A 58,519-nucleotide genomic window follows, 5' to 3' on the forward strand; every position below is an offset into this window, starting at 1 on the left:
TGCATCTGTAATCCCAGCTACTTGGGAGGCTGAAACATGAGAATCACTTGAACTTGCGAGGCGGAGGTTGCAGTGAGCTGAGATCGCGCTGCTGGACTCCAGCCTGGGTGATAGAGTGAGACTCTGTCTCAAAAAGTGAAATAAAATAATAAAATACATTAAATAAAGCTGGGCATGGTGGCTCATACGTGTGGGAGGTTGAGGAGAGCAGATCACCTGAGGTCAGGAGTTGGAGACCAGCCTGGCCAACATCGTGAAACCCCATCTCTGCTAAAAATACAAAAATTAGCTGGGTGTGGTGGCGGTGCCTGTAGTCCCAACTGCTCAGCAGGCTGAGGTGGAAGAAGGTCTTGAACCTGGGAGGCGGAGGTTGCAGTGAGCCAAGACTACGCCACTGCACTCCAGCTTGGGTGACAGAGTAAAACTGTCTCAAAAAAAAAAAAAAAAAAAAACTGAAAGAAAAAAAGAAATGTCAGCGTCCTTGAGGAAATAATTTACCATTTGCCTCAACCCCCCACAGGTGCTGTTGACCAAGAAGGCTTAGTGGGTCCAGGTGTTTATGGAAACCTTCTGACCAAATAATGGCTGGGCACTGAGCAATGCTGATTCAGAGACGGACCCGTGGGAAGCCAGACTTGAAAACAAAAGCAAGAATTACAAAACAAAACAGAGACTTCCTTTAGCGGCTTCAAGTTATTAAATAACCAACCAGACAACCAGCAAACAACAATGTCCAAATTGACAACAGCTACCACCAGGACATCAGAATTTAGATTTTATGTGATAAATGTCCAGTTTTTGCTGGGTGTCATGGCTCACACCTGTAATCCCAGCACTTTGTGGGGCCAAGTCAGGAGGACTGCTTGAGCCCAGGAATTCCAGACCATCCTAGGTAACATGGTGAGACTGTCTCTACAAAAAAAAAAAAATGAAAAAAAAAATTAGCCAAGTGTGGTAGCTGGAGCCTGAAGTCACAGCTGCTCAGGAGGCTGAGACAGGAGGATCACTTGAGCCCAGGAAGTTAAGGTTCCAGTGAGCCAAGATGGCACCACTGCACTCCAGCCTGGGTGACAGAGCAAGACCTTGTCTCAAAAGTAAGTAAAATAGGGGCTGGGCGTGGTGGCTCACACCTGTAATCCCAGCACTTTGGGAGGCTGAGGCAGGCAGATCACCTGAGGTTTGGAGTTCGAGACCAGCCTGACCAATATGGTGAAACCCCGTCTCTTAAAAAAAAAAAAGTAAATAAAATAAGATAAAATAAGGCCGGATGCAGTGGTTCACGCCTGTAATCCCAGCACTTTAGGAGGCCAAAGTGGGTGGATCACTTGAGGTTAGGAATTCGAGACCAGCCTGACCAACATAGTGAAACCCCGTCTCTACTAAAAATGCAAAAATTAGCTGGGTGTGGTGGTGCATGCCTGTAATCCCAGCTACGTGGGAGGCTGAGGCAGGAGAATCGCTTGAAGCCTGGAGGTAGAGGTTGCAGTGAGCCAAGATTGTACCATTACACTACAGTCTGTACAATAAGAGCGAAACTCTGTCTCAAAGAAAAAAAAAGATAAAATAAAATGTCCAGTTTTCTTTTTTTTTTTTTTTTTTAATTTCTAAGATGGGGTTTCACCCTGATGGCCAGGCTGGTCTTGAACTCCTGACCTCAGGTGATCCACCCACCTCGGCCTCCCAAAGTGCTAGGATTATAGGCTTGAGCCACTGTGCCTGGCCCAGTTTTCAACAAAAATATGAGACATATCTCATTTAATCCTGCCAACAGAGGAGTTTCTACCTCTCATTTGGGGAAAATAAACCAAAGAAAATGACTGGCTGGACTGGGCGTGGTGGCTCATGCCTGTGATCCCAGCACTTTGGGAGGTCAAGGTGGGTGGATCACAAGGTCAGGAGGTTGAGACCAGCCTGGCCAATATGGTGAAACCCCACCTCTACTAAAAACACACAAAAATTAGCCAGGCATGGTGGTGTGAGCCTATAGTCCCAGCTACTTGGGAGGCTGAGGCAGGAGAATCACTGGAACCCGGTAGGTGGAGGTTGCAGTGAGCTGAGATCGTGCCATTGCATGCCAGCCTGGGTGACAGAGCAAGACTCCATCCCCACTCCAAAAAAAAAGAAAAAAAAATGACTGGCTTGGCATGGTGGCACATGCTTGCAATCCCCCAGCATTCTGGGAGACTGAGGCAGGGGGATCACTTTTGCCTGGAAGACGGGAAGCTGCAGTGAGCTGTGATTGTGAAGCAGGATATTTCCCTGACCTCTTAGTGGGCAGGAACTGGAGTGCATGGGCATTGGAACCTGCCAGCTGCTTTGGTACCAGTAGGGTGAACCACACTCACCCACTGCTTCACCCCTCGAAGGAGGGGAGCACAGGTGAGCGAGTACAGGAGATGAGGAGGCGTTAAGAGTACTCTTGTAGCTCCATTGTCTGTGACTGGCTTAAGTGTTAACAGCTCAGTGGAGGATTGGTGTGACAGCCTTTTGCATTCACACTCATGGCACCCAAGTTCTCTTCCGGTGTCCAAGAGGAATGAGGTCACACGAATGAATCGAAGATGGTAAATGCAGGAGACTTTATTCCTGATGAAAGTGGCTCTAAGCGGGAAGAGGAGCTGAAAAGGGGACGGAGCAGGAAGGTGATCTTCCTCTGAAGGCCAGCTGTCCCTGGCCATACTCCTCCAGAGCTACACCAGCAGACTGTCCCCCGGAGGTCAAGCCACTTCTCTCTGACTTTCCACTGTAGTCTTTGATGTCCAACTACTTCTCCTCTCTCAGCTGGCTGAGCCTGGGGTTTTTATGGGCACAGGATTGGGGGTGGGGCAGGACATGGGTGGTTTTGGAAAAGGCAACATTCAAGCAGGAAAACAGGGATGTTAGTTCTCACTTTGGGCTGTGGTTTCAGGCTTTTCTGCTTGAGGGTGGGACACTCTGTGGGGACACACCCTCTTCTGCCCAGAATTTCCCTGCCTCCTGTCCCTATCATTTGCACCACAGGCCTGGATGACAGAGTGAGACCCTGTCTCAAAGAAGAGAAAAGCAAAGAAAAGCAAAGAAAAGGGAAGTGAAGTGAAGCAAAGAGAAGAGAAGAGAAAAGAAAAAAGAAAATAAACAAAATAATAGAGGCAAGTCTCAGTGAATTTGGAGGTTTATTTTGCCAAGGTAGAGGACATGCCCAGGAAAAAGAGACCCAAGCCACAGAAAAATCTGTGACCCATGCCTTTTCCAGAGACAGTTATAAAGACTTCAGTATTTAAAGGGGAAAGAGGAGGCAGGAGGGGAAGGAGGAAAGAAGTAAAAAAGGAGGGAAGGCAGTGAGATAAGTGATCACTTTCTTCTTCTTCTTTTTTTTTTTTTTTTGAGATAGAGTCTTGCTCTGTTGCCCAGGCTGGAGTGCAGTGGCACAACCTTGGCTCACTGCAAACTCTACCTCCCAGGTTCAAGTGATTCTCCTGACTCAGACCCCCCGAGTAGCTAGGATTACAGGCGTGTGCCACCCTGCCTGGCTACTTTTTGTATTTTTAGTAGAGACAGTGTTTCACCATGTTGGCCAGGCTGGTCTCGAACTTCTGACCTTAGCTGATCTGCCCACCTCGGCCTCACAAAGTGCTGGGATTACAGGCGTGAGCTGTCGCACCCAGTCACATGGTCACTTTTTTGTGAGGTTTTGATTCATGACCACTGAATCCACATGTTACATATGATAATCAAGTTTAGCCTAAAGCTGCCTCTTTACATATTTAAGTTTGGCTTAAAGGTTTTTCTGTACTACGTGAACTATAGCAAGGGGAGGTGGAACCCGACCATAGCCCACACCTGCGCCAGTCACTGAGCTTTGGCCAATCAGATGTAGCCAACTGTTTGAGCCGTATTCAAATAAAGCAGGTGCTGACCTGTAGCCAATCCAGTTGTTTCTGTACCTCACTTCTGATTTCTGTACGGAAATGCCCTTTGTCTATAAATCTCCTTCCACCACGTGGCTGCGCTGGAGTCTTTCTGAATCAGCTGTGATTCTGGGGACTGCCAGATTTGCAAATTTTTTATTGCTCAATTAAACTTCTTTAAATTTAATTTGGCTGAAGTTCTTTTTTAAATACATGTGAAAGGAGGGAAAAAAGAACAGTCAATTATGAATTCATCTTGTGCTGAATATATCTGCATTTTGCACAGGATGAAGTAAACACAGAGTAGAGGAAGTTGTCAATTATGCTTTTGTCTTAGGGTGGGTGGAAATATAAATTTTTTTTTTTTTCTGGGTCGGAGTCTCACTGTGTCCCCCAGGCAGGAGTGTAGTGGTGTGATCTTGGCTCAATGCAACCTCCGCCTCCTGGGTTCAAGCAATTCTCCTGCCTCAGCTTCCCGAGTAGCTAGGATCACAGGCGTCCACCACCACGCCTGGCTAATTTTTGTATTTTTTAGTAGAGACAGGGTTTCACCATGTTGTCCAGGTGGACTGGTCTCTAACTCCTGACTTCATGATCTGCCCACCTCAGCCTCCCAAAGTGCTGGGATTGCAGATGTGAGCCCTCATGCCTGGCCAGATTTCTGTTCTTTTTTTTTTTTTGTGAGACGGAGTCTTGCTCTGTCGCCAGGCTGGAGTGCAGTGGTGCAATCTCGGCTCACTGCAACCTCTGCCTCCCGGGTTCAAGTGATTCTTCCACCTCAGCCTCCCGAGTAGCTGGGACTACAGGCGTGCACCACCATGCCCAGCTAATTTTTTTGTATTTTTTAGTAGACACGGGGTTTCACCATGTTGGTTAGGATGGTCTCGATCTGTTGACCTTGTGATTGGCCCGCCTCGGCCTCCAAAAGTGCTGGGATTACAGGCGTGAGCCATCGTGCCTGGCCAGATTTCTGTTCTTTCTTTGTCCTGTATCTGTGAAGGGAAGCTGTGAATTTACATGGTCAGGGTGAGGGGGGCCACCTGGGGAGATACGTGGCCTTCAATCTTGCAGCCATCTCCTGAGGTACAAAAGAAAATGCAGTTTCCTGCACAACTCGGTTCCTAAGCTTAGCTTTTCCCTTTGACATAGTGAGTTTGGGGTGTGGTAATTTTATTTTTAATTTAATTTTATTTTAAAAATAAATTCTTATTTTTTAAGTTAACAGTGTTACCGGAAAGAGGATCCAGTCCAGACCCCAAGAGAGGGTTCTTGAATCTCACACAAGAAAAAATTCCAGGCAAGTCCATGGAGTAAAGTGGAAGCAGGTGTATTAAGAAAGTAAAGGACCAGGGCTGGGCGCAGTGGCTCACACCTGTAACACTTTGAGAGGCCAAGGTGGGCAGATCATTTGAGATCGGGAGTTCGGTCCAGCCTAGCCAACACGGGGAAACCCTGTCTTTACTAATAAATACAAAAAGCAACTGGGCATGGTGACACATGCCTGTAATCCCAGCTACTTGGGAGGCTGAGGCAGGAGAATTGCTTGAGCCGGGGAGGTGGAGGTTGCAGTGAGCCAAGATAACACCACTGCACTCCAGCCTGGGCAACAGAGTGAGACTCCATCACAAAAAAGAAAAAGAAAGAAAGTAAAGGCATACAGAATGGCTACTCCATAGGCAGAGCAGCTCCTAGGGTTGCTGGCTGGCTATTTTTATAGTTAACTCTTGATTATATGCCAAACAAAAGTGGCATATAATTCATGAGTTTTCTGGGAAAGGCAATGGGCAATTCCTGGAACTGAGTGTTCCTCCCCTTTTAGATCATATATGGTAACTTCCTGATGTCGGCATGGTATTTCTAAACTGTCATGGCGCTAGTGGGAGTGTCTTTAGCATGCTAATATATTACAATTAGCATATAATGAGCAGTGAGGATGACCAGAGGTCACTTTCATTGCCACCTTGGTTTTGGTGGGTTTTGCAGCTTCTTTGCTGCAACCTGGTTTATCAGCAAGATCTTTTGTGACCTGTCTTGTGCCAACCTCCTATCTCATCCTCTGACTGAATGCTCACCTCCTGGGAATGTAGCTCAGTAGTGATGCAGGGTTTTTCTAGGCCCCTTCTCTGGACTTACGGAAGGGATGCCCCATCTACTCGGCCTGCTGAGCTCAATGCCTTGCAGGAAGGAGCACATGAGTGAGTGGGTGTGGGATCCAGCCAGCTGGTTTCTCCAGGCACCGACACAGGAGTAGGCTCCATGCGGGGCCCACAGCCACACCAGGCATGTCACCTCGAGGGGAATGTGGCAGCGCCCAGGTGAGGGTGCCTGTGTCCCTGAAGCCCCAGAAGGGGTGTTATTACAGTGCTCCTTCAGTTCTGCCATCCACAGATGGTGGCATGTCAGCAGCTCAGCTGGCCCCTTGCCTTGTCACATGGGAATAGCTGCCCTCCACTGACAAGGGCAAAAGCCTGGTGTGATAGCCTTTCTGGGTATCTTCACTTGGTGGGTCCTGAGCTCTTGTCTGGCATTCAGGAAGAATGAAGTCACATGGACGACTGAAGGATGGTGAAGGTGGAGAATTTTTTTTTTTTTTTTTTGAGACGGAGTTTCGCTCTTGTTACCCAGGCTGGAGTGCAATGGTGCGATCTCAGCTCACCGTAACCTCCGCCTCCTGGGTTCAGGCAATTCTCCTGCCTCAGCCTCCTGAGTAGCTGGGATTACAGGCATGTGCCACCATGCCCAGCTAATTTTTTGTATTTTTAGTAGAGACGGGGTTTCACCATGTTGACCAGGATGGTCTTGATCTCTTGACCTCGTGATCTACCTGCCTCGGCCTCCCAAAGTGCTGGGATTACAGGTGTGAGCCACCACACCCGGCCCGAAGGTGGAGAATTTTATTGAGCAATGAAAACAACTCTCAGTGGAGAGGGGAGCTAGAGAGGGGGTGGAAAGTGCAGGTCCCTTTCCCCAAAGTCAGGCAGTCTTCTCCTCCACCGACTGAGTCTGGGGCCTTTATAGGCACGGGATGGGGAGTATGTGCTGACTGGTTTGTGAGTATGCAAAAAGTAGCAGTCCCAGCTATTCAGGAGGCTGAGGCTTGCTTGAGGGTCCCGTGGGTGGAGGAGTTGGAGGAATGTCTGTTATTTATAATGAATCCTTTTGATCACACTGAGGTTTATGCTAATGAGGTGAGTTAAAGCAAAGACACCACTCAAAGGTGGGCATGACAGAGTAGAAAACCAATTAGGAGGGGTGTGGCCGGAAAGGCGGCCGCCCCCTCGCCCGTCACGCGACGCACGTTCGTGGGGAGCCTGGCGTCAAACCATTCGTAGACAACCTGCTTCTTTTTTTTTCTAAAAGAAAAAATTAAAAAAAAAAAAGAAAAAAAAAGAAAACGAATTAGGAAAGGGTGGGTATATAAAATAGGTGAAGGGTAAGGATCAATCAGAAGAAAGCAGGCCAAACAGGAAGATAAGTTCTCCATCCAGTCTGAGGTTTTAACTTGTAGCTTCCGTTTCACGCTTTAAACTGTCTTCGGGTTGGAGGTGGGGTTTCACAGGGGACCAGTCCCTATTGGCCTAGGCACTGGCTGCCTCCCATCACCATCAGCAGGTTTCCGCCTCATTTTACCCAGCCCCTACTCAAGATGGAGTTGCTCTGGCTCATACACCTCTGACAACAGCAGCTTGCTCCAGGTCACACAGCTAATACAAACTGACTCGCTCACAAACTCTGGTCCACCCACCATTCAAAGAAACAGGAAGGTATAGCCCAAACACAGGAAAACCAGCAGTAACTATAAACCGTGTCTGAAAGACCACCTTTTCTCTCAAAGCACAGCATGAAGGTGCAGTTCCTTTCTCTGCCTAAGATCCAGAGCCCCCCACCCAAGGAAAACAATTTTTTTTTCTTCCCCTTTCTATAAAATCAAGACTGGAACCACACCTGAACAGACTCTTCCATAAGATAATGTCTCTCTCAGGCTCATTGAAATTCCAAAGAGAATCACGTACAAGTTAATCTCTGTTCCTGAATCCATTCATTCTCCCCAGTAATCCTTTATTTATTTATTTTTTATATAATTCAGTCTACGTAGAGACTGTCAAAAATTGCCAATGCCGACTATATTTCAAGCCGTCATATTGGAAAAAGTCTTCAATTAGCAATAATTGTGACTTGGATAAACCTCATTGGCTATGATACTGCCCCGGCGCAAAGCTTATTTTTAATTTGTTTTGAGACGGAATCTTGCTCTGTCACCAGGCTGGAGTGCAGAGGTGCAATCTCGGCTCACTGCAACCTTCACCTCCCAGGTTCAAACGATTCTCCTGCCTCAGCCTCCCGAGTAGCTGGGACTACAGGCATGTGCCACTACACCCAGCTAATTCTTGTATTTTTAGTAGAGATGGGGTTTCCCCATGTTGGCCAGGATGGTCTCGATCTCTTGACCTCGTGATCCACCCACCTCAGCCTCCCAAAGTGCTGGGATTACAGGCGTAAGCCACCTTGCCCAGCCTATTTTTATTTTTATCTTTTTTAGACAGAGTCTCAGGCTGTCACCGAGGCTGGAGTATAGTGGCTTGATCTGCAACCTCTGCCTCCCGGGTTCAAGTGATTCTCCTGCCTCAGCCTCCCGAATAGCTGGGATTTCAGCTACGTGCCACCATGGCAGGCTAATTTTTGTATTTTTAGTAGAGATGGGGTTTTGCCGCGTTGGCTAGGCTGGTCTCGAACTCCTGACCTCAAGTGATCTGCCCACCTTGGCCTCCCAAAGTGCTGGGATTACAGCCAGGAGCTACTGCGCCCGGCCCGCAGTAATCCTTTATGTCCCCTCAATAGAATTCCTCTTTCTTCCCCCTCCCATAACCTGTTTTACCAGGATCCAAACCCCCATTCTTTCTGTAACTGCAAGATGGTATATATATATAGTGCCAGGTACTGTGGCTCATGGCTATTATCCCAGCGCTTTGGGAGGCCAAGGCAGGAGGATCACCTGAGCCCAGGAGTTTGAGACCAGCCTGCCAAGATGGCAAGAACCCAGTCTCTACTTAAAAAAAAAAACAAAAAGTGATATATAAGCTTCTAAATGCCTTTGGGGTGGTGAGTAATCACGTTGTGATTCTCCCCATATACGTGTTAATGCAATCTGTTTGCCCTTTTTTTCCAATTAATCTGTCTTTTGTGAGCTGATATATCAGCAAATCTTCAGATATGCAGCAGTTTTTCCCATGGTTCCTACAATCTCACATCTATGCATGTAAGAAATTTTCACACGTACCCTATAAATATGGACAGCTACGATGTATTAATAATATTAGGCTGGGCATGTTTGCTCACACCTGTAATCCCAGCACTTTGGGAGGTGAAGGCAGGACGATGGATCACTTGAGCCTAGGAGTTCAAGACCAGCCGGGGCAACATGAGACCCCCATCTCTACAAAAAATAAAAAAATAGCTAGGCATGGTGGTGCACACCTGTAGTCCTAGCTCCTCAGGAGGCTGAGGTAGGAGGATTGCTTGAGGCCAGGAGTTTGAGACCAGCTGGGGCAATATTATGAGACTCCTCTCTATAGAAAACAAAATTAAAGCCTGTGCGTGGTGGCTCACACCTGTAATCCCAGCACTTTGGGAGGCTGAGGCGGGTGGATCGCCTGAGGTCAGGAGTTCAAGAACAGCCTGGCCAACATGGTGAAACCCCATCTCTACTAAAAATACAAAAATTAGCTGGGTGTGGTGGTACATACTTGTAATTCCAGCTACTTGGGAGGCTGAGGCAGGAGAAGCGCTTGAACCTGGGAGGTGGAGGTTGCAGTGAGCTGAGATTGAACCACTGTACTCCAGCCTGGGCAACAGAGTGAGAACCTGTCTCAAAAAAAAAAAAAAAAGAAAAAAAGAAACTAAAGGAATAAAGAATGGCTATTCCACAGGCAGAGTAGTACCATGGACTGCTTGACTGAGTATACTTACAGTTATTTCTTGATTCTATGCTAAACAAAGTATGGGTTATTCATGAGTTTTCCAGGAAAGGGTCAGGGATTTCCCAGAACTGAGAGTTCTTCCCCTTTAGACCATATAGGGTAACTTCCGTGTGGCACCTGTAAACTATCGTGGCACTGGTGGGAGCGTCTTTTAGCATGTAATATATTATAATTAGTATATAATGAGCAGTGAGGATGACCAGAGGTTACTTTCATCACCATTGGTGGGTTTTGGCTGGCTTCTTTTTTTTTTTTTTTTTTTGAGATGGAATTTCACTCTTGTTACCCAGGCTGGAGTGCAATGGCCCGATCTTGGCTCACCACAACCTCCTCCTCCTGGGTTCAAGCAATTCTCCTGCCTCAGCCTCCCGAGTAGCTGGGACTACAGGCGCGCACCACCATGCCCAGCTATTTTTTGTATTTTTAGTAGAGACGGGGTTTCACCTTGTTAACCAGGATGGTCTCCATCTCTTGACCTCGTGATCCACCTGCCTCAGCCTCCCAAAGTGCTGGGATTATAGGCATGAGTCACCACGCCCGGCCTTTGGCTGGCTTCTTTACTCCAACCTGCTTTTTTTGTTTGTTTGTTTTTTGAGTCAGAGTCTCGCTCTGTCGCCCAGGCTGGAGTGCAGTGGCATGATCTCAGCTCACTGCAACCTCTGCCTCCCGAGTTCAAGCAATTCTCCTGCCTCAGCCTCCAGAGCAGCTGGGACTACAGTCACCCACCACCATTCCCGGCTAATTTTTGTATTTTTAGTAGAGACAGGGTTTCATCATGTTGGCTAGGCTAGTCTTGAACTCCTGGCCTCAAGTGATCTGCCCACCTCGGCTTCCCAGAATGCTGGTATTAGAGGTATGAGCCACTGTGCCCAGCCAGCATTCTGTTTTATCAGCAGGGTCTTTGTGACCTGTATCTTGTGATACCAGTCCTGCTGTCCTTCTGTCTCCTGTGAGTAAGAATGTCTGACCTCCTGGGAATGCATCCCAGCAGGTCTCAGCCTCATTTTACCCAGCCCCTATTCAAGATGGAGTGGCTGTGGTTCAAATGCCTCTGACAACAACAGAGGATAACAGCCTGGGTGCAGTGGCTCACGCCTGTAATCCCAGCACTTTGGGAGGCTGAGGTGGGCAGATCACTTGAGGTCAAGAGTTCGAAACCAGCCTGGCCAACACAGTGAAACCCTGTTTCTACAAAAAATACAAAAATTAGCCAGGTGTGGTGGCTGGAGCCTGTAGTCCCAGCTACTGGGGAGGCTGAGGCAGGAGAATAGCTTGAAGCCAGGAGGCAGAGGTTGCAGTGAGCTGAGATTATACCACTGCACTCCAGACTGGGTGGCAAAGTGAGACTCTGTCTCAAAAAAAAAGAAAAAAAAAAAAGTAGTATAATTTAAATCCCTAAATGGGATAATTGACTTTTTTTTTCCCACCACCACAGCTGGCTGATTTTTGTATTTTTAGTAGAGACGGGGTTTCACTATGTTGGCCAGGCTCGTCTTGAACTCCTGACCTCAGGTGATCCATCTGCCCCGGCCTCCCAAAGTGCTGGGATTACAGGAGTCAGCCACCAAGCCCAGTCAAGTTTGGAGCTTTAAATCAAAGAGATTCACCAGCATAAGCCCCAGCTTAATGACCTATTGATTATTAAGGGCTGCCCTGTTTATGGAAACCTTACCAATACTTGAAAAATGACTTTAATTTGGTATTGACATGTTGGAGCGTCTTAGAGTTTTAAAGCTTTTCATGAGCGATTTTCGACCAATCCCAGAAGGAAACATAGCACCTTTTATATGCACATGATTTCTTTGCTGTGTTAACTCTGCAGCTTATAAAAACATTAAAAAAAATTTTTTTTAAATTTTTTTGAGAAGGAGTCTCTCTCTGTTGCCCAAGCTGGAGTGCAGTGGTGTGATCTCGGCTCACTGCAACCTCAAGCAATTTTCCCACCTCAGCCTCCTGAGTAGCTGGGAGTACAGGTGCATGCCACCATGCCCGGCTAATTGTTGTATTTTTAGTGGAGACAGCATTTCACTATGTTGGCCAGGCTGGGCTCAAACTCCTGACCTCGTGATCCGCCCGCCTTGCCTTCCCGAAGTGCTGGGATTACAGGCATAAGCCAGCATGCCTGGCCTAAAAAACATTTTTATTTTTAGAGACAGGGTCTTGCCGTGTTGTCCAGGCTGGTCTCAAACTCCTGAGCTCAGGCAATTCGCCTGGTCTCAGCCCCACAGAGAGCTGGGATTACAGGCATGAGCCACTATGCCTGCAAGAAATTATATAATTTTTTAAAAGCCATATTAATTTGTGTAAAACAACTGACTCTCTTATAAAATCTCATGAAAAGCCTTCATAATATGATTTAGTACTTAGGTGGTGCTTTTGCAGTGGAAATTACTATTAATGTCATCTCTGACTCCAACAAACACATAGTTTTATTGTATTACAAAATACTGTATTGATGCCAAAATTTTATAATTCAGAAAAGATATTACCTTCTTTAGATCTGTATTTCCAAAGCAGTCTATGAATTATAATGCTATATTCTAGGCTGATTATATCAACTGAAAAATGTTACCTAAATTTTGCTGCACTCTAAATTTTGCTGCACTCTAAATTTAAACAGAGGAACCATTGTTCACCTCTTTTATAGCATTTTTTATTTGCTAACCTCATAAAATTTCTATGTGTCAAAATCACACTTCTATAATTGCTAAAGCATGAGCTGTTAGGTTATTTCAATGTAATTGCATTTTGAAGTAATTGTGACCACAAATCATTCTTATAAAAGGAGATTTGTACATTATGTAACTTATAAATCAACTACAGCATAAATTCCAGGTGCTTAATGCTTTTAATATATGACGTCACAGCTAGGAGAAAAACTCTACTTATGCTAATCACTAAAAGCATTGCAGTGGTTTTTATTTATGGGAAATCATTCTTTCTGATTACCAAAGGCCAGGTGCTGTCTTAAAAACAATGTAGTAAATGAATTTTGTTTCACATTTCAGGGCAAGTAATTGTCAGTCATTAAATGGTATTTTCAGGCTAGGTTCAGTGGCTCACATGCCTGTAATTGCAGCACTTGGGAGGCTGAGGCAGGAGAATCTCTTGAACCTGGGAGGTGGAGGTTGCAGTGAGCCAAGATCTCGGTACTGCACTCCAGCCTAGGTGACAGAGCAGGACTCCATCTCAAAAAAAAAAAGAAATTTACAAGAACTTATTAGAGCTAATACAGCAGTTCAGCAAAGTGGCAGTATATAGTCAATATTTAAAGGTTGGGGCCGGGGCCAGGCGCGGCAACTCATGCCTGTCACCCCAGCCCTTTTGGAGGCTGAAGTGAGAGGATCGCCCAAATCCAGGTGTTTGAGACCAATCTGGGCAACATAGTGAGACAAATAATAAAAGATTAGCCAGGTGTGGCGGTGCTCATCTGTGGTCCCAGCTACTTGGGAGGCTGAGGTGGAAGGATGGCTTGAGCTCAGGAGGTCAAGGCTGCAGTGAGCCATGGTCATGCCACTGCACTCCAGCCTGGGTGACAGAGTGAGACCCTGTCTCAAAAATAAAAAAGAGCAAAAAGCTGGGCACGGTGGCTCACGCCTGTAATCCCAGCACTTTGGGAGGCTGAGGTGGGCGGATCACGAGGTCAAGAGATCGAGACCATCCTGGCCAACATGGTGAAACCCCATCTCTACTAAAAAAACAAAAATTAGCCCCATGGGGTGGCACGTGCCTGTAATCCCAGGTACTCGGGAGGCTGAGGCAGGAGAATCGCTTGAACCCAGTGGGTGGAGGCTGCAGTGAGCCGAGATCATGCCACTGCACTCCAGCATGGCGACAGAGCAAGACTCCATCTCAAATAATAATAAAAAAAGGCAAATAAAGAACAACAACAACAAAAGTTGGCATGGTGGCTCACACCTGTAATCCCAGCACTTTGGAAGGCAGAGGTGGGTTTGAGACCATCCTGAACAATATCATGAGACCCCATCTCTACAAAATATTAGCCAGGTGTGATGGTGCCTGCCTGTAGTCTCAGCTACAGAGGCAGAGGTGGCAGGATCTCTTGAGCCCAGGAGTTTGAGGCTGCAGTGAGGTATGATGGCACCACTGAACTCCAGCCTGGGCGACAGAGTGAGACTCAAGAAAAAAAAAATTCTCAAAAAAAGAGTCAATTGTATTTCTATTTACAATTGAGATACAATGGTTGAGGCAGGAGGATCACTTGAGACCAGGAGTTCAAGACCAGCCTGGCCAACACGGTAAGAGCCTGTTTCTACTAAAAATACAAAAAAATTAGCCAGGCATAGTGGCAGGTGCCTGTAATCGCAGCTACTTGGGAGGCTGAGGCAGGAGAATTGCTTGAACCCGGGAGACAGAGGTTGCAGTGAGCTGAGGTTGTGCCACTGCACTCCAGCCTGGGTGAGAGAGCAAGAAAAAAAAGAAAGAAAGAAAAAGAAAGAAAGAGAAAGAAAGGAAGGAAAGAAAGAGAAAGAAAGAACAAAAGAAAGAAAGAAAGAAAGAAAGAAAGATAGATCAGCCTGGGAAACATAGTGAGACCATGCCTCTACAAAAATTTAAAAATTAGCAGGGCGTGGTGGCATGTGTCTGTATTCCCTGCTACTCAGGAGGCTGAGGTGAGAGGATCACTTAGGCCTAGGAGTTCCAGGCTGCAGTGAGCTAGGGTTGTGACACTGCACTCCAGTCTGGGTGATAGAGTGACATCTTGTGTCTAAAAAAAACAAAAACAAAAACAAACAAACAAAATTCCCCAACTGGCTCGTTTTCAGAAATTGACAAGCTCATTCTACAAATTCATGTGGAGGCCGGGCGCGGCGGCTCACGTCTGTATCCCAGCACCTTGGGAGGCTGAGGTGGGTGGATCACTTGGGGCGAACCTGGGAGGCAGAGGTTGCAGTGAGCTGAGGTCTCGCCACTGCACTCCAGCCTGGATGACAGAGAGGGACCCTGTTTGAAAAAAAAATCATGTGAAAATTCAAGGGACTTCAAATAGCCAAAACAATCTAGAAAAAGAAAAACAAAGCTGGAAGACTCGCAATTCTCAAATTCAAAAGTTACGACAAAGCTACAATAATGAAGACAGGGAGAGAGATCCAAGATGGCTGATCACTAGCAGCTCGGGATTGTAGCTCCCAGAGAAAGCGCACAGAACGAGAGGACGCCACACTTTCAGATGAATTTTTGTTACCCACGGACCGGAAGATTCCCAGCGGAGGAGCCCCACGGGTCACCAGGGCGACTCTTGTGGCCGGTGTGGCGGTTTTGCCGTCCCCCCGGCGCAGCGGTTCTTGGTGCAGACTAAACGGGACTGGGTCCCCTTTTGATTGACATTTGGAGCTCCGGGAAGGCAGAGTCACCCATTTACCTGATTGAAGAAGGGACTCAAGAGGGAAGCCAGACCGGAGATTCCTGGGCAGAAAAGCACCACGAATCTTGATGCTGCTGTTTTGGCCAGCACAGTAGGTTGCTCAGATTTCGGCGCTGGGAATCAACAAGTTTGACGTCCACTCAGAGACCTAATTTGAAAGCAGACAATTACAAAGACGACAGGTGGATGAACTCACAATGATGGGAAGAAACCAGCGTAAAAAGGCTGAGCATACTCAAGATCAGAATGCCTCTCCTTCTACAGGGGATCACAGTTCCTCATCAGCAGGGGAACAAGGCCTGATGGAGAACGAGTGCGTTCCATTAACAGATTTAGGCTTCAGAAAGTGGATAATAAGGAACTTTAGTGAGCTAAAAGAACATGTTCTAGCCCAATGTAAAGAAACTAAGAACTTTGAAAAAAGGTTTGATGAAATGCTAACGAGAATTGACAACTTAGAGAGGAATATAAGTGAATTAATGGAACTGAAGAACACAATACGAGAACTCCGTGAAGTATGCACAGGTTTTAACAGTCGAATTGATCAAGCAGAAGAAAGGATATCAGAGGTCGAAGACCAACTTAATGAAATGAAACGAGAAGACAAGATTAGAGAAGAAAGAGTAAAAAGGAATGAGCAAAATCTCAAAGAAATATGGGACTATGTGAAAAGACCTAATTTACCTTTGATAGGTGTACCTGAATGTCACAAAGAGAATGAATCCAAGCTGGAAAATATTCTTCAGGATATTATTCAGGAAAACTTTCCTAATCTAGTAAGGCAGGACAATACTCAACTCCAGCTAATCCAGAGAACACCACAAAGATATTCCTCAAGTAGAGCAACTCCAAGACACATAATTGCTAGATTCACTAGGGTTGAAATAAAGGAGAAAATTCTAAGGGCAGCTAGAGAGAAAGGTCACGTTACCCATAAAGGGAAGCCTATCAGACTCACAGCAGATCTCTCAGCAGAAACTCTACAAATTAGAAGAGAGTGGGGGTCAATATTCAATATCCTCAAAGAAAAGAATTTTCAGCCCAGAATCTCATATCCCACCAAACTAAGCTTCATAAGCGAAGGAAAAAGAAAATTTTTTGCAAACAAGCAAGCACTCAGATTTCACCACCACCAGGCCTGCTTTACAAGAGCTTCTGAAAGAAGCACTACAAACAGAAAGGAACAACCAGTATCAGTCATCCCAAAAACTTACCAAAACGTAAAGAGTATCTCTGTAATGAAGAATCTACATCAACTAATGGGCAAAATAGCCAGCTAGCATTAAATGACAATATTGAACTCACAAATATCAATATTAATTCTAAATTTAAATGGATTAAATGCCCCAATCAAAGACACAGACAGGTAAATTGAATAAAAAGTCAAAACCCATCGGTATGCTGTATCCAAATCTATTTCACAAGCAACGACATACAAAGACTCAAAACAAAAGAATGGAGGAAGATTCACCAACTAAATGGAGAGCAAAAAACAAACAAAAAAAACAGGAGTTGTAACTTTCGTCTCTCACAAAATAGACTTTAATAGTAACAAAGACTAAAAGAAACAAAGAAGGACATTACATAATGGTAAAAGGATCAATGCAACAACAGGAGTTAATGATTATAAATATATATGCATCCAATACAGGAGCACCCAGATACATAGACAAGTTCTTAATGACTTATAAAGAGACCTGGACTCCTGCACAATAATAGCAGGAGATTTTGACACCAAATTGTTAATATTCGATGGATCAACCACATAGAAAATTAGTAGGGACATCTATGATTTGAACTTAGACCTGGAATAAGTAAACTTAGTGAATATTTCCAGAATTCTTCACCCCAGGTCCACAGAACCTACATTTTTCTCAGTATCATATTACACCTATTTTGAAAGTGACCACATAATTGGAAGTAAATCACTCTTCAGCATTTGCATAGCATTTCACAGACTTAAATGAAATATTGGTTGGCTGTTTGTTATTTACTTCCCTTATTCCTTCCTGTCTCCGTTGTTAAGCACAATTATTGGCATAAAAGAGGTTTTTAATACCTATTTTTAGATTGCATTCCAGCCCGGGCAATAGAGCAAGAATCCTGTTCTCTCCCCCTTTCTCTTTCTCTTTCTCTCAAAAAATAAAAATAAAAAAAATAAAAAAATAAAAAATAAAGTGCCTAATTCAATGGCTTTTATACACTCACAGAGTTGTGCACCCATCACCACAATAAATTTTAGAATATTTTCAATAACCCAGATAGAAACACAGCACCCCTTCCCCATCAACACCTGACAAAAAAATAAATAAATAAATAATGAAGACAATCGGTACTGATATGGGCATCCAGGCAGGCCCCCCAATTGTGGATTAGCCTGGGAGGGTTTGTGGTTACACTCAAAGAATTCAAGGCTACGCTGCTGCTGTTAAACAGCAATCTTTTTATTTTTTTATTTTTTGAGATGTAGTCTCCATCTGTCACCCAGGCTGGAGTGCAGTGGCATGATCTCGGCTCACAGCAACCTCTGCATCCCGGGTTCAAGTAATTCTCTGCCTCAGCCTCCTGAGTAGCTGAGATTACAGGCACCCGGCACCACACTCAGCTAATTTTTGTAGTTTTAGTAGAGATGGGGGTGTCACCATCTTGGCCAGGTTGGTCTTGAATTCCTGACCTCCTAATCCACCCGCCTTGGCCTCCCAAAGTCCTGGGATTATAGGCGTGAGCCACCCCACTCAGCCTATTTTTTATTTTTTCGAGACAGAGTTTCACTCTTGTTGCCCAGGCTGCAGTGCAATGGCACGATCTGGGCTCACCGCAACCTCTGCCTCCCAGATTCAAGTGATTCTCCCACCTTAGCCTCCCAAGTAGCTGGGATTACAGGTGTGGGCACCACGCCCAGCTAATTTTTGTGTTTTTTGGTAGAGACAGGGTTTCACCCAGTTAGCCAGGCTGGTCTCGAACTCCTGGCCTCAAGGGATCCTGTCTTGGCCTCTCAGTGTTGGAATTACAGGCGTGAGCCACCTTGCCTGACCTCTCTTCTTTTTTTGAGATACTGTCTTGCTCTGTTGCCCAGGCTGGAGCGCAATGGTACAATCCCGACTCATTGTAGCCTCGACCTCCTGGGTTCAAGCAATCCTTCTGCCTCAGCCTCCCAAGTAGCTGGGACCACAGGTGTGTGCCACCACACCCAACTAACTTCTTTCTTTCCTTCCTTCCTCTTTCTTTCTTTTCTTCTTTCTTCCTCTCTCTCTCTCTTTTTTTGAGACAAAGTTTCACTCTTGTTGCCCAGCCTGGAGTGCAATGGCGCGATCTCAGCTCACTGCGACCTCTGCCTCTGAGACTCAAGCGATTCTCCTGCCTCAGCCTCCTGAGTAGCTGGGATCACAGGCACGTGCCATCGTACCTGCCTAATTTTGTGTTTTTAGTAGAGACGGGGTTTCTCCATGTTGATCAGGCTGGTCTCAAACTCCTGACCTCAGGTGATCCAAAGTGCTGGGATTACAGGTGTGAGCCACCGCACCAGGCCCTAATTTCTTCTTTTTAAAGTAGAGATGGGATCTCCCTATGTTGCCCAGGCTGGCTTGAACTCCTGGGTTCAAGGGATCCTCCTGCCTCAGCTTTCCAAAGCGCTGTGATTACAGGCATGAGCCACCCTGCTTGTAATACTCATTCTGGAGGCTGCTGTGGGGACACTGACGTGGTCTTACGGAGAGGCCCATGGGATAAACTGAGGCCTCCTGCCCATGAAACCGTGCCCCAGAGAGTTAAAGAAACCAGTGACTAGCAGAAATCCTCCAGTGTGCAGGGTGGCAGATTAAAAAGAGAAACAACTTGCAGAAATGCTGAAATTCATCTGTTTGTGGGATTAACACGCTGGCTGAAATAGACTGGAACCAATATGGCCAACGGCAGTTTGCACAGAACAAGCTTGCTGATGTCACAGCCGGAATTTCCACTGCATGTTACATACTAACCACCCCCGGAATTTGCTCATGCCACCCATGAGGTAGCATGAAGAGAGAACTTTGCATGCCTGAGCACTTCCCAGGCCTCCCTTTCCTCCCATCAATCACCTAATCTCAGAATCCACCCCCTAAACCTTTCCTAATAAAATTACTGCCGTAAAGCTGGCACAGGGAGACAGATTTGAGCTAGACGTCGGTCTCCTTATTGGTTGACTTGCAATAAAGCTTTTCTTTTCTCAAAAACTTGGTGTCAGCTGGGCGTGGTGGCTCATGCCTGTAATCCTAGCACCTTGGGAGGTCAAGGCAGGAGGATCATTTGAGGCTTGGAGTTCAAGACCAGCTGGGACAAGATAGTGAGACTCCACCTCTAAAAAAAATGGCCAGGTGTGGTTGCTCACGCTTGTCATCCCAGCACTTTGGGAGGCCGAGCTGGGTGAATCACTTGAGGTCAGGAGTTCGAGACCAGCCTGGCCAACATGGTGAAACCCCGTCTCTATTAGAGACACAAAAATTAGTTGGGCATGGTGGCGCACACCTGTAATCCCAGCCACTCAGGAGGCTGAGGCAGGAAAATCGCTTGAATCTGGGAGACGGAGGTTGCAGTGAGCCAAGATTGAGCCACTGCACTTCAGCCTGGGTGACTGAATGAGATTCTGTCTCAAAATAATAATAATAATAATAATAAAAGCTTGGTGTCATAGTATTGGCTTGCAGCTCATTGGCTCAAGCCCATTTTGCTCTGTAGAATCAACCGCTAGTACCAAATTGCTCGCCACGTGAGTGAGCCACATAGGAGGGTTCCTGGAAGGGACCCTCAGCCCCAGTTACAGCCTCAAAGGACTGCAACCCCAGGAGAGACCCCTACATCACAATCCCCCACCCAAATGACTCCCAAATTCTTGACAAACAATGAGTGATCACTGTTTACTTACATTTTATTTTTTGACGGAGTTTCGCTCTTGTCCAGGCTGTAGCGCAAAGGCATAATCTCGGCTCACCAAAACCTCCACTTCCTGGGTTCAAGCAATTCTCCTGCCTCAGCTTCCCTAGTAGCTAGGATTACAGGCATGTGCCACCATGTCCAGGTTATTTTTCTGTGTTTTTATGAGAGACGGGGTTTCTCCATGTTGGTCAGGCTGGTCTTGAACTCCCGACCTCAGGTGATCTGCCTGCCTCGGCCTCCCAAAGTGCTGGGATTACAGGCATGAGCCATTGCGCCTGGCCTTATTTTTAATTATTTATTTGCTTATTTATTTATTTTTGAGATGGAGTTTCATTCTTGTTGCCCAGGCTGGAGTGCAGTGGCGCGATCTCGGCTCACCGAAACCTTCGCTTCCTGGGTTCCAGTGATTCTCCTGCCTCACCCTCCGGAGTAGCTAGGATTACAAGTGTCCACCACCACGCCCAGATAAGTTTTGTATTTCTGGGAGAGACAGCGTTTCACCATCTTGGCCAGACGGTCTTGATCTCTTGATCTTGTGATCTGCCCACCTTGGCCTCCCAAAGTGCTGAGATTACAGGCATGAGACTATGCCCCCGCCGATCACTGTTATTTTAAGCAACCAAGTTGAGAGGTGACTTCCTCTGTGTGTGTATGTGACACAGTTTCGCTCTGTTGCCAGGCTGGAGTGCAATGGCGTGATCTTGGCTCACCGCAACCTTTGCCTCCCGGGTTCAAGCGATTCTTCTGCCTCAGCCTCCGGAGTAGCTGGGACAACAGGCGTGTGCCACCACGCCCAGCTAATTTTTGTTTGTATTTTTAGTAGAGATGGGGTTTCGTCATGTTAGCCAGGATGGTCTTGATCTCTTGATCTCGTGATCCGTCTGTCTTGGCCTCCCAAAGTGCTGGGATTACAGGTGTGAGGCACCGCATCCAGCCTGGAGAAGTGATTTCCTATACAACATTAGGTAACTCAAGTGATCACCTCTCCCCTTCAATCCCCCAACGGGGGTAGTAGTCCTTTCCTGCAGTCAGTCATCTCTGGGTTACCTAAGTACCCACTTCTGGCCTTTCCTCTTTCAACAGCCATATAAAAAATTTCTCGCATTAAATTCGGCCGAGTGTGGAGGCTCATGCCTGTAATCCTAGCATTTTGGGAGGCCCAGGAGACTGCTTGAGACCAGGAGTTCGAGGCCAGCCTAGGCAACAAAGTGAGACCTTGTCTCTAATTTTTCTTTTTTTTTTTTTGAGATGGAGTTTCACTCTTGTCACCCAGGCTGGAGTGCAATGGCACGATCTCGGCTCACTGCAACCTCTGCCTCCCGGGTTCAAGCGAGTCTCCTGTCTCAGCCTCCCAAGTAGCTGGGATTAGAGGCACCTGCCGTCATACTCGGCTAATTTTTGTATTTTTAGTGGAGATGGGGTTTCACCATATTAGCCAGGCTGGTCTTGAACTCCTCACCTCAGGTGATCTGCCTGCCTTGGCCTCCCAAAGTGTTGCGATTACAGGCATGAGCCACCTCACCCGGCCTCTCAATTGAAAAAAAAAATCGTTTGGTGTGGTGGCATGCATCTATAGTTTCAGCTATCTGAGAAGCTGAGGCGGGAGAATTGCTTGACCCTGGGATGTTGAGGCTGCAGCGAGCCATGATTGTGTCACTGTGGTCCAGCCTGGTGAGAGTGCCACCTGTCTCAAAACGATAACAAAAAGAAATAAAAAAACAAATTAAATGCCCTATATTTGCAATAACTAGTGTGTTTTTAAAATGTTTTATTTCTTTTTGAGACAAGGTCTTGCTGTGTCACTCAGAATTGCAGTGCAGGGGCATGATCACTGCTCACTGCAGCCTTGACCTCATGGGTTCAAGTGATCCTCCTGCCTCAGCCTCTGAGTAGCTGGTACTACAGGAACACACCACAGCATCCAGATAATTTTTTTATTTTTTGGGTAAAAACAGTCTTGCTATGTTGCCCAGGCTGATCTTGAATTCCTGGCCTCAAGTGATCCTCCCACCTCAGCCTCCCAAAACGCTGGGATTATAGGTGGGAGCCATCACGTGCAGCCCATTTTCCTGACAGGACCCTTTAAGTTTTACAAGAAAACATGAAGTATGAAAGCCGTAGCTCCCAAATATGTCCGGCCCTCCAAACCCAGCTTTTTTTTTTTGAGACTGAGTGTCGCTCTGCTGCCCAGGCTGGAGTGCAGTGGTGTGATCTCAGCTCACTGCAACCTCGGCCTCCCGGGTTCAAGTGATTATCCTGCATCAGCCTCCTAAGTAGCTGGGATTACAGGCACACACCACCACACCCGCTAATTTTCTGTATTTTTAGTAGAGACAGGGTTTCACCATGTTAGCCAGGATGGTCTCAATCTCCTGACCTTGTGATCCTCCCACTTTGGCCTCCTGAAGTGCTGGGATTACAGGCGTGAGTCACCGTGCCCAGCCAAACCCAGCTTTGGAAGAATCTTCATTTGTCCTGGCTGGGCCACCGCCTCAGCTCCACATAAAATTGGGCTGTTCTGGGTGCTCTCTTTCCCTCTACACTCCCTAACTGGCCCCTTCCTGCCCCTCCATCCCTTTTTCGAGACAGTGTCTTGCTTTGTTGCCCAGGCTGGAGTGCAGTGGTGCAATCATGGCTCGCTGCAGCGTTGATCTCTTGGGGTCAAAAGATCCTCCCACCTCAGCCTCCCAAGTAGCTGGGACCATATGTGCATGCCACCATGCCCAACTAATTTTGTGTTTGAGACAGAGTTTCGCTCGTTGCCCAGGATGGGGTGCAGTGGCTTGATTTCGGCTCACTGCAACCTCTGCCTTCCGGGTTCAAGCAATTCTCCTGCCTCAGCCTCCCAAGTAGCTAAGATTTCAGGCATGCACCACCACACCTGGCTAATTTTGTATTGTTAGTTGAGATGGGGTTTCACTATGTTGGTCAGGCTGCTCTCGAACTCCTGACCTCAGGTGATCTGCCTGCCTTGGCCTTCCAGAGTGGTAGGATTACAGGCGTAAGCCACTGTGCCTGGCCTGCCCAACTAATTTTTAAAATTTTTTTATAGAGACAGGATCTCACTATGTTGTCCAGGTTGGTCTTGAACTCCAAGGCTTGAGGGATCGTCCTGTCTCAGCCTCCCAGGGTGCTGGGATTACAGGCATGAGCCACTATACTCATCCTTATCTTCTCGTCAGGGAAGTTTAGCTCCACTCGTCTCGACTATTTCCCCAGGGCCCCAGACACACATCGCCACGCAGGACCTGGGTGGGGAGTACAGAATTTATTTTATTGTTTGGTGTCTGGGTTTGGTTCCTTGGATGTCAGGGTTCCTGGATGGGGGTGGGTGTGTCCCACCTCCCTAAGTCATGGTCCCATGGGCCTGTCGGGCTTGTTTTCCAGGTTCAAAGTGCACTGAGAAAGCTTCACAGTTTTAATACTTCCTAGATGCTCAACTGAGGCAAAGTGACAGAATGGCCCTCCCACCCCTGCCCGCCACAAAAATAAAACCCCAAGCCCCTGGCAGCTGCAGCCGCTGCTGCAGCCGTATGAAAAAATAATACAAACTTTTCTCTTTTTTTTTTCTTTGCATTTTAGTTTGGGAACAAACTCTTCTTAAAAAATAGATTACACAGAAAAAACGCAGAGGACAGAGGGGCATGACGAGGGGCAGGGAGCCTCGGGGGAGACCCCGGGAAGGCTGTGAGATGACTGCAGGGGCTGAGCTGCTGGCGGACACATGCCCTGCCCGCCGTGCCCGCCGTGCCCGTCGTGCCCGTCCTCTCTCTGCCCGAGCCGGCTCCTCCCCATCAGCTCCGGCTCAGGCACTGCAGCTCCAATGCTCCCTCAAGGGACCCCCTTCACCCTGAGGCTTGGTACCTGCTTCTCACTAAAGTGGCTTTGAGAAAGAAACAACAAAAAAAGACCCAAAGCGAGAGAAGGGGCTGTTTGCTTAGCCGTCGGGGACCTCTGCCCCACGGGATCAGCCCTCTCTCTTGGGGGTTTGGAGAATCCTCGATACCTGTTGCTACCTAGACACCCCCTGGGGGGAAAACGGACCCCAGACACCCCATTTGGTTCCTGGGAACACAGACACCTGGGAACTCGGCTTCTGCCCTGATGCGCGCCCTCCCGTGCACCCAAGCGTTATAGGGGGCATGGCTGGGAGGCTGCCTCTTGGCCCAGCCTCCGGGGAGCTATGGATCAGACAGGTGGCTGGGGCAGCAGCGTGTGGAAAGGGGCACAGCTCACACAGGCCCTCCAGCTCATGCAAGGAGAAGCAAGAGGGGACAGCCCTGCCAAGACAGAGGTTACAGCAGGGCGAGGGGATGCTGTGTGTGTGCAGCTGGGCCAGCTCCAGGGCCGGGGCAGAGAAGGCAGGGGAAGCGGTCCATGGGGCAGGAGAAGGCAGGTCAGGGCCTGGCTCTGGGGAGAAGCCTGGGCCCCCACTGTCCCAGCGGAGGGCCACCTCCCTCGGAGGAATCTGGTGGGGTGGATTCTCTGGAGGTGGGGACGGGGGCGGCTGAGCGGCCCCAGCTCAGTCCGGGACCTCGGGGTGGGCAGGCAGTCCGCTCTCGCCGCGCCGGTAGGTCTCCCAGAAACCCCTGTCCAGTTGCTCCAGCTGAGGGCCCAGTGGCAGGCGGCCGGCCAGGTGCATGTGGAGCATCTCCAGCCAGTGCTCCAGCTTCACAAAGGACGGCCTGGGTGACAGGCGGGCGGGGAGACGATGGGTCTGGCTCTCCTCAGAATCAGCCCTACTGGACCCCCAGGCCAGAGCCCCACCCTACTTACCTCTTCTCGGGGTCCAGATCGCAACAGTGCACGGTGATGGGGAAGAAGCTCGGGGGGCAGTTTGGGGGGCAGTAGCGGTCCAGGAAGCCTCGCACGTTGAGGCCAAAGTCCATGGTACGGGGCAGGTAGTCAGGGTCCGCATTCACCCGCCCGATGATCTGTCCAGCACAAAGCCCCAGTTATTCCAGGGGGGCTCTCAGCCTGGGCGTCGGGGTGCCATCCAGGTGGCTTGAGGGCAGGCGGCACTGGGCCTGGCTGCAGTCTGACTGGGCACCCCATGAGGGTCAGCCCATGCCTTGCTGCAGGCAGCCTTCCCGGCCTGAGGCCCCTGCAGACGCTGAGCCCACAGCCTGGGTGAGTAGGGAGAAGCCCAGGCCTCAACACCACTGCTGCCCACCCCTGGACCTACCTCGCACAGGACGATTCCGAAGGAGAACACATCCACCTTCTCGTCATAGCTGCGGCCTGGACAAAGACACCAACTGTCAGCAGCTGAACGCACGAGGGTGCCAGGGATGCCAAAAGGCAGGGCACCAGGCCAGCCAGGAGGATGCCCTGGCCGGGAGGTCAAGGCCCAGGAGGCAGAGGCCAGCAACTGCCATGGAAACCCAGGCTTAAGCTCTGTCCCCCAACCCCACCAGGTCTGAGCAAGCCTCTGGGAGCTCTGAGGAGCAAGGGGCAGAGCCCCGGGCAAGGAGTTCCAGGCCCAGCTCAGCCACCCATCAGCTGCGTGACTTCGGGCAAGTCGTGAACTCTGTGGTGATCCTGAAAGGCAACCGTGTGAGGTCTCTGGAATCCGTGAACGTTACTGGGTCAGAAAAGGGGTCTTTTGCAGATGGGATTAAGTTAGTCTGGAGATGAGATGATGCTGGATGATCTGGGTGGGCCCCGAATGCCACTGCAAATGCCCTCATGAGAGAGACACAGAGAAGACACAGCGGAAGAGGAGTAGGTGGGCCTGTGAAGACGGGTGGAGTCTGGAGTGATGTGGCCACAAGCCCAGGAATGCGAGACAACCAGAAGGAGGAAGAGGCAAGGAATGCTTCTCCCCCAGGTCCCCCGGAGGGAGCGGAGCCCTGTTCGATTTCAGCTTTCTGGCTTCCAAAACTGTGGGGAATGCATTCTGCTGTTTATTTTGAGATGGTGTCTTGCTCTGTCGCCCAGGCTGGAGTGCAGTGGCGTGATCATGGCTCACTGCAACGTCCACCTCCTGGTTCAAGCAATTCTCCTGCCTGTATTTCCCAAGTAACTGAGATTACAGGCATGTGCCACCATACCCGGCTAATTTTTGTATTTTTAGTAGAGATGGGGTTTCACCATGTTGGCCAGGCTGGTCTTGAACTCCTGACCTCAAGTGATCCGCCCACCTCAGCCTCCCAAAGTGCTGGGATTACAGGTGTGAGCTACTGTTCCCGACCATTTACTGCTGTTTTAAATCATCAAGTTTCTAACAATTTATTACAGCAGCCTCAGGAAACTGACGTGGACTCTCTAAGCCTCAGTTTCCTCATCTGTAAAATGGGAATTATACTAGCTACTACTTAACGAGGTTAAAAACCATCAGTACATGGGTTTGAGACCAGCCTGGGAAGCATAGTGATACCCCGGCCTCTATTAAACATTAAAACAATTAGCTGGGTGTGGTGTTTTGTGCCGGTGGTCCCAGCTACTCAGGGGGCTGGGGTGGGATGATAATTTGAGCCCAGAAGGTCGATGCTGCAGTGAGCTACTGTGGCACCACTGCACTCCAGCCTGGGCAACAGAGCAAAAACTCTGTCTCTTTAAAAAAAAATAAAAAATTAAAAAATAAGGGCCAGACACAGTGGCTCATACCTGTAATCCCAGCACTTTGGGAAGGCAAGGCAGGTGAATCACGAAGTCAAGAGATCGAGACCATCCTGGCCAACACGGTGAAACCCCGCCTCTACTAAAAATACAAAAAGTAGCTGGGCGTGGTGGCAGGCGGCTATAGTTCCAGCTGCCGGGGAGGCTGAGGCAGGAGAATCACTTGAACCCGAGAGGCAGAGGTTGCAGTGAGCCGAGATCGCACCATTGCACTCCAGCCTGGGTAACAAGAGCGAAACTCCGACTCAAAAAAAAAAAAAAAAAAAGAAAGAGGAAGGTTAGAGCCAGGGAAGGAGATGGTAGGATGGATGCAGAGATCAGAGAAGAGAAGACGATTTGCGGCCAGCCCTGAAGACAGAGGAGGGGGCGGCGGCAACAAAAGGAAGGACGAAGCCTCCGTGAGCCGGAAGAGGTAAGGAGACATGCCCGGAGGCTGCAGAGGAGCTCACCCTGGCGATGGCTTGAGTTCAACCCAGTGAGGCTGATGCTGGACTTCAGACTCCAGAACTATATGATGATTTATTTAAGCCACTAAGTGTCTTACAGGAGAAAGAGGAAAGTAACGCAGGACCTGCAGGGTAACTGAAGAGCCACGGAGGCTGGAGCTCTGCCGGGCACTCCATGCCTCCCCTTGAGGGCCATGACTTGAGGGCAGGGCTGAAACACTCACCGTTGATCATCTCAGGCGCCATCCAGTAGGGGTTGCCCACGACGGTGTAGCGCTTCTTACGGTCTGGCTTCTTGAGGCTCCGCAGGTCCTCGGGCTGAGTCTTCTCGTCCACCATGCGCCGTGCCAGCCCGAAGTCGGCCACCACCACGTTCTTGTTCTGGGAAGGTGAAGCCGGGTCACACTGAGGCCCGATCCTGGTACTGCCCGCCTGGCCTGCCCTCCAGAGAACACACCTCTGATACCTTGGGATTGGCACAGGGTGGGGACCCCTTGCTTCCCCAAACCCATTGGCTCTTTGCAAACGGAGCTGCAGGAGGCACCTGAAGATGCCATCGTGGCTTTCTCCTCCCACCACGCGCTGCACCCTCTGCTCCTTCCCACCTGCTCCCTAAACCATCCTGCGCCCCCCACTGCTTCCTCCTGCAAGTGCTCCCTCCCACCTACGAGGGCACTGACGCTGCTTTGTTTTGGAAAGAAGACAGGCTTTTTTTTTTTTTTTTGAGTTGGAGTCTTGCTCTGTTACCCAGGCTGGAGTGCAATGGCATGATCTCAGCTCACTGCAACCTCCGCCTCCCAGGTTCAAGTGATTCTTCTCCTGCCTCAGCCTTCCAACTATGTTGGCCAGGCTGGTCTCGAACTCCTGACCTCAAGTGATCCGCTCGCCTCGGCCTCCCAAAGTGTTGGAATTACAGGTGTAAGCCACTGTGCCTGGCTTGTTTTGGCTTTTTTTTTTTTTAAAGATAGGGGCTCACTCTGTTGCTTGGGCTGGAGCACAGTGACACAATCAGAGCTCACTATAACACTGACCTCCTGGGTTCAAGGGATCCTCCCAGCTGCCCTTTCAAGTAGCTGGGACTACAGGCGCGTGTCATCAAGCCTGGCTTGACTATAACAGTATGAAGAGGCAGGGCCCATAAGAGGTAATGGGGTCACGAGGGCTCTGTATGAATGAATGGATTAATGGGTTATCGAGGGCCCACGTTAGTTATCACAAAAGTGGGTCTGTATTAGGGTCAGTTTTGGGGTCTCTCATGAGCCTGTGATGCTTTTTTTTTTTTTTTGAGATGGCATCTCACTCTGTCGCCCAGGCTGGAGTACAGTGGCATAATCTTGGCTTGCTGCAACCTCCGCCCTTCTGGGTTTAAGTGATTCTCCTGCCTCAGCCTCATGAGTGGCTGGGATTACAGGCATGTGCCACCATGCCGGCTAATTTTTGAATTTTTAGTAGAGACAGGGTTTCACCATGTTGGCCAGGCTGGTCTTAAACTCCTGGCTCCAAGTAATCTACCTGCCTCGGCCTCCCAAAGTGCTGAGATTATAGGCGTGAGCCTCCACGACCGGCCTGATTTTGTTTTTTTCAGACAGGCTCTGTCTCTGTCTCCCAGGCTGGAATAGAGTAGCACAATCTCAGCTCACTGCAACCTTCACCTCCCAGGCTCAAGCAATCCTCCTGCCTCAGCCTCCCAAGTAGTTGGGGCCACGGACTCATGCCACCACACCCGGCTATTTCATTTTATATTTTTGGCAGAGATGGGCTTTGGTCATGTTGCCCAGGCTGGTCTTGAACTCCTGAGTTCAAGCAATCCACCTGCCCCTGCCTCCCAAAGTGCTGGATTACAGTTGTGAGCCACCATGCCTGGCACATTTGTGTTATTTGGAGCCACCTGGGTCACACTACTTTGTGATGGTAGCCCCAGGACATGAACACACCACCTCTCCAGACGGGCATGGTTACTCCCTTCTCTGCTTTTGATGGAGAACTGGCTCCCCTCCCTTGCCAATCCTTAGACACTGGGCTCCTTGCCTGCCTGTCCCCTGCTTAAATATCCACCTAAAGCCTCTTCTTTCAGGAAGACTGCTCTGACCACCCCAGCCCACACGCCACTATTCCCACTCCACGGCCCCCAGCTGCTGGTGCTGCTGCCTGGGGTAGCCCGTGGCCACTCTGCCGTGGGCTGCGCTCTGTGAACACCACGGCCCTGGTCCTTTGCAGCTTACATGTCACTTTCTCCTTCATTGATTTATGAGACCCTCCTACCGACCTGGGATGCTGATGGCCCACAGTGAGTCAGTGGCAGAGACAGGGCTAGAACCCAGGTTGCCTCCGGACCCTGGGCTCTTCCCCACGGGCTGCTGACCCTACCTCCACCTCAAATTGAAGTCAGGGAGGCAACCCAGGGGCCTCCAGTTTCTGGAAGGCCCCAAGGCTGGGAGTGGGTGGGCTCCTGCTGCCTCCCCGACACCCAGCCGCGTGGGGCCCTTGTGCTCACCTCTCGGACCAGGCAGTTGTGGGAGTTGAGGTCTCGGTGGATAATGCTCATGGAGTGGAGGTAGGCCTGGGGGCAGGGACACAGGGGTCAGGGGGCATCTGTGCGGAGGGACCCCAGCCCATTCTGGCCCCCCCAAGAACGCCCTCCGCTCCCACCCCAATCAGTCTGGTTGGGGTGATTCTTCCTACTCTCCCATCGGCCCCCTCTGCCGTTTTTTTTTTCTTTTGGGACAGAGCCTCGCTCTGCCACCCAAGCTGGAGTACAATGGCATGATCTCGGCTCACTGCAACCTCCGCCTCCCTGACTCTAGCAATTCTCCTACCTCAGCCTCCCGAGTAGCTGGGATTACAGACCTGTGTCACCAAGCCCAGCTAATTTTGTATTTTTAATAGAGACGGGGTTTCTCCATGTTGGCCAGGATGGTCTTGAACTCCCTACCTCAGGTGATCCACCTGCCTCAGCCTCCCAAAGTGCTGGGATTACAGGCGTCAGCCACTGTGCCCGGGCCCCTCTGCCCTCTTTTAAAGCTTCTTTGTGACTTATTTTATTTAATTTTTAATTTTTTTTTTTTTTAAAGACGGGGTTTCACCATGATGGCCAGGCTGGTCTTGAACTCCTTACCTGAGGTGATCCAGCCACCTCGGCCTCCCAAAGTGCTAGGATTACAGGCGTAAGCCACTGCGCCTGGCCGTTTGTGAGTTTTGTTTGCAAATTTCTGGTGGCATTAGGAATGGAGTTGGAACACCTGGCTCACTCACCATTCCCGACGCGATGTCCTTGGCAAAGCTCACTCTCTGGCTCCAGGGGTACTGGCTGTCCTGGAATAGAAAAGGAATGGCCAGGATGGGGCCGGCGGGGGCTCGGTGGCAGGGATGGTTGCATGAGAGAGAGAGGCAGGAAGGGGCAAGTGTCCTAGAGGTTTGTGGGCTCCGGGAAATCCCAATTTTTTTTTTTTTTGAGACAGAGTCTCGCTCTGTCACCAGGCTGGAATGCAGTGTCTTCATCTTGGCTCACTGCAACCTCTGAATCCTGGGTTCAAGCAATTCTCCTGCCTCAGCCTCCTGAGTAGCCGGGATTACAGGCACCCACACCATGCCCAGCTAATTTTTGTATTTTTAGTAGGGACAGGGTTTCACCATGTTGGCCAGGATATCTCAAAATCCTGACCTTGTAATCCACCCGCCTTGCCTCCCAAAGTGCTGGGATTACAGGCGTGAGCCACCGTGCTGGGTCCGAGCACTTTATTTCTAAAGATGGATTTGTAATTTTATCCAAATCCTTAAGAAAAGTTCTGAATGTTCTTTTGGTTTTTGAGATAGGGTCTTGCTCTGTGGCCCAGGCTGGAGTGCAGCCTCGAACTCCTGGCCTCAAGTGATCCTCTTGCCTTGGTCTCCCAAAGTGCTGAGATAGCAGGTGTGCGCCATCGTACCTGGCCTTTCCCAACTTTACATGGAGTTGGTCGCTCCCCTATGTGATCAGAATCAGGGTTCAGAGGGCCTCTGAGACCCCTGTGGCTGCCTCCTAGTGAAGAGATGAGACTGAGGCCCAGAGAGGGAGCTGCCGTGCCCGGGGCCGCACAATGGGGGTGGCTGGCTCTGCCCAGGACTCACCATGCTCTTGATGATGTCCCGGAGCGTGCCCCCCTTGATGTACTCAGTGATGAAGTTGAGCCGCTTGTCCTTGTAGAGCACCCCGATGAACTTGAGCACATTGGGGTGCTCCAGGCATCGCATGACCTTCACCTGATGGGGCACAAACAGGATGGGCCTGGGCTCTGCGGGGTCCGAGCTGGGTCTGCTTCTCCCCGCTCCATCCCCCCAGGGGTGGCAGATGGTCTCAAAGATGAGGAAACCCAGCTTCCCTCTCCTACCTCTGCCACACCCGCCAGCTGCTGTGCCCTCTGCTTGAGCTGCCCTTACCTCCAGCAATGCTCTTATTCCCAGTCCCCTCCCTGAAGTTACGTGTTTTTTTTGAGAAGTCTCGCTGTCACCCAGGCTGGAGTGCAGTGGCACAAGCTTGGTTCCCTGCAACCTCTGCCTCCCGAGTTCAAGCGATTCTCCTGCCTCAGCCTCCTGAGTAGCTGGGATTATAGGCACCCACCACCACCACGCCCAGCTAATTTTTGTATTTTTAGTAGGGAAGGGGTTTTGCCGTATTGGTCAGGCTGGTTTCAAACTCCTGACCTCAGGTGATCTGCCTGCCTCAGCCTCTGAAAGTGCTGGGATTACAGGTGTGAGCCACCGCGCCCGGCCTATGCAGTTACTTTTTTTCTTTTAGAGACAGGGTCTTGCCTTGTTGCCCAGGCTGGAGTGCAGTGGTGCGATCACTGCAGCCTCCAACTCCTGGGCTCAAGTGATCCTCCCACCTCAGCCTCCCAAGCAGCTGGGATGACAGCTGCATATCACCAACCTCAGTTAATTTAAAATTTTTTTGTAGAGACGGGATCTTGCTATGTTGTCCAGGTTGGTCTCAAAGTATCTTCCCGCCTTAGCCTCCCAAAGTGCTGGGATTACACGCATGAGACACTCTGCCTGGCCTGCTCTCTCTTCTTTCAATGGGTCCCAGAGCCTTTTCCTGATCTATTGGATGGGGCAGTGGTGAGGAGCTAGAATTCCCTCTGGAGGGAAGAGGGCATCTCGCTCACTGACCTCCTTGAGGAATGTCCTCTGCGTCTCCTCGTCGAACCGGATCAGCTCCTTCATCACCATCACCTCACCTGTCTCACGATGTGTCACCTGCGTGTGACACATAGAGGTGTGAAGACAGAGGCTCTGCTGTGAGCCTGCCTCCTGGGAAGCCCCATCTCCACCCCAGGGCTGCCAGGGAGGTGTGCAGACGGCTTCATATTCTAGGCTGCTCCGGGGATGTTCCCAAACACCCAAGTGGACGGGATGCATTCATCCCTTTTCGTTTTCGATTTTTTGAGATGGAGTCTTGCTCTGTTGCTCAGGCTGGAGTGCAATGGTGATCTCGGCTCACCACAACCTCCGCCTCCCAGGTTCAAGTGACTCTTCTGCCTCAGCCTCCCAAATAGCTGGGATTATAGGCATGCACCACCACGCTCAGCTAATTTTGTATTTTTAGTAGAGACAGGGTTTCTCCATGCTGGTCAGGCTGGTCTCCAACTCCCGACCTCAGGTGATCTGACTGCCTTGGCCTCCTAAAGTGCTCGGATTACAGGCTTAAGCCACCATGCCCGGCTTTTTTTTTTGAGATGGGGTCTTGCTCTGTTGCCCAGGCTGGAGTGTAGTGGTATGATCATAGCTCACTGCAGGCTTGAACTGGCTCACGATCCTCCTGCCTAAGCCTCCCGAGTTGCTGGGACTACAGGCAGGCACCACCATACCCAATTAATTTTTAAGTGTTTTCTAGAGATAAGGTCAAAGCTGGTCTTGGATTCCTGGGCTCAAGCGATTTTGCAGCCTCAGCCTCTCACAGGGCTGGGATTACAGGGATAAACCCCTGAGCCCGGCGAGGGGCCACCTTTCAATGATCTCCTGCACATAAGGTCTGTCTACCTGTAGGAGGTCCCATGCTCCTAATTAGCTCCAGGAGGCCACAGTGGTGGACAGGGCGCTGGCCACAGAGTCTAGAAGCCAGATACCCCTTCCACTGCGTGTCCACAGACTGGGGAGGAGGGAGGAAGGAGGACGGAGGGCTCCCACCCAGACGGTCCCCTGAGACCCCAGCATGCTCTGTACCTTGATAGCCTGGCCGAAGCAGCCCTTGCCAAGCACCTCCCCGTGGATAAGGTCTGACGGCCGGAAGATGCGGTGTGGCCGGCAGACCACGCGGAGGGACTCAGAGCGACCCAGGTCCTTGCGCTGGGAGGCCGGGGATCCCAGTGAGCTGGCACCCGGAGACCTGTCGATGCTGCAGCTCCTCCTGGGGGGCACACATGGATGCCTGGTGCCACTGGGGGATGGGTGGCACCCAACCAAGGCCCTGCCCCTTCCTCCTCCTGCCTGCCTGCCCCTGTCCACGCCAGTCTATACAGTCACCCCCTGCTTTGGAAGGGCCTGCCTGGGACAGTCCAAAGTCTGCCCAGCATCTTGGCTCATCCTGGCTCTGGTGGCAGCCCCCAGCTTCCCCCAAACCCTCAGATCCCGCTCTGTCATCCCCTTTTTTTTTTTTTTTTTGAGACAGAGTCTTGCTCTGTCTCCCAGGCTGGAGTGTAGTGGCACAACCTCGGCTCACTGCAACCTCTGCCTCCTGGGTTCAAGTGATTCTCCTACCTCAGCCTCCCGAGTTGCTGGGACTACAGGCACCTGCCACCAAGCCTGGCTATTTTTGTATTTTCAGTAGAGATGGGGTTTCACCATGTTGGCCAGCCTGGTCTCGAACTCCTGACCACAAGTGATCCACCTGCCTTGGACTCCCAAAGTGCTGGGATTATAGTCATGAGCTACCTCGCCTGGCTCCACCTCCCTCCCCTTTTAAAATTTGTTTCCTTCTTTTTTCCTGAGACTGGGTCTTGTTTTGTCACCCAGGCTGGAGAGCAGTGGCATGATCACAGCTCACTGCAGCCTCCACCTCCCTGGCTCAAGCCTGGGCTGCATTTGTGCAGGCCTGGCTGCCCCACCCAGGTCCCATGGCCCCTGAGCCCAGCAAGAATGAAAGCACCCTGTGAACCGAGGAGCAGGCTGACTTACAAGACAGGTTTGTGCCGAGCGGAGCTGCCCGCCTCCCCGCCAGGAGTGTGAATCGGAGAGCTCAGGGGGCTGGTCTCAGGCCCCGTCCCATGGCCCAGTGTATCGTGAGGGTCGTGCTCGAGGGTCAGCTGGAGCAGGCGGCTGGTTTCCTGAATCAGCAGGTCAATCTGGGAACAGCAGGCATGTGAATGGGGTCGGGGTGGGGAGGGGGCTAGGCATGAAGGCACCACCTCCCATCCTGTCCCCCAGACTCAGGACCATACCTCGTCCAGGGGCACATTTCGGATGGGCGTGCCATTGATTTCCAAGATCCGGTCTCCGACGTGGATGGAATTTTTCACATCTGGGCTCATGTAGCCGGGATCCACTCTGTGGGTAGGGCAGGGGTCAGGTCAGTGCCCGCTTATCCCTCCGAGCACCAACAGGAAACCAAGGCCAAGGGGACCAGATCCGGGGTGAGCAGTCAGAGGATCTACCTCGCATGACTGGGAGGTAGCAGATGGCTAGGACACCGAGTTCTGGTTTCAGGGGATGCATTCTGTAATCGATTACTGATGTCTGCCACAGGTGTGAGCTGGAGAAACGTGGTGCGCCTGTAGGTGCTGGCCACCCACATGAGATGCTCAGCTGCTCCCATTCAGTGGACCATTGTCTCCACCCTGGGGGAACAGATCTACCCTGCCAACTCCCAGGTATGCTTGGTCTCGATTTTTGTTTTGTTTTTTTCCCTGGAGACAGAATCTCACTCTCTTGCCCAGGGTGGAGTGCAGGGCTGCGATCTCGGCTCACAGCAGCCTCCGCTTCCCGAGTTCAAGTGATTCTCGTACCTCAGCCTCCTGAGTAGCTGGGATTACAGGTGCACGCCACCATGCCCAGCTAATTTTTTGTATTTTTATTAGAGACGGGGTTTCACCATGTTTCCCAGGCTGGTTTTGAACTCCTGAGCTCAGGCAATCTGTCTGCCTCGGCCTCCCAAAGTGCTAAGACTGGCCAGGTGCAGTGGCTCACGCCTGTAATCCCAACACTTAGGGAGGCCGAGGCGGGTGGATCACCTGAGGTCAGGAGTTTGAGACCAGCCTGCTCAACATGGTAAAACCCCGTCTCTACTAAAAATACAAAAATTAGCTGGGCATGGTGGTGCATGCCTGTAGTCCCAGCTACTAGGGACGCTGAGGCAGGAGAATCACTTGAAGCTGGGAGGTGGAAGTTGCAGTGAACCAAGATTGTGCCACTGTACTCCAGCCTGGGTGACAGAGCAAGACTCCGTCTCAAAAAGAAAAGCAAAACAAAGTGCTAGGATTACAGACAGGAGCCACTGCACCTGGTGTGCCTGGTATGCTTGGGGCAGAGTGCCTTAGGTCCCAAAAAGGTTCTGGATTAGTGGCTTCCTATCTGACTCCCAAACTTGCCCTGCAGGAGGAAGCCAAGCTCCTATGGGTCCTGCATTGGCAGGAGGCAGCTGGCAGCTTCCCCTGAGCCACAATTAATGGTAGGGTGAAGACAGGAAAGAGACACTCGAGACAGTTGCCTATAAGCAAACTCACAAAAAGACCAATTTGCCAAATTTACCTGCTTCTTTTAACTCTTCGGTGTTAGGGACATGGTTTTCATTTTGTCTCCTAAAAGCTTTTTAGGGAATGTTCACTTTGTCTCTGCCCTAAGTCCTGGAGATAGGAAAGGGAAGATAGGAGTCAGGCAGGGAGGAGACTGAGAGCTTTAAGAAAAACAAGGCCAGGCACGGTGGCTCACACCTGGAATCCCAGCACTTTGGGAGGCCAAGGTGGGAGGATCACTTGAGACCAGGGGTTTGAGACCAGCCTGGGCAGCATAGTGAGACCCCATCTCTATGAAATTTTTTTGAAAAAATTAGCTGGACATGGTGGGGTAATCCTGTAATCCCAGCTATTTGGGAGGCTGGGTGGGAGGATCACTTGAGGCCAGGAGTTTGAGACCAGCCTGGGCAAAATAGTGAGACCTCATCGTTTCAAAAAAAAAAAAAAAAATTAGCCAGGTATGGTGGTGCTGCCTGTGGCCCCAGCTACTCAAGAGGCTGAGGTGGGAGGACTGCTTGAGCTCATGAGGTCAAGGCTTCAGTGAGCTATGATCATGTCACTGAACTCCAGCCTGGGCAGCACAGCGAGACCCCATCTCAAACAAACAAGCAAGCAAACAAAAAAGACTATTCTCACATTGGGGAGAAGCTCTTCCTTACAGTAGAAAATCAGCTAATAAATGCAGAAGGAAGAACAGAGACAGAAATTCAGAATTTTGTAGCCACTCTAGTAATAATCGCTACAAGCAGGAATCATCAATAAATGCTAAAATCATTGGGTGAAGGGTTTCTGGGAACAGGATATTTACAGACTCAGATCTCACAAATGGTTTATTGATGACAAAGGGAAAAAAATCCTCACAGTAGAGAGAAAACAAGTAATCAAAGCTAACATCCTCAGCAAAGGGCACACGGACGTCATACGTCTCCCGGCAAGATCCACTCGGAAGGACAAAGCATCGCTTATCCAGTATCGGGTCAAACACGCAGAGCCTGATTCACTAAGAGGAAACATCAGTCAAACCCAGACGCAAGGGTGGGTGCGGTGGCTCACGTCTGTAATCCCAGCACTTTGGGAAGCCGAGGCAGGAGGATCACTTGAGCCCAGGAGTCTGAGAGCAGCCTGGCCAACACAGTAAGATCCTGTCTCTCTTAAAAAAAAACAGGAGGCTGAGGCAGGAAAATTGCCTGAACCCAGGAGGCGGAGGTTGCGGTGAGCCAAGATCGCACCATTGCACTCCATCCTGGGTAACAAGAGCGAAACTCCGTCTCAAAAAAAAAAAATGGCAGAGTATCTCCCAGATTAAAAAAAACAAAAACAAAAACAAAACCCAAATGGAAAGCCATCTTATTTTTATGACTGGCCTGTATGATTCAAAAATGTCAAGGCCGTGAAGGGCAATGAAAGGCTGAGGAAATGGCCGGGCACAGTGGCTCATGCCTACAATCCCAGCATTTTGGGAGGCTGAGGTGGCTTGTTTATATTTGTACAGATACATATATGCACATGTTGGTATTTATTGTTTGGGAGTAAGCTGCAGGCATCACTGACTCCCCCACAAATATGCTAGACATTCTCAAAACAAGGGCTTTCCTTTTTGGAGACAGAGTATCACTGTCACCCAGGCTGGAGTACAGTGGCACGATCACAGCTCACTGCAGCCTCAACCTCCTGGGCTCAAGTGATCCTCCGAATAGCTGGGACTACAGGCACGGGCCACCGTGCCTCGCCAGGCATTCTGTTACATAATTATCAATTGCATCTTACAGTATAACGATCATATTTAGGAAATTTAACATTGATACCATTACCTAATACACAGACCATATTCAAATTTTGCCAGTTGTCTCTATACTGAACTACTGAACTGTCCTTTACAGCAGTCTCCCCCGATCCACCATCCAATCCATGATCCACATTGCATTTAATCATCATGTCTCATCAGTATCTTTTTTTTCTTTTGAGACAGAGTTTTGCTCTTGTTGCCCAGACTGGAGTGCAATGGCAGGATCTCGCTCACTGCAACCTCTGCCTCCCGGGTTCAAGTGATTCTCCTTCCTCAGCCTCCTGAGTAGCTGGGATTACAGGCATGTGTCACCACACCCAGCTAATTTTATTTTTTAGTAGAGTCGGGTTTTCTCCATGTTGGTCAGGCTGGTCTCAAACTCCTGACCTCAGGTGATCTGCCTACCTCGGCCTCCCAAAGTGCTGGGATTACAGGCGGGAGCCACCGTGCCCGGCCAAGTATCTTTTAATCTGTAACAATCCCTCAGCCTTTTTTTTTTGCTGGGAGGCACAGAGTCTGCATTCTTAACTCTGTCACCCAAGCTAGAGTGCAGTGGCGAGATCTTGGCTCACTGCAACCTCCGCCTCCTGAACTGATTCTCCTGTCTCAGCCTCCCAAGTAGCTGAGATTACAGGTGTGCACCATCACGCACGCCTAATTTTTGTGTTTTTAATAGAGACAGAGTTTCACCATGCTGCCCAGGTGGGTCTCAAACTCCTGACCTCAAATGATTACTCCTGTAATCTTAGCACTTTGGGAAGCCAATGTGGGAGGATTGCTTGAGCCCAGGAGTTTGAGACCAGCCTGGGCAACACGGCAAGACTCAGTCTCTACAGAAAATTTAAAAATTAGCTGGGTGTGGTGGTGTGTGCCTGTAGTCTCACTTACTCAGGAGGCTGAGGTGAGTGGACTGCTTGAGCACAGGAGTTTTAGGCTGCAGTGACCTATGATCATGCCACTGTACTCCAGCCTGTATGACACAGCAAGACCCTGTCTCAAAAAAATAAATAATACATACATATCATACATATATATATATTCCTTAGAATTTCATATCCTCTCCCTTGGTTTGCTAAAGCAGCAGGTGGCCAGGATAAATTAGACCTTTCTTAAAATGCTGCTATACACGAAATAAAAAGCGGTCAACTAAAACCAGTTTAAAACAAACAAGTAAATCTTTGGCAAATTGGGTTCCTTCCGGGAAGGGTGTGGCTCTTTGCAGAAATTACTGGGATGTTCCAGATGTTGGCTGGGCAGAATGCTTACCCAGTGAGACAAACAGGGAGGAGACGTCATTAACTCTCTTCCTTATTTTTATTTTAGAGACAGGGTCTCGCTCTGTCGCCCAGGCTGGAGTACAGTGGCACCATCATAGCTCACTGCAGCCTCCACCTCCTGGGCTGAAGCAATTCTCCCCCTCAGCCGTCTGAAGAGGCTGAGATCAGAGGCATGATCTGCTGCACCCAGCTGACTGTCTTCATTTCTTTTTTTTTTTTTTTTGAGATGGAGTCTGACTCTGTCACCCAGGCTGGAGTGCAGTGGTGTGATCTTGGCTCACTGCAGCCTCTGCCTCCAGGGTTCAAGCAATTCTTGTGCCTCATCCTCCCGAGTAGCTGGGATTACAGATGTGTACCACCATGCCCAGCTAATTTTTGTATTTTTAGTAGAGACTGGGTTTCACCATATTGGCCAGGTTGGTCTCAAACTCCTGACCTTGTGATCCGCCTGCCTAGGCCTCCCAAAGTGCTGGGATTTCAGGTGTGAGCCACCGCACCTGGCTGACTGTCTTCATTTCTAAAATTCTGCCTGGATTTCAGGGATCAGCGGCAGCCTCTGACTCTGTCGGGACCTCCCTTGGCCCTCCGGTAAGAGCCGTTGGTCTGGGACTTCCCTCATCTCTTTCTCCAGCTGTCTGCTCACTTGTGTACATAAAGCAGCTGCTGGCTTGGCTGATGTCAGGGTGGGGATAGAGACACACATTCAAGCCCAGCATCTTTTTCTGTCCCCAGGGCCATCTTCACACCTCACCAGTGCCTGTGCAGGGCCGGGCACCTGCCGGATGTACAAGGAACACTCACTGCATCAAATGAAATCGAGGACTTGGGCTAGGCACGGTGGCTCACACCTGTAATCCGAGCACTTTGGGAGGGCGAGGAGGGAGGATCACTTGAGCCTAGGAGTTTGAGACCAGCCTGGGCAACACGGTGAAACCCTATCTTTACTAAAAATACAAAAATTAGCCAGGCGTGGGGTCGCCTGTAGTCCCAGCTACTTGGGAGGCTGAGGTGCAAGAATTGCTTAAACCTGGGAGGTAGAGGTTGCAGTGAGCTGATATCACACCACTGCATCTCAGCCCGGGCAATGGAGCGAGACTCTGTCTCAAAAAAAAACGAAAGTGAGCAATTGCCCCAAAGTGGAAAGACTGCATGCTACTTCTCAAGATGTCAATAAAGGCTCAGCGGAAATCTTAGAAGGCTCCAAGGTATCCAACTCCCTCATTGCTCAAACAGACCCCCAAGAGAAAAAAGATGCTCAGAGTCACGCAGTAATCTAATTTTTACTGGCCCTGCCCCACTTTATTTTGAGACGGGGTTTTGCTTCATTGCCCAGGATGGAGGGCAGTGGCCAATTATAGCTCACTGTAGTAAGCTCATGACTTACTGGGCTCAAGAGTTCCTCTCACCTCAGCCTCCCAAGTAGCTGCAACTGTAATGCTGCCCAGATTGGTCTCAAACTCTTGGCCTCAAGGGATCCTCTCATCTCAGCCTCCCAAAGTCCTGCGATTGCAGGTGTGAGCAGCCATGCCCAGCCTTCATGTGTTCAGTGATTTAACCATACTCTGTTAATTTTCTTTTTCTTTTGTAGAGATTGGTGGGGGCGGTCCTCGCTCATGTTGCCCAGGCTAGTCTCGAACTGCTGGCCTTAAAGTGCTGGGATTACAGGTGTGAGTTATTGCACCCGGCCCCTTCATTCATTCCTGACTTGCTTCCTCCTCTTTCTTGTTGGTCAGACATTAACTAAAGAAAATGTCTTTTTATTTTGTGCGTGGGTTTTTTTTGTTTTTTGTTTTTTTGAGACAGTTTCACTCTTGTTGCCCAGGCTGCAGTGCAATGGCACAGTCTGGGCTCACTGCAACCTCCACCTCCTGGGTTCAAGTGATTCTCCTGCCTCAGCCTCCCAAGTAGGTGGGACTACAGGCACACACCACCACACCCGGCTCATTTTGTATTTTTAGTAGAGACGGGGTTTCAACATGCTGCCGAGGCTGGTCTCGAACTCCTGACCTCAGGTGATCCACCCGTGCCCAGGCTGGTCTCAAACTCCTGACCTCAGGTGATCCACCCACCTCGGCCTCCCAAAGTGCTGGGATTACAGGTGTGAGCCACCACACCTGGCCGAAAATGTCTTTTTATTCTATCTGGCATTTGTAATGGTATTGAGAGGAATGATTGGGCCAGGAATCTGGTAAACCAGGTTGTCAGAGCTGCGCCCCATCTGCACCAAACACTCGCCCATTCATTCTCAGGGCCCCCAGTGCCAGAGTCTGCCACCACATCAACAGCCACAGCCACACTGGGTGCAGCCTCAGCAGGCTGGCCACTTACCCCTGGACGCGGACGGTATGTGAGTGCTCGGTGCTGCAGCCCGGCGGGCTGTGTGGGGGGTCGATGGAGACTGAAAGTCCACGCTTGCCATGAGATGAGGCTGGGATGGACACTAGGGTGACAGTGTGGGGCAGGTGGGAGCCAGGGGAGTCGGGGGTCAGCACAGTCTGGTAGTAGCAGTGCCCGCTGCAAGAGCCGTCAGGGGTGGGAAGAAGAGAGTGTCAGGGGTGTCAGCAATTTCAGCATCCCTGCAGCTCCCAGCTCCAGGCTCTTTCCCCACCCGCTTCCTTTTTTTTTTTTTTTTTTTCCTGAGACGGAGTCTCGCTCTGTTGATCATACCACTGTACCCGAGCCTGGGCAACAGAGTGAGACTCCATTTCAAAAGAAAAAGAAAGCTAGGTCAGGCGCGGTGGCTCACGCCTGTAATCTCAGCACTTTGGGAGGCTGAGTGGGCGGATCACGAAGTCAGGAGATCAAGTCCATCCTGGCCAACAGGGTGAAACCCCGTCTCTACTAAAAATACAAAAATCAGCTGGGCATGGTGGTGCATGCCCATAATCCCGGCTACTCAGGAGGCTGTGGCAGGAGAATTGCTTGAACCAGGGAGGCTGCAGTGAGCTAAGATCACACAACTGCACTCCAGCCTGGCGACACAGTGAAACTGTCTCAAAAGGAAAAAAAAAAAAAGCTAGCAATTGCCCAAAAGTAGTGGTGCAATCTAGGCTCACTTCAACTTCTGCCTCCTGGGTTCAAGCGATTCTCCTGCCTCAGCCTCCTGAGCAGCTGGGACTATAGGCACTTGCCACCACGCCTGGCTAATCTTATATTTAGAGATGGGGTTTCACCATGTTGGCCAGGCTGGTCTCAAACTCCAGACCTCAGGTGATCTGCCCACCCCGGCCTCCCAAAGTGCTGGGATTACAGGTGTGAGCCACCGCGCCCGGCCAGCTTTCTTTTCTTTCACTCCTCCTATGGAGCTAGGGGCAGGAACTATGCATGCCCAGCCAGCCCTCATCCCTCTGAGTCATTCCAGGTCTGTCTACTCGCTGTGATCTTGTAAGGCGGCCAGGACAAGGCCTGAGGATAAATTCAGTTCAGGAGGAAGTCATTAAAGGCCCATCTGGGATCAAGCCACGCTGTCCTCTAATCCAGCTTGATCAGTGTTGTGTAAGAAAGAATCTGTGTTTTGTCCTGATACCTGGGAGGACTCTAAGTCCTTGGAATGGGGTATCTTTGTTCATGAGCCCCTCAGACTATTCCTGAGTTGATGCTAATGAAATGACTCAGATGAGGCTGGTCCCCTCAAAGTGATCTTAAGAGGGCTGCAGCTTTCGGCCAGCCTGACCTCCAAGGACGAGGGCTAGAGACTAAGTTTGATCAATGACTCAATCAGTCATGACGACTTAATGAAGCCCCAGTACAAACACTGGCTGTTGAAGCTCAGAGAAGCTTCCTGGTTGGTGACCATACTGATGTGCTAGGGGAGGCGGGGGAGATGCTTCATTTGGCTGGACCTAAGCTATATCCTTTAAAATAAAACCGGAATCCTAAATGGAGGCTTTCTGGAGTAGTTCTGTGAGTCTGTGAGCAAATGATCACACTTGGCAGGGTCTTGGGAGTCCCTGCATTTGTAGCCAGTCAGTCAGAACTGTGGGTGGGTTGGGGACCCCTGAACTTGCAGCTGATGTCTAAAGAGGGAACAGTTGTGCTGGGGATAGTATCCTTAACTCATGGTGTCTGCCCCAACTCTGGTGGTCTGTGCCAGCACCATGCTGCAGTCATGGTAAGAAAGCTGATGTCTGAGGTTTCTTTCTCTCCCTTCTTCCTTTCCTTTTATTTCCCTCCCTCCCTTCCTTCCTTCTTTCTCTTTCTCTCTTTTCTTTTTTTTTTTGGGTTGGAGCTCGCTCTTGTTGCCCAGACTGTAATGTAATGGCACTATCTCAGCGGCTCACTGCAACCTCCCCTCCTCCTGGGTTCAAGCAATTCTCCTGCCTCAGACTCCTGAGTAGCTGGAATTACAGACATGCGCCACCACACCAGGCTAATTTTGTATTTTTAGTAGAGATGGGGTTTCACCATGTTGATCAGGTTGGTCTCGAACTCCTGACCTCAGGTGATCCGCCCTCCTTGGCCTCCCAAAGAGCTGGGATTACAGGCATGAACCACCGTGCCCGGACTCTCTCTTTTTCTCTTGCCTCACCTCCCCTCCTCTCCCTCCCTCCCTTCCTTCTCTCCTTCCTTTCCTCTTTCCTCTCTCTGTTTTTTTTTTTGAGACAGAGTCTCACTGTGTCTCCAGGTGCCAGGCTGGAGTGCAGTGGTGCGATCTTGGCTCACTGCAACCTCCACCTCTCAGGTTCAAGTGAGTCTCCTGCCTCAGCCTCCTGAGTAGCGGGGACTAAAGATCCATGCCACTGCACCTGGTTAATTTTTATATATATATTTTTTGAGACGGAGCCTTGCTCTGTTGCCCAGGCGACAGTGCAGTGGTGCCATCTCGGCTCACTGCAACCTCAGCCTCCCAGGTTCAAGCAATTCTTCTGCCTCAGCCTCCCGAGTAACTGGGATTACAGATGCACCGCTAATTTTTGTATTTTCAGTAAAGACAGGGTTTCACCATCTTGGCCAGGGTGGTCTCAAATTCAATTTTTGTATTTTTAAGAGATGAGGTTTCACCATGTTGGCCAAGCTGGTCTTGAACTCCTGGCCTCAAGGGATCCACCAGCTTCAGCTTCCCGAAGTGCTGCGATGACAGGCGTGAGCACCGTGCCCGGCCATCTGAGGCTCTTTCCCGCTGACTTCTGTCATTTCTCACTTGCTTCCATGCCCGGGTGTGGGAAGAGTCAGCATCCTTGCAGACCTGTGACACAGGTGGGCCCCCCAGGCTGGGGGAGGGGCCAAGGCACTCACCAGTACAGCTTGGAGTGCTCCACCAGCGTGTAGGTGTCCCCGTCGCCGATAAAGGTCCCACACGTAAGGCAGATGAAACACTCGGGGTGGTACTTCAGCTCCCCAGCCACCTGGTGTCGGGGTGAGGAGGGAACAGCCCAGCTCAGCAACCTCTACAGCCCCCACAGCTCCTCCCCGAAGGGCATCACCCAAAAAACCATGGGGACCTGGCTGACCAGCTGCTAAACTCCTGGACATAGCTGGCTCTATAGATTGCGGGGGGCCCTGAGGGATACTGACAGTCAGGCTCAGAAAGCAGGGGACACTCCAAGGACCAGCAAAAAAGATACCAGGAGAGACGATGATGGGAGAGAGACCTGGAGCATGGGGTCTGCTTGGACGCCCTCACCCAGGTGAGTGTGCAAGGTGGGGGGCGCTCACCATAACCAGTCCCTTGGTGATTTGCTCAGAGCACCCATGGCAGGACTCGCCATAGCGGGCCCAGTAGTCCTTCTTGCAGAAGAGCTGTCCATCCTTCTCATAGTACTGGTGCGACAGGGAGGCACTGCAGTCACAACACCTGGGGAGAGGGGCTGGGCTGAGGATGTCCACTCCCACCCTCCTCCATCACACCTGGGCCCTGGCCTTGCCTACAGGCACCTTTCTAAGAATTAGAAAATGGTGGCCGGGACTGGTGTGGTGGCTCACGCCTGTCATCCCAGCACTTCGGGAGGGGGAGGCGGGCAGATCACTTGAGGTCAGGAGTTCAAGACCAGCCTGGCCAACATGGAGAAACCCTGTCTCTACTAAAAATACAAAAATTAGCCAGGCGTGGTGGCAAGCATCTGTAATCCCAGCTATTCAGGAGGTTGAGGCAGAATCGCTTGAACTGGGGAAGTGGAGGTTGCAGTGAGCCGAAATTGTGCCACTGCACTTCAGCCTGGACAACAGAGTGAGACTCTCTCAAAAAAACAACAACAAAAAAAAGCAGAATGCAGGAGAATCCCCAGGTGTGCAGGGTCAAAGCCAGGGCTCCCCTCTTTCCTCACTAGGGGCTCTAGGGACGCCTGGCTGGTAGGGCCTTGAAGGGGAGATGGGGAGAAATCCCAGGCGCTAGCTGCCACAACACCAGCTGGGGGTTAGACCTACATTCCCAGCTTTTTCCCAGCCAAGCATCCTGGGGGGTGGGGACCAGCAGCCCCGCCCAGCCAGGATGAATGAATATAGAAATGTGGGTCTGGGCTGGGTGTGGTGGCTCATGCCTGTGACCTCAGCTCTTGCGGAGGCTGAGGTGGGAGGATCACTTGAGACCAGAGGTTTGAGATCAGCTTGGGCAATACAGTAAGAACCCTATCTCTAAAAAAAAAAAATTACTGGCTAGCTCAGTGGCTCACGCCTGTAATCCCAGCACTTTGGGAGGCTCAGGTGGGTGGATCACGAAGTCAGGAGATTGAGACCAGCCTGGCTAACATGGTGAAACCCCATCTCTACTAAAAAAATACAAAAAAATTATTAAAAAATTAGACAGGACTCTCAGCTACTAGGGAGGCTGGGGAGGGAGGATTGCTTGAGCCCAGGAGTCCAAGGCTGCAGTGTGCTGCGATTATGTCACTGCACTCCAGCCTGGGTGACGCAGCAAGACCCTCTCTCTAAAAAATAAAATAAACAGACCAGGCTCGGTGGCTCATGACTGTAATCCTAGCACTTTGGGAGGCCAAGGCAGGCAATCAAGAAGTCAAGAGATCGAGACCATCCTGGCCAATATGGTGAAACCCCATCCCTACTAAAAAAAGAAAAACAAAAAATAAAAATTAGCCGGGCATGGTGGCACGCACCTGTAGTCCCAGCTACTCGGGAGGCTGAGGCAGGAGAATTGCTTGAACCTGGGAGGCAGAGATTGCAGTGAGCTGAGATTGCGCCACTGCACTCCAGCCTAGTGACAGAGTGAGACTCTGTCTCAAAAACAAAACAAAACGAAAAAACCCAAAAATAAAAAAAAATAAACAAAACGTGGGTGCCCCAGTGAACCCACAGGCACACATGTGCCCGGGCTGGGTCCTGCTGTATGCGGGCATGTCTCGGTCTGGGTACAGACCCACACAGAGAACAGGCTAGGGGGTCCGTCCAGCTCTGCCACCATTTGGGTGCTATGGGTCACACAGGGACAGAAGAACCCAGGCTCTATCTAGGGCCATAATCTAGGAGAGAGGCGGGTTGGAGGACTGGGAGCTGGATGAGATGAGGGACCCTGAGGGGCTGTCTCATCCAGGCCCTGCTCTTTCCTACCCAGGAAACCCTCCACCACCTGGGGCCTGCATGAGTATCACTCACAGACCGTCTGCTAAGCGATTTCCCTGTAACTAGGAAACAGGGGTTGGGAAGGGGAGTTAGGCATAAGCCAGTGGGGCACTGTCCCTTTAAGAGGATCCAGCCAGTTCCCCTTTGTCTGGGAGCCTGGGGGAGGGGCTGGGAGTAGAGAGGGAGCAGAAAATGCCAGGGTCTGGACGAGGGTGGGTGGGGGTGCATCCAGGAAGGGAGGCCTCGTGCATTCCTCTGTGGGGGTGGGGAATACGGAGGTTGGACCACAGGAGGTGGTCGCAGGGGCAGCAGGAGACATGACATCAGGGTCACTGCCCCCACTGGAGCTGGGGGCGGGCAGTTCAGGCGGGGTGGAGGAGGGAGGGGTGGGGGAGGTCTCTAGGGCGCCTCCTGTCCTGGGGCTCTAACCTATCAGAGGAGGCCAGGCTGACTTGGGTCCTGCCCTCTCGGAAGCCCCCACGCCCACTACAGACCAATGACTTGCTTCCTGCCCTTACACCAATCAATCACACATGACCTCGGTCACAGGGATGCCACATCAGAGGAGTGTCCCTCACTCCCACCTGCAGGAAGCAGGGCCCCACCGAGTGCCTCTGTGGTAGGCAGTGGGTGGGTGGGGGATTAGGAACCGCTGTAACCAAGTGTCCCCATCCCGGGGAGGGAACGCTCTTCCGCAGCCTGGAAACTCCTACTGGTCCATTGACTCACTCACGCAGAGACTCACACACCTTTAGTACTGTTGCTCGCTTTCACCAGCTGTGAAAGACCCAGCGCTGATGACTCACCCTGGGACCTGAGTGCACTCTGCTTCCCTCCGGTCACCACTTCCTTGAAGCCTGTTCCATCAGACACTAGGTCTGCCCATCACTGTCTGCCATTGCCCTGCCAGCTCCCTGCAGCCCCAGGCTGGGCACCCACAAAGCTTATCCCAGGAGCGAACATAAGAGATTCCTGCAGGCCAGGCCTGCACTGTGCACTCAGCATCCTCAGAGCTGCCCCGAGGCCCCCATCTCTGCCTCCATCGCAGACAGGGTGCCCAGGACAGGCCCAGGCTGATTTGGTGGCTCAGGGGCTGGGGTTCAGGGACTCAGGGAGCCTTTGTGAATGGAGAGCACGCGGAGTCCCTGATCCTGCCCCGTCCCTCTTCCCTCAGGTCTGCATTCTGCCAGGAGCTAGAGGCGGCAGGTGGGGTGGGATGGGCCTGGCTCTCTTGGGTGCTCCATAGAGTGCCTGACTGTCCCCAAGAAGATGTCGAGGGAGGCGTGCCATGTACGGAGGCTGTGCAGAGCTGCCCTGGGGCCAGCCAGAGAGGAACTCCCTGAGGGGAGAGCTGTGCCCTGGCCCCATTACCGGGTACCCCTCCCTGAGAGCAGGGTAGGACAAAACCAGGCTAGGGCAAGAGGAGGAGGTGGCACCGGGAGGGCATGAAAGGGGCGTGCTGTGGCTCAAGTGGCTGGCTGGGCTGGGAGACAGCCGTGGCTTCCATAACAACAGGAGTGGAATCATTGCTCTACCCAGGGCCACATCCCTGGCCACCAGGTGTGAAGAAAGAGCAGGTGGAGGACCAGCCTCATGGGGAGACTGTCCAGAAAGGGCTCACAGCTTCAGCAGGGGCCTGCTCCCCCGACAGCAGCGACAGTGACCAAGGAGTTTCAGTTCTGCCCCAGAGCCTGGACCTAGGTAGGTCGGCCTCCAGCCCCAGGCCTTACACCAGGAGCTCTGCCTGGGGCTCAGGACAGATGGAGAGGGGGCTTCCCACTTACTTAGCTCTCCGGAGGAAGCGGCATCTTCTCGGGGCTGAAGCCAACAGCATCCTCTGTGGCTACACAGGGGGCTCTGGAGGTCTAAGGGAGGGCAGGGGTGGCCAGACCAGCCGCTTCCCCATCCTCCTTCAGGGGCTCAGGATTGGAGGCTGCAGGGGGTGGGGCCAGCGTGGCTGCAGCACACAGGAGGAGGGTGCAGCCGCGTGGGTGCCAGGGGACTCGGTCTGAGCCTGCAACAGGAAGTGGCCAAAGCTCCCTTTGCCTGGGCTTTGCTGCGGGTGGGGAGGGAGCCATCTAGGCTCGGCTCCCACACAGGGAGGCTCTGGCCCGTCCCTGGCCCTGAACATACGCTGTAGGCTCCTCAGCCTTGTTGGCCCTGGCAACAGCAAGGAAGACCTCAGGCTTCTCTGGGGACAGAGAAAAGCTCAAAAGCAGCTGCCTCTTCCACTGCTGCCCCCAAGGGAACAGAGGTTGACTTCCTATGGACAGTCTGTCCTCATGTAAAAGGTCCCGGGAAGAAAGGGAGGCTGCATCCTGGCCCTGGCTCCAACCCCTCAGGCCAGCAGCAAGCTCAGCCCTCCTCGCCTAGGGCCAGCCCACCTAGCTGCTGGGGAGATGCTACCGGGGCTGCAGCAGCCCCGCGGATTGTGCACTGGAGGCTTCTGGGAGAGGACCTCGCAGAGGCAGTATCTGAGCCAACGGGAATCCTGGACCAGTCCAAGGCTGGTCCTAACCTTCCGGGAGGTGGGGCCTGCAAGGGGGTGGGAGGTCAGAACAGAGAAAGGGGCAGGCCCCAGAGTGACAACCCCCAGGCTAATACCAGAGGCCCCGCGTGCCTGCAGCAATTGTCCCACTCCACACAGAGGGGCTGCATTGGGTCCCACCTGAGCGCTCCGGCAGCCCACAGGCCCCCATCACAGCACTCATGACCCTGTCTGTCCTATCAGTGTGGGACTTTCTTAAGAGCAGGGGCCAGGGGACAGCAGCAGCTCTCAGATGCTCAGGTTATGACATTCAAAGACACACAGCTGGCCGGGTGTGGAGGCTCATGCCTGTAATCCCAGCACTTTGGGAGGCCGAGGTGGGCAGATCACTTCAGGCCAGGGGTTCAAGACCATCCTGGTCAAAGTAGTGAAACCCCGTCTCTACTAAAAATACAAAAAATTAGCTGGGCATGGTGGCGCATGCCTGTAATCTCAGCTACTAGGGAGGCTGAGGCAGGAGAATTGCCTGAACCCAGGAGGCGGAGGTTGCAGTGAGCCGCGATAGCGCCATTGCACTCCAGCCTGGGTAACAAGAGCAAAACTCTGTTTCAAAAAAAAAAAAAAAATACAAAAATTAGCTGGGCATGGTGGTGGGCACCTGTAAGCCCACCTACTTGGGAGGCTGAGGCAGGAGAATCGCTTGAACCTGGAAGGTGGAGGTTTCAGTGAGCTGAGATTGTGCCACTGCACTCCAGCCTGGGCAATAAGAGTGAAACTCTGTCTCAAAAAAAAAAAAGCTGCACAGCCACCTTCCACAGAGCCCAGAAGACTCCACCACCCCGGCCAGTGACTGCACTCCCACACACTAGTCTCCTCGTGGTCCTCAGTTGAGCCAAGCACACTCCCCAGGGTCTTTGTACATGCACCCCACCCCCAAAACATCGTCTACACACTGCTCCCTTCAATTCTGTCCCCTTAAACATCACCTCCTCAGAATGCTGTCCCCCCGCACCTGACAAGCATTTGTTCACCGAGTGTCTTGCCCACTAGAAGGAAGGGACCCCGCCGGTCTGGGAGCGGTGGGACTAAGCTGTGGTCACACTGTGGGCTCTGAAGCCAGGCTGCCCAAGTCCTGATTCTACTCCTCACTCGCTGTGAGACTCTTAGCAAGTGACTGAACTCTGCACCTCATTTGTAAAATCGCTTTTTAAGAATCTGAGACAGTGTCTCTGCTGCCCAAGCCAAGTGCAGTGGCGTGATCACAGCTCACTGTGGCCTGGGAGTCCTGAGTTCAAGTGATCCTCCCATCTCAGCCTCCTGAGTAGCTGGGACTACAGGTACGTACCACCATTCCAGGCTGATTTTTAAATTTGTTTGTAGAGATGGAGTCTACTATGTTGCCTAGGCTGGCCTTGAACTGCTGGCCTCAAGCAATCCTCCCACCTCAGCCTCCTGACGTGCTGGGATTACAGGCATGAGTTACCATGCCCGGCCTTGAAATTGCTTTAATAGATAGCACTCCCTGCCTGGGTTGTCGTGAGAGGGGCTTAATGCAGAGTGGGTGTGCCACAATTATTAGCAAGTGACTGACTCAGGGACCCTAGGAAGTTCTACCGGGAGGGGCATGCAGAGGGGCCAGGAAGGCGGGGGGCGGGGTGGGTTGGCAATCACTGGCTATCTCCCCAGTGGGGCTGGAGGCTGCAGACCCCTCACAGCCTTGTCACACCGCTCCTGCCTGAACACCTTCAGAGGGGTGGGGGCCCTGAACAAAGGTCTCAGTGCATCAAGTGAGGTCTGGGCTGGGCCCAACGCCTCAGAGCCCAGGGCCTGAGGGAGGCTAGGCAGAGTCTAGCACCTTGGACACCCCACCGAGAGCCAGCCTGGCTGTGGTCAGCCACACGGCCAGGTGAGCAGTGACCCCCTCTGAGCTGCTTTGCTCACTGTCATGCAGGGAGGACACTGTTAGCCCTGCCAACTCTGGGGACTGTTGGGACTCCCCACAAGCCATGTGTTGGAAGCCCTGGGTCCTGCTTCTGGTGGATCTTCCCTCGTAGAGAGACTTTTTTTTTTTTTTTTTTGAGACGGAGTTTCGCTCGTTACCCAGGCTGGAGTGCAATGGCGCGATCCCAGCTCACTGCAACCTCCACCCCACAGGCTCAAGTGATTCTTTTGCCTCAGCCTCCCGCGTAGCTGGGACTACAGGAGCCTGTCACCATGCCTGGCTAATTTTTGTATTTTTAGTAGAGACGGGGTTTCTCCATGTTGACCAGGCTGGTCTCAAACTCCCGACCTCAGGTGATCCACCCACCTTGGCCTCCCAAAGTGCTGGGATCACAGGTGTGCGCCACCATTAGCCCCTGCCTTTTCTACTCTGTGGCCACGTGGAGTGAGAAGTCTGAGTCCCAGCTCTAGATGTTACAAACTTCAGCGAGGTACTTGACTGCACAGAGTCTGTTTCTCCCACGCAAACTGGTCCCTCATAGAGTTATGATGAAGATTTAACTAATTAGCATGAAGATGCTCAATGCATGGTAGCCAAAATGACAAATACTCACCAAAAACTATCCCTTCTGCCTGAAATTCTCTGCATTCTCAGTCACTGTCCCAGGTCAGGCCTTATGAGCTCAGACCGCTGAGCTATTGGGACAGTCCCTTCCCTGCCTGGTTACTACCACCAGCCCACTGGGACGGCATTCCTCAATAACATGTCACCCCAGCCCCTCCCCAGCTTTCTGCCAGCTCCCTTCTTTTTTTTTTTTTTGAGATGGAGTCTTACTCTATTGCCCAGGCTGGAGTACAGTGACATGATCTTGGCTCACTACAGCCTCTGCCTCCCGGGTTCAAGTGATTCTCCTCCCTCAGCCTCCTGAGTAGCTGGGATTACAGGCACCTGCCACCCAGCTAATTTTTGAATTCTTAGTAGAGATGGGGGTTTACCATGTTGGCCAGGCTGGTTTTGAACTCCTCAAGTGATCCGAATGCCTCAGCCTCCCAAAGTATTAGGATTATAGGCGTGAGCCACCGTGCGCATCCTGACTTTTTTTTGAGACGGAGTCTCACTGTTGCCCAGGCTGGAGTACAGCGGCGCAATCTTGGCTCACTGCAACCTCCGCCTCCCAGGTTCAAGTGATTCTCCTGCCTCAGCCTCCTGAGTAGCTGTGATTACAGGTGTGCACCACCACGACCGGCTAATTTTTTTTAAAAAATTTTTAGTAGAGACGGGGTTTTACTATGTTGGTCAGGCTGGTCTTGAACGCCTGACCTCATGATCACCCGCCTTAGCCTCCCGAAATGCTGGGATTACAGGCGCAAGCCACCACACCCGTCCTGACTTCTGAAGCTCCTTATCTTGGTATTCAAGGCCTTTCGTGAATCAGTCTCAACTTTGTTTTTTGTTGGATTCCTCGACTTAACAAGTGAACTGTTCCTGTTCCCTCGGCAGTCCGCACCGTCCCGCCTCTGTGCAGATGGTTTTCTCTGCCTGGTGAGACCCTGCTTGCCTCCCAAAGGCCTCCTTCTGAGCACCTGATACAGAACCCACAGCATCCTGTCTGTCTCCTTTCAGCCATGCCACTGAGTGTGTTCACTTCACTCACTGGTTGTGTGACTTTCATCAAGAGAATTAACCTCTCTCTGTTGTGGTTTGATGATTCCCATATTAAAAAAAAAAAAAAGAAGGCCGGGCATGGTGGCTCACGCCTGTAATCTCAGCACTTTGGAAGGCCGAGGCAGGCAGATCACCTGAGGTTAGGAGTTCAAGACCAGCCTGGGCAACATGGTGAAACCTTGTCTCAAGAAAAAACAAAAAAAAGAGAGAGAGAGAGAATTAACCTCTCTGTGTCCCAGTTTTCTTTCTGGCAAAACAAAGACGAAACTAATATCTAACTATGCAAAGTGCTTAGAACAGGGGTTGTCCCTCACTGAATGTTAGACGTTAGACATTATTCCTAAAAAAGAAAAAATAGGCTGGGCACGGTGGCTCATGCCTATAATCCCAGTACTTTGGGAGGCCAAGTCTGGAGGATCACTTAAACTCGGGAGTTGGACTTGGAGGCTGTAGTGGGCTATGATCAGGCCACTGCACTCCAGCCTGGGTGACAGAGCAAGACCCTGTCTCTAAAAAAAAAAGAAAAGAAAAACACCAAAAAAAAAAAAAACAAACCAAGGCCAGGCGCAGTGGCTCACACCTGTAGTCCCAGCACTTTGGGAGGCCAAGGCGGGCAGATCACCTGAAGTCAGGAGTTTGAGACCAGCCTGGCCAACATAGCAAAACCCTATCTCTACTAAAAATACAAAATTAGCCGGGTGTGGTGGTGTGTGCCTGTAATCCCAGCTACTCGGGAGGCTGAGGCAGGAGAATCGCTTGAACTCAGGAGGCGGAGGTTGCAGTGAACCGAGATCGCACCACTGCACTCCAGCCTGGGCGATACAGCAAGACTCTGTCTCAAAAAAAAAAAAAAAAAAACCCAAAAAGCAAAAAACAAACCAAGGCAGAAGCCTAAAATAAACTCCTGGTGGTAGATGTCTCGGCCCCTGCTGGGCATCCCATTATAGGCATGAGTTTTCTTCCCTGAGCCTTGCTGTTTGGTGGCTGTGGCTAGGGTTCCTTCCCACTCCACTTGCTTTTCTTTCTTTTTTAAAAATTGAGACAGGGCCTCACTCTGTTGCCCAGGCTAGAGGACAGTGGCATGATCATAGCTCACTGCAGCCTCTACCTCCCGGGCTCAAGTAATCCTGTCATCTCAGCCTCCCGAGTAACTGGGACTACGGGCACCTGCCACCACGCCTGGCTAATTTTTTGTATTTTTGGCAGAGACGGGGTTTTGCCATGTTGCCCAGGCTGGTCTTGAACTCCTGAATTCAAGTGACCTGTCTGCTTCAGCCTCCCAAAGTGCTGGGATTATAGGTGTGAGCCACTGCGCCCACCCCACTCTTCTACCCAGGAAATCTCACATCCTTTCAGACCCCATAGCCAATTCCAAGGCAGTAGGCCCCTGCCCCTGGTTTCTCAGGATGGTCCTGCGGGGCAACTGAGCCACCTGCAGGTCCCCATGCGCTCTGTCCTCTGCTATTGACCCTGACCCCATTTTCTTCCTCCATGTGGGTGTATGTCTGGAGGCTGGGGCTGCTGTGACTAGGTTATGCACACTTGCAAGCAGCCTGGAAGACAATGAGTGTGGCTCGCTTTCCCTCAAGGGCTGGCTGGTTTTCCCTCCCGGCAAGAGCATGAGCACCCAGAAGGCAGGGGGGACATTCCTTCCAACTATTCCGCCTGTCTGGGTCAGCAGGGGGCTGAATTGCAGGTCTCTCTCATCCTCTCTAAGATTTAGATCTTAGAGATCTAAAATGACAACAGAGGCCAGGGCAGTAGCTCACGCCTGTAATCCCAGCACTTTGGGAGGCCAAGGCAGGAGGGTTGCTTGAGACTAGGAGTTCAAGACCAGTCTGGGTCTCAATAGTGAGAGCCTGTCTTTACAAAAAATTTAAAAAATTAGCTGAGCACTGTGGTGCGTTACCTGCAATCCCAGCTACTGGGGAGGCTGAAGTGGGAGGATCGATTGAGCCCGGGAGGCAGAGGCTGCAATGAGCCAAGATGGTGCCGCTACACTCCAGTCTGGGCAACAGAGCCAGACCATTTTGAAAAAATAAAAAATTAAATAAAATTAAATGAGGCCAGGAGCGGTGGCTTACGCCTGTAATCCCAGCACTTTGGGAGGCTGAGGTGGGAGGATCACTTAAGGTCAGAAGTTTGAGACCAGCCTGGCCAACGTGGCAAAACCCCTTCTCTACTAAAACCACAAAAATTAGCCGGGTGTAGTGGCAGGTGCCTGTAATCCCAGCTACTCTGGAGGCTGACACAGGAGAATCGCTTGAGCCTGGGAGGCGGAGGTTGCAGTGAGACAAGATTGCGCCACAATACTACAGCCTGAGTGACAGGGCGAGACTCCATCTCAAAAAGAAAAAAAAAAAAAGAATAAATAAATAACAACAGGAAGGCCTGTAGGGATCTTCTAGTCAAAACACCTCATTTCATAAATGGTAAACTGAGGCCACGGAATCACAATGGCCGACAGCACTGTCAGACATATGCCAGCCTTCCCCCATCCTTGACCAGCCTGCCCTCCATGGCAAGCCTTGCTTAGGGCTGGGCACCCACCTACCTGAAGCAGTCTGCGTGCCAATCCGCATTCAGGGCCTGGAGGTACTGGCCGTCACAGATCCTCTGGCCGCAGCTTGCACACATGGGCAGCTCGCTTCCTGCAGGGGTGGAAAGGGAGTTGGGAAGCGTTCTCAGGAGGTGTGATCTGGCGCAAGCCCAGCCTGCCCTGCCCACCCGTGTACCTACACCTGCAGGAATCCTCGCACATGCACACATGCAGCACCCAGGCGGGGCAGCCACTGTGCCAAACGGGAGAAGAAAGAACGCTGGCCTGAGTCTTGCTGAGATACTGACTAGGCTACCAAGCGACTCTGGCTCTGTTTTGCTACTGAGATATTGACTAGGTTACCAAGCGTCTCTGGCCCTATTTCCCTAGGTATCAACCAAGGAGGAGGATCAGGTCCACCATCCCGCTATAGCATTGGGTCTGTCAAGGTAAGTGGGGAGAAAGGAAGCAGTGGCCTTACAAACAAGGCAGCGGATGACATTCTTATCACAGCCTCCTTTCCTCCCCTGCCTGCTCAGGAAGAAGTACTAAGAGGGCCCTTCAAAGGCAGGGACTGGACAAGGCTGGATTGGTGCATCCTGGGCTGAAGCCACCTGCGAGGTCAAGGGCAGAAGCCTGAAAGTGCCGGCCCTAACGGATCCTTGGCAATGAATGCCATGGCTTGGCGAGGGGCAGGGGCTGCAGAGCCAGGTACTCCCAGACACCTGTCCCAGGGAGGCCTGGCACCTCCTCTAGGCAGCCACAGGCATGCTTAGTCATCCCTGGGGCCTGGCACCTTTGGAGCTGGTGGACCCTGGAAAATGCCCCAGGCCTGTCCCTCCCCACTGTACAGACGGGGAGACTGAGCCCAAGATGGCATGGCTTGCCCAGTCACATAGTTAGGTCCCAAGGCCACAATGGCCTGGCGCTCCGTGAAGAGGCAGGGAGCTCAGGTAGGTAGGGGCTATATGAAGGAGGGTCCCTACCCCCAATCAGGTTTTCAGGGGCCTGGCAAGGGTTGGTGGCAGGTGCGGGCAGGGTTGGCAGAGTCAGGCCCTGCCTTGGGGCCACGTGGGTCTATGTGATAGGTCAGCGAAGGAGATCCGGGGAGGAGACCCCAGACCCTGTCCTGGGCTGGGGGAGTCTTGGGCGGGGGGGGGTCCTGGAACCCTAACGGCAGTGCAGTACTGCGCCTTGGACCCCAGTGAGGGAGAAGGGGCTAAAGAGGGGGTTAGGATGAGTCATGCTCCCAGCCAAGACTTGAGGCAGGCACCGGGTTTGGGGCACGGAGAGGGAGAGTGGATGAGGGCTCCGCAGCACACGGCCTCCGGCTTCCTGGAGCCCATCTCCGCTCTACCCATCTGGCCTCCAACCACCGGCACCGGGGGGCAACTACCGGGTCTCCAAATGTGCAGAAGAGGAAACTGAGGTCCAGGGAGTCAGCGCCTGGCTCAAGGTCACAGAGCCGGGCAGGCGCCGGGCGGCCACCGGGACCCGGGGCTGCGGCTTTCCCGGCGGCCGCTCTTTCTTCCCAGACTGGATAAAGGGTGGCTCCAGGGCGAGGCCCGGGTGGTGGACACAGCACGCGGATGGAGGCCGGCGCCGGGCGGGCAGAGCCTGGGAGTCCTTCGCGGGCGGGAGTGGGGGGAGGAAAGGGGTCCAGGGCCCCCAGCCCCGCGGGAGGACAGCTCGCCGGGGGCCCGGGCGGGGGATCCCGGGCGGGAGGGGGACAGGGAGGGGCCTGCGGGCTTCGGAAGGACGAGCTCATCCCAGAGGAGGCAGGGGCGCGGCCTCCCGGCAGACCTGGCCCACCCCCGTGCCCTGGGCTGCCCCCCCAAGGCCCTTGCCCCCCACCCCGCGGCCCGCGCACCTTCCTCTCCCATACGTTCTTCCCTCCAGGTGCAACAAAGTAGCGTCAACCTCATGCACTCGGCGGGGGGCGGGGCCCGGCGGGGCTGGGGCTGGGGGCGGCCGGGCCCGCGAGCTCGCCCACCGCCGCCGGCCCGGGGAGGCGGGGGCGGAGGGCGCGGGCCGGGCCGGGCCGGGCCGGGGGCACCTCTCGGACACCGGCGGGGACACCGGCTCGGCGCCGCGGCGGCTGGGGAGCGAGCGGAGGGGCGGACCGAGGCGGAGCCTGCGAGCTGCGGCACGGGGGCGGGGTGCGGGTGGCCGGCGGCGGGAAAAAAACCCTGCGCGGCCCCGCCCCCGACCGAGACCCCGCCCACACGCATGAGGCCACGCCCCTAGAGGCCACGCTCTGTTGCCGAGGCTGGAGTGCAGTGGCGTGATCTCAGCTTACTGAAGCCTCTGCCTCCCAGGTTCAAGCGATGCTCCCGCCTCATCCTCCTGATAGCTGGGATTACAGACGCCTGCCGCTGTGCCCAGTTGATTTTTGTATTTTTAGTAGAGTCGGGGTCTCACCATGTTGGCCAGGCTGATCCCAAACTCACCTCAGGTGGTCCACTCTTCTCGGCTTCCCAAAGTGCTGGGATTACAGGTGTGAGCCACTGCGCCCGGCCGGAATTTTTAATTTTTTATTATAAAGAAGGCTGAACACAGTGGCTTACACCTATAATCCCATCACTTTGGGTGGCTAAAGTGGGAGGACCAGTTGTGGCCAGGAATTGGAGATCATCTGAGGCAACTAAGTGAAACCCTGTCTCTTCTAGTTCTTTTTTTTTTTTTTTTTTTTTTTTGATTATTCAGATGTGACTCCTGCCTGTAGTTCCAGCTACTTGGGAGGCTGAGAGATGGGAGGACGCTTGAGCCCAGGAGGTCGAGACTGCAGCGAGCTATGATTGCCCCACTGTACTCCACCCTGGGTGACAGAGTGAGACCGTGTCAAAAAGATGGGGAGGGAAAGGGAGGAGAAGGAAAGGGAGCAGAATGAGAGGCTTGTAACTTGCCTGTAAGGCTTATATCAGGCAGGTCCCTGGCTGGAAACAGAAAGGGCCATTTACAGGGGCTAACTGGGGAGCGTTTGATAAAGGAGATGTTTACAGTGCACTGGAGAGGGTGGTGGTGGGTTGAGGAGATCAGTAAGGACTGGTACAGTTGCAGGGGTGGCAGCAGTTACCAGCTCAGGGTGAGGGGGCTTGGAAGGGGTCCCTGGGGTGAGGGGGCTTAGAGGGGGTCCCTGGAGGAGAGGCCTGCCTGAGGGGAGCTGTGCAAGAGGGGTCCTCAGCTTTCGATGATTCATGGGGAAGAGGCTCAGAAGGGCTATTCTGGTTTTTTTTTTTTTTTTTTTTGAGACTGTTGCCCAGGCTGGAGTGCAATGGCGCGATCTCAGCTCACTGCAACTTCCACACTTCCACCTTCCGGGTTACAGCGATTCTCCTGGCTCAGCCTCCTGAGTAGCTGGGATTACAGGCTCATGCCAACA

At 51.5% G+C, this 58,519-nt stretch overlaps 1 protein-coding gene and 1 pseudogene across 2 annotated transcripts; both read right to left on the bottom strand.

Annotated features, from left to right (window-relative positions):
- Nucleotides 1–7,974: 7,974 nt before the first annotated feature.
- Nucleotides 7,975–8,107, bottom strand: LOC135274732 (U4 spliceosomal RNA; annotated as a pseudogene).
- Nucleotides 8,108–23,415: 15,308 nt separating this feature from the next.
- On the bottom strand, nucleotides 23,416–57,086 carry LIMK1 (LIM domain kinase 1). 2 transcript variants are annotated; one of them, XM_064375653.1, is made up of 16 exons: nucleotides 57,008–57,086; nucleotides 55,153–55,249; nucleotides 44,647–44,785; nucleotides 44,227–44,336; nucleotides 41,320–41,505; nucleotides 34,639–34,744; nucleotides 34,376–34,542; nucleotides 33,425–33,608; nucleotides 32,372–32,458; nucleotides 31,334–31,465; nucleotides 30,482–30,541; nucleotides 29,724–29,789; nucleotides 27,454–27,610; nucleotides 25,348–25,403; nucleotides 24,939–25,096; nucleotides 23,416–24,847 (listed from the first exon to the last, which is right to left on the bottom strand). In XM_064375653.1, the coding sequence occupies exons 1-16, from the start codon at nucleotides 57,060–57,062 to the stop codon at nucleotides 24,685–24,687; spliced, it is 1,923 nt and encodes a 640-aa protein (XP_064231723.1). In that variant the 5' UTR covers nucleotides 57,063–57,086; the 3' UTR covers nucleotides 23,416–24,684. The 2 variants fall into 2 exon arrangements, with proteins under 2 accessions (XP_064231723.1, XP_064231724.1); XM_064375654.1 differs by lacking the exons at nucleotides 55,153–55,249; nucleotides 57,008–57,086 and adding an exon at nucleotides 48,288–48,394.
- Nucleotides 57,087–58,519: the final 1,433 nt, after the last annotated feature.

The sequence above is a fragment of the Aotus nancymaae genome, unplaced genomic scaffold, assembly GCF_030222135.1.
Source record: "Aotus nancymaae isolate 86718 unplaced genomic scaffold, 86718_ANA_hifiasm-v0.15.2.pri h1tg000012l, whole genome shotgun sequence".
In the NCBI taxonomy this organism is placed as follows: Eukaryota; Metazoa; Chordata; class Mammalia; order Primates; family Aotidae; genus Aotus; species Aotus nancymaae.

Bases quoted from the DNA above. Each gene is read 5' to 3' on its own strand.
- LIMK1 (XM_064375653.1), bottom strand. From the start codon at position 57,062: ATGAGGTTGACGCTACTTTGTTGCACCTGGAGGGAAGAACGTATGGGA. The intron at 32,459-33,424 runs GTACAGAGCATG...TGTCACACGCAG, and splicing joins GCTTCGGCCAGGCTATCAAG to GTGACACATCGTGAGACAGG. The intron at 25,404-27,453 runs GTGAGTGTTTCA...GTCTTTGTCCAG, and splicing joins GGCGCCTGAGATGATCAACG to GCCGCAGCTATGACGAGAAG.